A 63,079-nucleotide genomic window follows, 5' to 3' on the forward strand; every position below is an offset into this window, starting at 1 on the left:
CATGCTCCATGGATGGATTTATCTGCTCAGATTAGCTCTCTAGGCACTCACATGGAGGAGCTTGTTGTAGTCAATGATACACTGTTTTACTCCATGGAAGATCGCATGGATTAGCATCAGGCTGGTTTCACTTCTCAGATTGAGTATCTCCAATAAAGGATTGAGCATATTGAGGATCGCATGGATCAACATCAGGCTAGCTTCACTTCATAGTTTGAGCATCTCCAACATAGGATTGAGTGTATTGAGGATCGCTTGGAGAGTCAACATAAGGAGATGATGGCTTATCTACGCTCTGTGTTTCCACCTCCTCTTCCTCAGCCTTGATTTCTTAGAGACCCCCTTTATTCCTTTTTTATGTTGCCAAAAGGAGGAGATATTTAGGATCTAGGAGTCTATAAGAGATTTACATGCATATCATTGTCATATCATTGTTTGGATTGTACATATTGGATAGTGATATATTTGACTTATATATGATATATGTTTCATGACTTACATTGTTTCTTATTGCAAATTCTCTCTAGCATGTCTTGATCATCTTGGTTTTAACTTTGTAAATTTTGATTGTTGACCCATGATTGGTATGAGGGGGAGATTCTTCTTCTCCTAGATAACCAAAGTTGGTCATCATAAAAAAATGGGAGATTGTTAGCTCAAGGGTTTTCCTAATCATGTTTTGATGATAATAAACCATGGTTAAGTTACTAATTAGTTTGAATTATAAAGAATTTCAGGTGTTAATTTAGAAATTCATCAAAGGACCTAATGGATGCAAGATCAAGACTTTTGGAATACCTTTAATCATATGAAACATATGTAAGATGAATGCATTGGTGCTCTTAGGATTTACATATCATTTCATGCATCTTTGAAAAACTCGGTTTATGCTTTAAAGTTACATTTTCATCAAAATCCGAGATCTATCGAATGAACCTTAGGCAAAACATTTCAAAATTGGCATATAATTTTACCTAAAGACCTTTCCTAAGTGTTAGAGGCAAGAAGACAAAAAAAAAAAGGTTTTCAGGTTAAAAATTGTGAACCGGTCAAGGCTCTTTCCAAACCGACTCAATCGACTAAGGTACCGATCAACAGGTTACCTCTTCTTGGTCAAGGTCCGATAGAGAGGTGCAAAAAGCACTCTCTCTTCCAATAGCCTTTCTATCTCGGTCGAGGAATCTGTCTTCCCAGTCGAGGTTCGGTCAAGGGTAACGATCACCTGTCAAGTATTAAATGCTCCAACGGCTAGTGAACCAGTCAACCCCAAGCTCAACCGGTTGAGGCTGGCTTTTGGTTTTCTTGGCTCCCAAGGTTAGAAACTTATAAATAGAGAGTTCCACTTCATTTATGAGCAAGAGAACACCTACATTTATTTATCTACCCACTTGTTCTTGCCTTAAAAGCTCTCATTCTTTTCTTGGTGCATTAAATCTCCATTTGCATACTCTTTAGTGCACCTTTTGTGATTCATCCTAGCCTTGAGTTGTATTTGAGCTATTGTTGAGCTAGGTCGAGAGATTCATATTTGTTAATTGATCAAAGCCTTCAAGTGAGTTGAAACTTGAAGAGATTGTGTAAGAACCCATTGGAGGCGGAATCCAAGTGTAAAGGTGATTAGAAGCTTGGTTGAAGCTTCAAGTTAGTGGAACCCTCACTCGGTTATGAGCTTGAGGAGAGTGGACGTAAGCAAGGAAGTTTCGAACCACTATAAAATGTGAGTTTGATTTCTCTAACTTTATCTCTTTATTTTTACTTCTCTTGTGCTTAAATTTGTTGTGTTTAAAAGGAATTTTTAAAAACCCAATTCACCCCCTCTCTTGGGTGTTTTTCTCTTTTAAGATTAGCATTTATTTTCTCGATATGCATACATGATTCTTTTCCATTATTTAATGGATTATTTAATAGTTGAAAGACCAATTTTTTTTACTCCTAGTATTTGCTAGGTGGTTTTTTCACATTATATCCTATGTTCATTTGTGTGATTGATTTTATATATATTTGCATGAGATTTTTGCTCTCTCTAAAGAATTAATATAGAGAGGCAAACCTAAAATAGGTAATAAAATATTAATTTGAGGTTTAATTCAAAGACTACCTATTATCCACCTTAGAGGTAGTTTCATTATATCAAGACTAGACATAAAATTTATTTTAGTCCTATTTCTATAAAAATAAATAAATAAGTAAATAGAGAGGACAAATTGGAAATTAAGCTATCCATGAAAGAAGGAAGTAGATATTCAAATAAGAAACTTTCCTATTAACGCAAGGCTTTCCTTTTATACCAAGTGGAAAATAAAGGAGAAAATAAATTAGTTTTTGGGAAAAGTGGGAAATACATATTTTGAAATAGGAAAAAATTTCTATTGAAATATTTCTTTGATAAAAAAAAAAATAAAAGAAGAAGATCGAAGACTTGGAAGAGTAACTTCAAGTCTCACCTCATTCACATGACAATGCATGTGTAGGTTGTGCCTCAAAGTGGGAGCATTTATAGATATGAAAAAATTTAAATGGATTGAATTACCACTAAATTGATAAAATTTTAACTCCTTAGTTCAACAAAATTTGAGTTTGATAAGTAGTGAGTCTTACAAATCAAATAAAGGGCATGTTATTCAAAAGGTAATACGTGGTGAAATTGGGAAGGGTATTGTTGGGTTTGAGCCTTATAAAGCATAACATGATGTAATAGATTGAGATTCATTTATAAATGTTATTTATTCATTTTTCTTGGTTTCCCTTTATCCTACATGCATTAATTAGTTATTTAACCATACATGTCTTACATTGTAAATGACTTGGGTGCATTAAGAGTTGCATAAATGATAGAAGTCATGGGTTTCTTGTAAGTAGATAAGTTGTCCTCAATTAGTCCATGGATTTAGGCAATCCAATAGAAACTATAGTGCACTACCTCCTAATTGGAGGGATGACTTGTCTTGGCCATCGAGATCGAGTTCCTATGGTAAGTTCACTAGTGTTATGGTTACACATTAGGCAGGACTTATAATGAATTATGATGTAAGGTTATCAATTTTCATGATTCACTAAGCTACTATAATACATGGATTCTCAACCTTGAAAAGATATTGAGTCTGTACCAAAGTCATTAGGAAGCTTTGACCTATGGGTTAGACCCTAATGTGATCACTATGGATTAGGTCATTATTGATGGAGACTAGTGGCAACGCTTATTCTCAATAGAGGCACCATGATATCTCATAGGATTGAGATAGTGTGTCCCTTTGGGTGATCTAAAAGGCTATGGTCATAACATTTCCTTTAGTGGAAATTTGAAATATGTTCCTTGGAGTTGGAATGTGTCAATTGACCACATAAAAAGTGAGATTTGCACCTCAAGGATTAGAGAAGAAATCTTAATAGGTGATAGTAGTACTACATTGTTAGATTACAAGCATTGATTCATGGGGAGTTTGTATGTAGTAGATAGTAAGTCACAAACTTAAGTTTTGTCTCATTGTTATTTACATAGGGTATTGGAGTGCAATTGATTCTTTATAGTAGAATGTTGAATCAACTTTAGAATTGGATTTTGAGGGAGCTAGTACTCCTATGCGTTTTAGTGGTCCCCGCTCGAGCTCATATACCTTGATGGCATGGTTTATGAGAATTGGGTTGGTTCTAGGTTAACTTTTGTGTAAAAGGGTATTTTGGTAATTACATAAGGTTACACAAAGGTTAATAAACAAGGTCTCTAAATTGGGTTAATTGATTAATTAGATGACCCTGTAAGATTAATTAATTAATTATAACCCATTTTGAACTACATTAGGTAACCTAAACCCTTGATAGGCTTAAGTCATTGAATCCCAATAAGGGAATCCTGTAAATACCTTTTGTGAGAGTTGTCTTCTACTTCTAGAGAGAGAGAGAGAGAGAGAGAGAAAGTTTCCTCCCTTCCAATGACCCACCCTTTGGAGTTTCAAGATTAGATAAAAGCCATCAACGTAAAATATTTGGGTTTACGAGATTTCTTGATGGAATTTATTTAGGAACATCTAAATAAAAGATATTGTTTTCAAACAACATTGTGTGTCTATATCTTGATATTTAAAAAAAAAAAAAAAGTCTTTTTGCTTACATTGCTAGGATCTTAAAGCCTTATAGAAAGTTTCATGCACCTATCTTGAGCCTGGGATAGGGAACAAAGTGGTATGCAATTCTCTATACCTACAAAATTAAGTCTTGTAAAGTAAAATAAAATCAAATAATTGAAGTCAAGAGAGAATTAGAAAGAGATATTCCCTTATTGACAAATTTCCTAAACAAAGGAAACCAATTTTCCAATTAAAGTTAAAAAAGAATTAAACATAAATATTCTTTTGTTGGCAAATTTCCTAAATAAATGAGACAAGTTGATAAAATTAAGGAACCAAATTCTTTGAATAAACAATCAAATCTTAGGAATTCCAATTTTAATTCCCTAAATAAAGGAGATAAGATGCTAAATTAAGGAACCAAATTCTTTGAATAAACAATCAAATATTGAGAATTCTAATTTTAATTCCCTAACTTCATCTATAAATAATGATGAGTTTTTTTAATGGAAGGAATCGAAAAAACAACTTCACATGAGAAATAATGTTTTACAAAGAGAAAACGACATTACAAGACATTGCTACAAGTCCAAGAAATCATAGAAATACAACACGCTTGTTCTTCATCGTTCAATAAAGTCATTCAATAATATTTTAATGGAGGTTGAAAAGGATTCTTAGGTGTTGAAACTGTGGTCAAAGAGGTGACATCATTAAAAAATTGGAAATTTTCTCATTTGGCTTCATGTTTGCTCAATAGCCTACTCTCGCGCTTGTGTGCACAATTTGTTTTTGACTTAGACGACATCTTTGTATGCATGACCCTACAATCATCACCTCGCATATAGAGACTCCTTTGTGCACAAAGCTATAAATTATTTATGTCGATAATATTTAAGTAACTTTAAGTTTATAACATGCATAATGGAATAACTCCATTAAAATGTATTAAAAATATTTAATAACTATTATAAAAATAAGTTTTAAGTAAATTACAATTTAATTTTGAATTTCAATTACAAAATGACAATCTTTATTGAAAAATGATGAAAATGGTTTATAAGACTAATCTATGTTAAAGATGGCACTGAAAAATTTAGGATGATATCAATAACTTATCTAACCTAATTCTATTTCACATTTGAAAGTTTGATAACTATTTTGAAAATAGTTTTTTTTTATTCTCTATAACAAAAAAAAAAAAAAGGAAAATACGATTGACAAAAAAAAAAATGATAACAATTTTTTGTTTTTTAAACTATAAAATTTTATATTTTTAGAGAACATTACGTTTTCAGAAAACATTTTATAAATATTTTTAGTTGTTTTTTGAGATTCATTTTAAAAATAATTATACAAATATAAAAAATGATTAAAAATAGAGTACTATATATAAAAAATTATTTTAAAAATATAAAAATAAATTAAGACCATTTTTAAGTTCTTGAACATACTTTTATTCTAAAAATATAAGATAAATTTTTCCAAAACTATTCTCAAAATTAGTGGCTCATTTGGCCATATTTTTTTAAAAAATTGTTTTTAAGTTAAAGAACAAAAAATTGTTTTCTAGTGTTTGATAAAAATAAAGGTGTTTGACAAGTTGTTTTTAAAAATAAAAAAAAAAACAAAAAATTTTTTTTTTTGAATAAATTGTTTTAATTTTAAATTTTTTAGTTTTTAAAAAATTTATGGAAAAATCAATTTATATAATATAAAAAAAATTAATTTACGTTTTACTAAAAATGAAACTAGTTTTGTAATTAAAAATAAATTAAAAAGTAAATAGTCTTGTTTTTATCTATTATTATTTTAATGATTAAATTATTTTTTCAGTTCCAAATTATTTTTTAAAAAGTGTTAAACCCATTAATAAATTCAATACAAAGTGTCACTTGATTTTAAGTTCATTTTTATATTGAAAAAAAATTATAAAAAATATAATTATGTATAGAAAAAAAATAGAGTCATTATGAGCTATTTGTTATCTATAAATTTCTAGTATTAATGAGTTTATTATTTGAGTTTCAAATTATTTTTTAAAATTACTAAACTTATTAATAAATTCAATACATTAAGTTTTATTCAATTGGAGACTTATTTGCTAAGTTAAAAAAATTAGAAAATAATTATTCTATATAGAAGAGAAACAATAGAGTTATTTTAAACTAACTTTTATCTTTTTTTTTTTTTTTATATTGATTGGTTCATTATTTGAATTTTAAATTATTTTTAAAAATTACAAGACTCGCTATATATTAAAATTCTGAATGAGCATTCTTCAAACCGAATGGCATTACATTCCATTAATAATGCCCAAATGGAATTGTGATTGCAGTTTTATATTTGTCTTTTTCATGAAGTTGAATTTGCCAAAATCCAGAATTTATGTCAAATTTTGAAAAGATTGAAGCATTATGAAGACATCTAATAAGATCTCGTTTGTTAGGTATTGGATACCTAATCCATTTGAGGACCTTATTTAGGGGCTTGTAATTGATTACAAGTCTTAGAGCGCCTTTTTCAATCTCTGAAGGTTTTTTAAAATAAAAAGCTGCACAACTCCAAGGTGAGTGGCTTTTTCTTATCAAATTTTTATCTAAGAGATCTTGTATATCTTTCTTGTAGTATTCTAGCATTTGTTTATTCATTTGAATTGGTCTTGCCTTAGTAGGTATTTGATTTTCATCAAATCTTTCTATGTAAGGCAAGGAAACTTTATGTTTCTTTCTATTCCAAAAAGCATTTGAATGAATTGATCGAATGCCTAACAAAAAGGTTAGAAAAATTATATCTTACATTAAGGCCTTCTATTTCAAATACAAAGATTGTTAATGTCATCACAGAAGCTCAAAAATTCAATCTTGATGAGTTAAGAAAGATATTTGAGGAAGAAGATCCTCAAATAAATCAAATAACTCATCAATTCAAAAAACAAACAAAAACTAGGAATTATTATCCTAAACTAACCCCTCCTGGTCTTCAATATGAAGAAAGGAATCAAATTATCTAATCAAAATATGATAGTGATGGTATCTATGAATGAAATATAGATGGCATCTGTGAACATCAAATCTTGAACATTCTTCGAGAAATGATCATGGCCTCTATGGCTTACAAATCAAAGGGAAAGAGTGATCATTCTATCGATAAACACATTGTGGTTGGATTTACTCACCACAAGATTTCACTCAAGTTCTCTCAAGTTTGGTTGATACCTTACAATGAAGGGAGAATTCCTTTATATAGAGCTCTAAAGGTGGATTTGAAGAAGCTTGAAACCACGAAATTAAAAGGTTTTGAAATCCACCGAAAGTAGATTTGTCTTCATGCATGAGTTGTCAATGTGACCTATCCATCCGCCCATCGGGATTTGAAAATTTTGAAGTTTAGGTTTCTAGAAGACTAATGAGGTGTCCATCGTCTAGATTCTACTCAAATTTGAAGAAAAGTGCTTGGAGCTTCGGCTTGGCCACTTCAACATGAAGGAAGTGTTGCACCAATTTGACGATTTTAAATAAGTTTGAAGAAAGAGGAGTCCTTCTTACTTCAATGGGGCATAAGGCATTCTATAGCATATATCATCATTTTGAGGTTCTTTGAAGCTTGAAAATTTTTTATCTTCATCTGACCCTAGTTGTGAAAGGGTTTTTGAGGCTCGCTACTGTAGCAGTTGAGGTGAGCCTTGAGTTCTTTATTTGAAGAGAGCTTTAAAGGAGAAGCCTTTTAGGAAAGAATAAAGCTTTTTGGAATGATAGCATACATTTGAAAAGGTGTTTGAATATTGGATAGAGCCTTTGCTACAATCTAATTTTTGATGTGAGAAAGTTGTTGGAAAGTGGTAGGAAAAAAGTTTAACCACTAATTGACTTTGAATTCCCTTACGAAATACACGAGAAAGGGTATTTGTATCATTTGTAGTGGACAAAGTCCCAACACAAAATCAAGGGGATTTGAAATCGGGATGTGAAGAAAATAGTTTGAGAACTAGGAGTAGGGATCAATCCCATAGCATGCTCTTTGAAATAATAATAAACAAGTTTGATTTGAGAACAAAAAATTTTAGGGATAGCACCAAAAAATAGTCACCATTTTTTAAACCAATCAAGAAAATCATTTTTGAATTTTGTCACTCCATTGAAAGAACAAGGAATGATCAAAGGATGAAAAGAAAAAAGTGTAGAACCAAGCATCAATATAATCATGATAAGCATATCATGCTGGCTTGAAGTTTTAAGAAAACATTTTGTGGGTGTCATGAGATTGTCCTCACTGTGGATCAAAAAGAATTTTGAAAATTTTGCATTTTGAATAACAGATGTCCATGGATTCTTTATTTTGAATAGAGTGATTTCCACATAATTAGAATCAACGAGGATAAATTCATAGAATTTCCTTATTTTAAGTGAATCATTTTGAAGGAAAAATTTGCCTTTTAAAATATATATATATATATATATATATGGTGAGCCGGATTTTGAATAGTGAGTTTAGAGAAAAACCACTTCCTTATTTTATTATAATTTGAATGTTTTACTTCTTGTCTTAGAAATTCTTTATCTATTTCAAAAGATTCTTGATTTTTTATTATCAAAAGTTGTTTTGGTTCATCATTCATGATTTGTGATTGGGTTGGAGAGGAAACGTATGATTTTTTATTAACACACCTTGGTTGAGGGATGTTTGGAGTAAAATCTACCTCTTCTAGTCTAATAGTAGACTTTGAGGGTTTGTATTCAAAGGATGTTCTCATAGAGGAGATTTGACTACCGGAGTCTGTTCTTTTTTAAAACTCAAGTCTAACATTTCCCTTGTTATCTTCTATGATATACAAAGGTTTTGGAAGTTCTATTGGATTGGGAATATTCAATTGTTGAAAATCCCAAACATTTGACTGAGATAATGATTCCCAAGGTAATACTTGTGGAACCATTACTGATGAATGTTTATCATTGGCTTGGAAAAGAATGGTCTTTCCCTTTAGAGAGGATGATAAATGTCTAGGGTCTACTAAGGGGGTCATAGCCCTATAGTATACTTTGGATACTATCAAGATATTTTTTGATTTGGGATCCATGTCATATCCTTTTGTTTGAATATTTAAGGTTAAGGTTTTGTGTATAGATAAATCATCTTTACAACTTAACTCTAAATTCAGATAATAGTCAAAGTAAACTAGACCATGGACAATATTTGATTCCATGAATCCCAACAATGAGTCTTGGAAACTATTGTGTCTTGGATCACATAAGCAAACATAAATGGGCTTGTCTAACCCAAGCCTAGTTGGAGGCTTAACGACTCCTTAGATTGCACCTATGTGAATGACTTTATAATTTTTTTGAAGATACTTTAAGTCTTTGAGGCTTAATAATTCAATAGTTTCAATCTTTGAACCAAATGAACGTGTGTTTTCAAAAATTTTGATTAGGTAGTTTTGTTTAAATTCAAAACTTCCTATCTTATAAATTTCTTTGATGTCTTTCTTTGGAATGTTCCAATTTTTTTATATATTGTTCAAGTGTATCAATTGAAACATTCAACTAATTTTCAATTTTTGAAGTGTTTTCTTCAATCATCTTAAGTTCATTTTCCATTCTACTCATGTTACCATGAGAGTTGATTCTATAAAATTTCTTTATCAAATTTGACATTTTATCCTATGGGTTCTTTGTTCTTCTAATCCTAACAGTTATTGGGACCACCTAACGCTCACATGGTTGACATAGCTGACCAATGGTATCTAAGGGTTAGCCAACGCTAACTATTCGAATTATAAAACAGATAAACATAAAATAGAATGCAAATTTGTAAAAGAAAATAAACAAGACATGGCTATAATGCCAACTTTTAGTAGGATCGAAATTGAAACCAAAATAAGAAGATGAAAGATTTCAAATTTGAAAATCAAGATGAACTTTGAAGAATTCTCCCAATAAAGACTAAAGAAGTCATAAACGGTCTTGCTTAAAACACAGTGTACTAGATAGAGATTCAATAGAGTTCATTGAATTCTATCAAGATCTTTTAAACAAGAAAGAAAGACATGAATTGAAATTGGAATTTGAAATATTATTAAAAGCAAGAAAACTTGCAACTTTAAATTTGAAGATTTACAAGAACTTTTGAGCAAAGCTTCTTTGAGCAGGACTTTTCATTATAAGGTTTTTCTCACCACAAGATTTCACTCAAGTTATCTCAAGTTTGGCTAATATCTTACAATGAAGGGAGAAGTCCCTTATATAGAGCTCTGGATGCGAATTTGAAGAAGCTTGAAGTCCGCAAAAATTGAAGGGCTTTGAAATCCACTAAAAGTAGATTTGTCTTCATGCATGAGTTGCCTATGTGTGCTTTCATGGCCTCTACAACTTACAAATCAAAGGGAAACATTGATCATTCTATTGGCAAACACATTGTGGATGGACTTACCAGGCATTGCTTAGTGAAAAAAAGAATAAGAAAATAATGATTTTGTGTAGTAGAAGAGAAACAATAAAGTTATTCTAAATCAATTTTAATCCTAAATTTATGGTATTAATTGGTTCATTATTTAAATTTTAAATTATTTCTAAAAATTACTAAACTCTTTAATGAATTTAATGCATTAAGTCTTATTTTATTTGGAGTTCATTAAACTTCTAAAAAAAATTAAAAAATAATGATTTTATGTATAAGAGAAACAATAAAGTTATTCTAAACCAATTTTTGTTCATAAATTTTTTGTATTAATTAGTTTACCATCTAAGTTTTAACTTCTTTTAAAAAATTACTAAACTCTCTAATGAATCTAACATATTAAGTCTCGTTTAATTTGAAACTCATTTGCCTAGTAAAAATATTGGAAACTAATAATTTTATATAGAAGATAAACAATAAAGTTGTTCTAAACTAATTTTTGTTTATAAATTTATGATATTAATTGATTCACTATTTGAGTTTTAAATTATTTTTAAAAATTACTAGACTTGTTAAGGCTTTTTAATTTGAAGTTTAATTGCTTAATATATATATATATATATATATATATATATATATATATAAAAGAAACTAGTTGAAACATTTAAAATAAAATTTGGTCTATGACTTACTAATATTATTGAGTTTCATGACTTTTTAGTATTAATTAAATCGGTTTTTGAGTTTCAAATTATTTTTAAAAATTAATAAATTTTATGTATCAAGTATAGTTGATTGAAATTTATTTGTTTAATGAAAAATTTAGATAAGTTCAAAGAAATTAAAAAAAGTATGTGTAATTTAATGAAAAATCATATTTGAAAAATTTGGATATTTGTATTACATCGTAAAAATAAAAAAAATGATATTATATTTAATTTTATTTATAATTTTTTCTTTTAAATTTTCTATATTTTCATTCTGTTTTTTAAAATCAATAAAGACTATTCTCTATTTTACTTTACTTTTAAAAACTGTTTTTAGAGAATAATTACCAAACAAATATCAGGAATTTTAAAAAATAGTTTTTTGTTTTTAAAAATATAAAACTGTTTTCAAATTATCGGCCAAACAAGTTCTAATTTTTGAGAATTATTTTCCAAAACAATTCCCCAACATAGCGTAAAAATCTAGGGTTAATCCGGATAACCTTTTCTTTTCCGTTAGCTCTAATTATAGTAAAGAAAACATGGAAATCCATGTTTGATCTTTTTTATAAGTAGGCAAATTGGATGGACGAAATCTGTTATACCAACAGTGGACTTAGGCCGCGTACCAGCCTAGTATTTCTAGCATTGCCACTCACTCTGCGGTGCACGTGTTAATGTCTCTTCGTTGTCTCAGTGTCAACTGCAGTTTCTTCTCCAAGCATCTCTCTTCATCGCCGAAAGAGTTCGCATTACTGTTCCGGATCTCGATTTCCACCATGTCGTATAGGCCGAACTACCAGGGCGGCCACCGTGGCGCTGGCGGTCGCGGTCGCGGAGGCGGTGGCCGTCGTGGCGGTGGTCGTGGTGGCGGCGGCGGAGGGCGCGGCGAGCAGCGATGGTGGGATCCTGTGTGGCGAGCGGAGCGGTTGAGGCAGCAAGCGGCTGAGGTATTGTCATTGAGTAATATGTTTTCGTGGTCGTGTCATTCCATTGTAGGGTTTTGACGGTTAGAGAAAGGGGGTTTTGTGTGATGCTCATGGATGCTCCGTTTGGTTCCCTAGAAAATTTAGGAAAAATTGAGATTGGGAATTTGAATAGACCATGAAACAGTAAATTGAAATTTAAATAGTAGTGAAAACAAAGACAATTACGGTTTTTTTTTTTTTTTTTAAGCAAAAACAAAGGCCTTTACCTATGCCTAGTTCAATCATTTGCCTACTTTAGGCAATCTCTCTTGAATAGATTTTGGGAAAACATCTGGTTTGCTATTAAAGAGAAAATAAAATAAAAACCTCACGTCTGTGTAAGAAAAGCATAGGGACTGACAACCGATTCATCTCACTAGGCACTATTAGCAATTATAAGTGCATGCTCTCTCTCTTCAATAAATACAAGGGAATTTTTTTTTTTTGTTTGTTTATTTGTCTTTTTTCTTTCTTCCTTTATTTTTTTTTATTTGGTTTCAAATTCATAATTTTGGATATTCAGTGGTTTGTGTCGGTGTGTTGGAAACATTGATCCAGGTAGAAGTGCTCAACGAGGATGAATGGTGGGGTACAATGGAGCAAATGAAAAGAGGTGGGGAGCAGGAGATGGTAATCAAGCGGACTTACAGTCGAGGAGACCACCAAATCCTCTCTGATATGGCTTATCAGTTGGGACTTTATTTGTAAGTGTGCATCATTAATAATTATACTAGTAGCACTGAGGTATGAATAGCGTTCTTTGTCTGCGTGTGAGAGCCAATAATACATGAATTTTAAAGGAACTATTGAGGCCGTGATCTGGCAGTTTAGGATGGTCTTGTCTATACCAGACAATGTTTAGTTGCCAATAAGGTCATTTTTTATATTCTTTATGATTGGGTCAAGTCAAATCCACTGGTTAGCTAATCTTGAATGTAGAAATTTGTTCTGGAAAAGAAGAACGGATGTGTTCGGTTGCAGGGAATTGGAACAAATGGGAGGCCTTAATTAATTCCATATCTACTTGGACTTTCAATTCTGAATGAATTTGAATTTAATAGGACCCCTATGGTAAAATTAGGAATTGTGAATTATGCAAAATTCAAATTCTTGTCAAATCCTATCCTTTACAGCCAAAAAAGAATTAAGAAATGAAAGGAAGCTTCCTGGGGCATGTGATGTGCCTTCGATCATGAACTAGAATTCTTGACTTTGACCCACCCACCAAGTCTTTAAGTGGGTTAGGTAGAGGGGCAAACTCACATCACTTGAGGTTAGCTTTGCCAACCATTGAGATAAATGCCTTTGTGTGGGGGGTGGATTCCCATCGTCATTAAAAAAAAAAAAAAAAAAAAAAAAAAAAAGAAAGGAAAAGAAAAAAGGAAATGAAAAAGGACAATATATTTGGTATATTCCAAATGGACAATTCAAATATACTAGTTTAGTATAACGTCCTTACTTAATTTCAACCATTAAATGTCATAGAATTAGTCTCAACAAGTGGAATAATTAAGAATAAAAAAATAAAACATTAGCAATTTTATAATATCACATACTTATTGGTTGAAATTGGTAGGTATGGTATTGGAGAGGTGCCATAGAATAACCTATTCCAGAGATGCTTACATGTGTTTTGATATTGAGTAATAAGAAAATATATATTACTTGGAGGAATTGGAATGGAGTGAATGGTATCAGAATTATAAATTGTATCTTTGAACAGATAATGCATGCTCATATCACGTTAATTGTAAGAAAAGGAGATTCAAATTGGAATTTTCTATTTTAGTTATTACGTCATTGTGAAAATTTTATAGTAAAGAATGTCTAATCATTGAAGAATTTCATTAGGAGCTAAGGATGAGCAAATAGCAGATAACAAAGGAATTTAGGATTTTAGAAAGGGTGGTGAATTATTCCTCTTCTTTTATCATAATTCAGAGATTAGAGGCCAAGCATAGATGGTCTGTCCTTCAAGTCATTGAGTAGAGAGGACTTAAGTGGGTTGGGGAGCCTTTCACAAAGGATGAAATTTTTGCAACGATATCAAATTTTGAGGGGGACAAATTGCTAGGCTTGATGGCTTTTCTTTACCATTTTGGTAGCACCATTGAGATGCTGTCAAGTATGAGATTTTGGGTCTCTTCAAAAATTTGTTGCTGGGAAGTATTTGTTTGAGGAGTTTAAGTACCTTTTCTAGAGCTAAGGTCTTAGGCTAACAAGATGAAAAAGGTAGTTGAGAAATTGGTTTTGAAATCTCAAAATGCCTTTGTGGAATGAAGATAAATATTGGATGTAACTCTTATTGGCAATGAAGCTGTTGACTAGGGGTTGCAAATTACTAGAGAGTGCTGTTTGTAAGTTAGATATTGAAAGACCTTTGACCATGTAAATTGGAGTTTTCTTCTTCTTTTCCTTTATTTTTTGTTGGTGTTTGGTGCTTTGGGCAAAAGTGGATTAATTGGATTTAGTGATGCATTTGAGCAATAAGGTTTTTGTTTTGGTGAATGGAATGGAATGCCTATGGGTTTTTTTCTAGGGCCTAGGGGGTTTGAGATAAGGGTGCCTCTTTTCCCCTTATTTATTTGTTATGGTAGTGGAGGCCCTTATTGTGCTCTCGAGAAGTGTAGGGGAAGGAGGTTTATTTTGGGTTTCAACGTGGGAGGTAAGAAAGGAAAGGGAGTAGAAAGCCTTGTTTGAACTGACTTTTGAGAAGCCAAAAGTTTTCTTTCTTTTTTTTTATAGTTCAACAAGAGTTTGTATAACTATTTGGTTCAACAAGAGCTTGTGTAATTGTTTGTTTGTTTGTTTGTTTTTTTTTTTCCTCAATGAGCTTATAGTTTAAAAAGAGTTTAATATGAAAGTTGGAAAAATGTGATGTTTTGTGGAAGCTCTATTTTTGACATAAGAAGTTATTTCATATTTAATAGAACTTTTACAATACCAACATTGTTTGTTGAAAATTATGACTTTGGTTTCAGTTTCAACGTTCATCTAAAGCCAAAAGCTATTTCAAATGGGCATGAAGTATCCCACCTTTTCACTAATGACACCCCTTATCTTCGCAAATGTTGTGTAGATCAATTGACTTATTTTTCATTTGGGTGTCTCTTTGATTTAGGGCTTTTTAGGTTCGAAAGTCAATCTAGAAAAAGTATAAAAGTGTTTAATTCATGTGAGGAAGGTCCTTGATGTGCTTGCTTCTTTTTTGGGATGTGGGGTGGGGAAGCTTTCTATGGCCTAGCTAAACTTGCCTTTAGGATTTTTTTTCAAGTCTTCATTAGATTGCTATGTTGTAGAGGTGAAGTTTTGCAAATGATTGGTACTATGGAAGCATTATTAGTACCTCTCAAAGGGTGGAAGTCAAACTCCTCTAAAAAACACCTTTTCTAACTTGCCTATTTATTTCATGTCTTTGTTTGTTATCCTTAGAGAAGTGACCTTAAAACTAGAAAAAATGAAAGGGGTTTTCTTTGGGGAGAAGAGCTCTTGAAAATAAGCCTCATCTAGTTAACTGGGTTGTCATTTGTGTGGAAAAGAAGAAAATGGGGCTTGACATCAAAGTCTTATCTTCTCTAAATAAAGCCTTTCTTGATAAGTGGATTTGGAGGTTTGTTCTAGAAAGAGATCCTCATTGGAGATGTGTAATTATGGGAAAAATACAGGGAAGATCCAGGAGGTGGTGTCCCATGTATGAAGGGAGAGTTTTGGAGTTGTATTATGGAGGGTTATATGAAGGGTTTGGGGTGCTTTTAAGGATTAAACCAGATTTGCAGTTGCAGTGAAAAGAGAATCAAATTTTGGCAAGATACTTGCTGTAGGGATTTGACTTTGAAAGACTCTTTTCCCTTTCTTTTCTCTTTTGCAACTTATGAGGAAGCATGGGTGGTGGATCTTTGGGATGGAGTTAGAACCATCTTGTCTTAAAAAATTTCCAAGATTGAGAATTGGTTAGTGTTGAAGCTTTGCTTAGGTAGCTTTATTAGATAGTGCAGTCCATTGAGGAGGTGATAGGCTGGCTTTGGGGGCTAAAAAGAATGAACATTTTGCAATAAACTTATTCTATTACAGATTGGAGTTGGATGAAAGGTAGTTTTCCCCTTAAGAAGTTTGGGAACCTTGGGCTCCTTTGAAGGTGGGTTTTTCCCCCCTCCATGTGAAGGGGGAGGATATCAACTTTGGATTAGCTCAAACTGTAGATTTGTTGTTGTATGTATAAAAATGTAGAATCAGGTTAGGCAATCATGTTCTGGATGCATTAGCAAAATGTAGAGCTAGACATATGCTTTATTTTGTTATAGATTTTATACCTCTATGAATTTCAGCTAGATTTGACTTCTTGAACTAGTATACACTTATGCACATTTGTTATCAGACTTTGTATGGAGAATTGTGTACTTCTTAGAAGGATTTCTTTCTTTGTATTTGCTATTTTAATGCAATAAAGTTATTGTTTCTAATAATAATAAATAAAAAAGAGAAAAAATGTAGAAACAACTAGCTACTTATGCATTGTGGGAAAGCTCAATCCCCCCCCCCCCCCCCCTCTTTTTAATATTAGGTGCTCTTTGCCCTTGAGGCCTGGCTCAAGTGGTAAAGGGTTAGGGTGAGTTTATGGGGGGTTCTGGGTTCAAATCCCTATGGGGACAAAAAAAGAAAAAAGAAAAAAAATTACTTGAAAAAAAAAAAATCTTTTAGGTGCTCTTTGTTTGGTTAGTAACATATAGGAAGGTAAATACCAATGACATGCTACAGTTAAGACCTTCCTACTTGGTCTTTGCAATCAAGTTGTTGAGGGCTTCCATGACCAAAACAAAATGATAGGGTGAAAGTGGGTCCCTCTGCTTCAAACCTCTAGAGGTTAGGAAGAAGTTTATGGGGTTGCCATCAACAAGAATTGCCAATCTCTTAGAAGCAATGCAAAAGTGGATCTTCTGTCTCCATTGGAATCAAATCCCAAGTTTTCTAAGATCGAGAGAAGGAACTTCTATCTCACATGATCGTAAGCTTTTTCTCTATCCAATTTGCAAACTAAGCCCACATTGGAACAATGCTTCCTCGAATCAATAACCTCATTTGCAATCAAGGTGGCATCAATGATCTGTCTACCCCCCTCAAGAGCATTCTAACTGTTTGACACCATCTTGCTAACCACCCTTTTCAACTTATTAGTTAGGGCTTTAGTTAGAAGCTTATAAAGCCTCCCTAAGAGGCTGATTGGCCTAAAATCCTTCACTTCATCTACACCTCCTTTCTTAGTGATAAGAACTAAAAATGTTGCATTAAAGCTATGAGCCATGGAATTCTTTGAATGAAATTCCTCAAATAGCTGCATCACTTCCCTACCTATTATAGGCTAACAAAACTTCTTAAAAGCCATTGAAAACCCATTTGGCCTTAGCGCCTTATCACCCTCCCAATTCTAAAAGGCTATAGTCAGCTCCTCCTTCGAAAAAGGCCCCTTTAAGCCATCTTTATCCGAAGAGTCAATGCTCTTGAATAACTTCCCGCCAAGTTAGTTCTTAGTGAGGGGTCTTCAAATGTTGCTTTAAAGTAGGAAAAAATATCTTCCTTAATCTCCTCCTCTTTTTCCAACTGAATACAACTAATAGTAAGATTTCCAATGATATTTGCATTTCTCCTTGCATTAGCCATGTGAAGAAAAAAATTTAATGTTGTTATCCCTTCCTTCAGCAAAAGAGCCATTGACTTCTATCTCTCTCTAAGAGGTTTTTTCTAAGATGGCTTGGTGACTGTGGTTATCTTTGGCTATCTTCTGGCTTCTCTTACCCTCTTTAGAAAGAGGTCTTAGCCTTTCTACGCTATCCCAATGGTTTATCAGCTTCAAAGCAAAATCCTTCCTAGCTGAAACATTACCAACCACCTCTTTATTCCACTTCAAGTCATTTTTCAACAGTTGTAACCTCTTAGCAAGCATAAAACTAGGACTGCCCATGAAATTATGCGTTTGCCACCACTCTTCGATTTTATTCGCAAAGCCTTCTACCTTTAACCACATGTTTTTAAATCTAAATGAGCTTTTGCTTTTTCTCTCCCCTTCACAATCTAGAAGGATAGGAGAGTGGTCAAACCCTAGACATGTTGTAGGGCCCTTGATACATGATCCTCCCAATCACCAGAAAATAGAAAATGGTCTATCGTTTGTAGACAATCCTCTTTTTTTTTGTGAGGATAATGTAGATTAGTTGAAATATTGGAAGTGGATTGTCAGTTGCTTTGAATTGGTGTTAGGTTTGAGAATAAATATGCAAAATGGTGAAATTATTACAATGGGGGAGGCAAAGGATGTAGATAGAGTGACTTCTCTTTTTGGGTGTAAAGTAGGGAAACTTCCTACTTCTTATATAGGCTTATTCCTTGAGGCCCTTCACAAGCTTTTTCGTGTGTGGATTTCAATTGAGGAGAGATTTAAAAGGAAATTGGTTGCTTGGAAGAAATAGTACTCGTCCAAAGGAGGAAGACTTGTCCTCATTAAGAGCACTCTATCAAACCTCCCTATTTATTTTATGGTCATTCCCAAAAAAATGAGGATCAAATTAGAGAGAATTTAAAGAGACTTTTTATACGGAGATATGGGAGAAAGGAGAAAGGAGAAAGATCCACTTGGTAAATTGGCCAAGTGTTTGTAAGTTAACTTTGGAGGGTCTTAATCAAGCCTTGCTAGGCAAATGGTTATGAAGATTTTATTTTGAGCGAGAGAGGCTCTGGAGGAAGATCATTCTTGGAAAATTTGAGGAGATGAAAGGGAGATGGACTACTAAAGGGGTGGGGGATTCTCTTAGGATGAGCCTTTGGAAAGACATTAGAAAAGGTTAGGAAGAGTTCAACTTAAAATTAACTATATGAATAGGAAATGGTAGACATACAACATTTTGGTGGGGTAGTTGGGTGAGGGAGTTTAAGTTGGGAGGGGACAGAGGTGGCAGTTGGGAGGTTCAATTTAGAAGAGCCTTCCAAGATTGAGAGATAGAGGAGTTGACCTATTTTTTGAACCTTATTTACCTATTAAAAGTGTAAGAAGAAGAGGATACTTTAATTTGGAAAGATGATAGGAGGGGAAAATCCAGTGTCAATTCGTTTTGCAATCCCCTAAGGGTTGAGAATAATTTAGTATTCCTAGCCAAAGAGATTTGAGGATCCCATGCTCCTCTTGGAAAATGTTTTTTTTTTACTTGGGAATCTGTTTGAGGGAAGATCTTAACTATAGATACGTTAATGAAGAGGGGATGAACAATGTTCAACAGATGCAACCTTTGTAAAGATAGTGAAGAATCAATTGATCACAATTTGATTCATTATTATGTGACACTAGTTGTTGTGGGGCGGTCAGCACCTCGAGATTTGGGTCCCCATGGAGAGTCCTAAGGGCTTGGCCATGGAAGGTTCCTCGGTTATAAAAGAGTTATGTACTTTTTTGTTAGCAGCCTTTGGCTTGGTTTGGGTGTTTCTGGCCTCAATGAGAAATCTCCTACTAGAATGGAAATTTAGGGGGCTAGATAAGAAGAAAAGAGCAGTTTGACACTTGGCTTTGATATGCTTATATTGATGTAAGTTTTTTTTTTTTTTGTTTTTTTGAGAAACAACAAAGTGATATATTAAAATTGGAAATAAGAAGTATAATAGAAGGATGGGAAATCCTTCTACAAACAAGAGCTAAACAAAAGAAATACCAAAAACCATAAACCATAAGGTAATTACAAATGTAACCTCTCCTTGTTAACCCACACCCTTGGAATTACATAATGCTACCCAATAAGGGGGATGCCCTTAAAAATTGTGGTGCAAGAGGCTTAAAAAGAAGCAAGGAAATGAATAACATCCCCAAGATCCTCTAAGATCCTTGCCTTGTCCTAAAAAATTCCTAGCATTTGTTTCCTGCCACACAACCCAAATCAAAGCAATACAAGTGGTTTGCCACAACACTAGGCCTCTCGTGGAGCTTCCTAATCCCTTATATTTAATGGTCATCATGTCACAAACACTCTTTAGGGGAACTCGATCCATCTTGGCCAAATTGAATAATCTGTGCCATAACCCCATTGTTAAAGGACAATGAAGGAAGAGATGATCTACTAAATCTCCATGCTACATACACAACTTATAGATATTAGGACTGGGGGTTTTGTATGGTCTTCTCAATTGTAGTATGTCATTGGTGTTTACTTTCTTGTGTGCCACTAATTAGGCAAAGGACTTGACCTTAATAGAGACTTGAGATTTCCAAACAAAATTAGTAGGGAATATTTTGGTGTATTTTGAAAGAGTGTAATTGAAGGACTTTCAAAGACGAAGAACTTTTAGATCAATGATTGAAGGAATGAATTTTTCATTCAGTCACTCTTAGAGTGGTCCCGATATTCATTTGGATTAGAGAACCCTTTATGTTGAATTTCGTAGAGTAGGGTGCACCCTCCTCTTTTTGGTGATTAATAATACATGCTTTTGTTTATTAAAAAAAAAAAAAAATTCTACAATTGAGAAGACCTTTCAAATCCCTTAGGCCTAATTGATGTGTTTTAAGTAAGGAAAGCGGAGAGTATATTGATCATTTTTTATTTTTTATTTTTACATTGTTTGATAACTTTAGGGCTATAGCATTGTCTATTCAAAGAAGTCAAAATTAATTAGGTTCCACTCAAGAGTATATGCGATATAATGATCATTTTATATAGGGGTTTGGGAGAGCTTTAGTAGAGGCTAGACCTTTTGGCACATAGCTTGTCACACATTGCTTTGAATTGTGTGGTAAAAGAGATATGTCAAAATTTTTAAGGAAGAGTGGAGGATGATAGAGGGTTATGGGATTTACTTGACTTCTATTCCTCTTTTTGAGCCTTGTGCATCGAGGCTATTAAAGGCATTCCTCATAGTGTTATCTAACTCAATTGGCTTACGGTCTATAAATCAAAAGGTTTTGGACATCCTTGAGAGGAGTTGCGTTTGTAGTCTAAACCTTTGTATAAACGCCTTGTATGGTAGAGGGGGTTAATCATATTATGATTTGAGTTTTTTTAGTAATTATGGGGAGGACTCCTTCTTCTCATGTTTTCATTAATATAAATATATACGTCTCTTGTTTCTAATTTAAAAAGAAAAATAATCTTTTAGGTGCTCCCTTCTAAGGTGGAAGAGTTGTCATTGTGATGACATGAGAGTTTTGTGGGGAAAAGTTGTAGGATGGTACGGAGAGTTGCTTCTTTGTGCCTGTTTCAAACAATTTGGGAGGAACAAAATTGAAGATATTTTGAAGGAGTTGAGCGGTAAGAAAATGACAAAAAAAAGAGAATGGATTACTAGAGGGGTGAGGGATTCTTTTGGGATAAGCCTTTAGAAAGACATTAGAAAAGGGTGAGAAGATTTTAGTGTTAGAATTTCTATTTGAATGGGAAATGGTAGATGTGTAGACTTATGGGAAAGAGAAGGGGGCAAAGGGGGAGGGCATTGGGAGATTCAATTTAGAAGACTCTTCCAAGATTAAGAGATAGAAGAGGTAGAAGAGGTTACACATTTTTTAGAACTTCTTCACTTGTTGAAAGTGCAAGAAAGAGATGACACATTAATTTAGAAAGATGATTGAAGGGGAATTTTCAATGTCAAGTTGTTTTACACTTCCCTTAAGGATTAGAATAACTTAAGTTTTCCAAGCAAAGAGATCTAGGGATCCTATACTCCTCTTAGAACTTTTTTTTTTTTGTTTTGTTTGGGAAGATATTTTTTTGGGAAGATCTTAACTGTAGATACTTTAATGAAGAGGGGATGGAAAATGACTAATAGATATAGCCTTTGTAAAGGCAGTGAAGATCAAATGATCACATTTTGATTCATTATGACAAGACTAGAAACCTATGGACCTTTTTGTTAGCAGTTTTTGGTGTGGTTTGGGTGTTTCTAGCTTCAGTGAGAAATCTCCTCCGAGCATGGAAATTTAAGGGGCTAAATAAGAAGAAAAGAGCAATTTGGCGCTTGGTTTTGATTTGCTTGTTTTGGTGTATTTGAAGAGAGCATAATTGAAGGACTTTTGAAGAGGAAGAGCGTTCAGGTCTAAGATTTAATGATTTCTTGATACGATTGCTTTTAGAGTGGTCCTAAGATTCTTTAGAGTTGGAGAACCCCTCTATGTTGAATTTCTTAGATGCTCTTTATTGTGGTTAGAACCTTGCCTTGTTTTTGTAGGCTAACTTTGTTTGATGCCTTTTTGGGCTGTTTTGTGTATACGTATGCATAGGTTACGCCCCTCTTTTTAGACGCTTCTTAATAGATGTTTTTGTTGTCTATAAAAAAAAAAAATCTCGTGTGTAAGGATAAAATATTGCTATTTATGGAAATATTGGTGGTTCGATTTTGTGGATATATGTTAGGCCACCTGTGCACTTCACCTACACTAGGCGTAAGAATAATTCTGGAATTGCAAGCAGTAGCTGACGTGGAAGGAATGATTGCAAATTCTGTTAGAAAGGAGGTGTTGGGTATTTGGTTGAGATTTTCTGTTAGGACCAGAGGGGTGAAGGGAATAAAAGGTGAGGTGGGATTTGGGGAGGGGATGAAAAGAATGATATAGAATTGGGCTTGCCCATTTGGGAGAGAACTAAGCCTCTCGAAAGCTTGGATATTTCATTTCAGACATTAATACAGAAATACCAGTTATTCCTCTACTTTTTCTCTGCGTTTTCTGGTTAATTTCTTGCCTTGTGTGTATCAAATTGGTATCAGAGCGGTAACGAACTTGAGAAAATGGCTAGTAAAAACATGGCTCAGCGTATGGATTCTATGGAGGAGGTAATTGCAGCAGTGCAGGAAGAATTTCGGCGTGAAGTGGGTACGCTAAAGGAGGAGATGCAGAATCTGAATCACAGATTCGAGCAATTCATCAAATTGCAAGAAGACGCTGTACGGGCTGGAGGAATTTCTTCTGGGGGAAATAGGGTAGACAGACCTTTTATGGGGGAGGTTCATGGGTCAGATGGCAGCTCTGGTTCCGCCGGATTTCGCCATGAATCCCGATTTCGGAAGCTCGAAATGCCTCCGTTTGTCGGAACGAATCCGGATGGATGGATTCTCAAGGCGGAGCGATATTTTGCATTTAATCGACTAACAAATGAAGAGAAACTTGAGGCTGCAATTATGGCTTTTGAAGGTGATGCACTGCTTTGGTATCAGTGGGAAAACAGGAAAAGATCCATCGTTCTTTGGGAAGAGATGAAGATGCTTCTCTTGAAGCAGTTTCGAACAACCCAGGCCGGCACTCTTCACGAGCAATGGTTAGCCCTGGTTCAAGACGGAAGTGTACAGGATTATCGCCGGAGATTCATCGAGTTGTCGGCGCCATTAGAGAACATTTCTGATGAAGTAGCTCTGGGTAATTTCATTAACGGGCTGAAGCTGGAAATCAGAGTGGAGGTTAGGATTCTGGAACCCAGCAATTTGGGCCGGGCCATGGACTTGGCCCAAAGGATTGAGGAAAAATTGTGGATCACTAAAGCCCATAAACCCTTTAGTGGGGTTACAAGAGCAGGAACAGGGATTTCACGGGGCAATATTGTGGCCTCTGAAGCCTCCCGATCAATTTTTAGGGCAAATCATTCGGAAGCCAAGATCGCCGGGGAAGTGAGGAGACTTTCTGATTCGGAGCTACAAAAGAAACGAGAGAAGGGATTGTGCTTTCGGTGTGATGAAAAATGGGGACCCGGGCATCGCTACAAGAAGAAAGAACTAAGTGTTCTTCTCATACATGACGCCGATGAAGAAGAATCGAGTCAGATTGACGTTACGGAAGAGGCAGTGGCTGATTTGGAGGCGGTTGAACTTAATCAAGTGACGGAAGTTTCGCTCAGCTCTGTTGTGGGATTAACTACCCCAAAAACTATGAAATTAAAGGGAATGGTGGGTGAGCAGGAGGTGGTGGTCTTGATCAATCCAGGTGCAACCCATAATTTTATATCTTTAGATTTGGTTAAAAGAATACAGTTGCCTATTGATGACAATGAAGAATATGGGGTTACTATGGGGACCGGAACTGCTGTCCGTGGGAGAGGATTATGCAGAGGGGTAGCTCTTCATCTACAGGGGATTGATGTTGTAGAAGAATTTTTACCACTAGGGTTGGGAAGTGCTGATGTGATTTTGGGAATCAAATGGCTTGAGACCTTGGGTATGACACATACCAACTGGAAAACTCAAGTAATGAAGTTTAGGCTGGGTAATGAATCTGTTACTCTACGTGGGGATCCTTCACTGGGGAAGACACTAGTGTCTCTAAAGGCTATGATGCGAACCATCAAGCATGAGGGCACTGGAATTTTAGTGGAGTTGAATTAGTTAGAAGGCTTGGGTGAAGAAAAGTCCGATGTGCCACCATTTCTACATTAGATTTTGGCAGATTATGCAGAAGTTTTTGACATGCCCATGGGACTACCCCCTATTAGAGGACATGAACATTCCATTGTACTCAAAGACGATAGCCAACCGATTAGTGTTCGTCCGTATCGCTATCCTCATGCCCAAAAAGACGAAATTGAAAGATTAATCAAGGAAATGCTTGCAGCTGGAATAATCCAAGTCAGTAACAATCCCTTTTCAAGTCCAGTTCTGCTTGTTAAGAAGAAGGATGGGTCTTGGCGATTTTGTGTGGATTATAGGGCATTGAATAAGGTAACAGTACCAGATAAGTATCCAATTCCAGTAATAGATGAGTTACTAGATGAGTTACACGGTGCAAAAATTTTCTCTAAGTTAGACTTGAAGTCGGGTTATCATCAAATCAGAGTTAGTAGCCAAGATGTTCACAAAACAGCTTTTCGGACTCACGATGGGCATTACGAATTCCTCGTCATGCCCTTTGGGCTCATGAATGCCCCTGCTACTTTCCAATCCTTGATGAATGATGTCTTCCGGCCCTACCTTAGGAAGTTTGTCTTGGTATTTTTCGACGACATCCTGATTTATAGTCCTTCTGAAGAGTCCCACCAGCAGCACCTAAAACAAGCTCTAGAGATTTTGCAAGCTAACCGCCTCTTCGTCAACCAAAAAAAGTATGAATTCGGGAAAACTGAGGTGGCTTACTTGGGCCATATCATTTCTGGACAGGGGGTAGCAGCAGATCCTAGCAAGATTCAGGCCATACTCTCTTGGCCAACCCCCACCACTTTGAAAGCTCTAAGGGGATTTTTGGGATTGACGGGGTATTATTGGAAGTTTGTGGCTGGGTATGCCCGCATTGCTTTGCCATTGACTGATCAATTAAAGAAGGATAAATTTGGGTGGAATTCGGAAGCCGCTGCAGCCTTTGAAACACTTAAGCAAGCCATGACCTTAGCCCCTGTTTTAGCGTTGCCTGATTTCACCAAACCCTTTATCATAGAGACAGATGCCTCTGGATTTGGTTTGGGTGCTGTTCTTCTCCAGGACCAGCAGCCAGTGGCTTATTATAGCCAAGTTCTTGGTTCCCGAGCTCGCCTTAAGTCTATATATGAGAAGGAATTGATGGCCATTGTATTTGCTGTTTTGAGGTGGCGGCCATATCTACGTGGAAGACGGTTCATTGTGAGGACAGATCAGCTGAGTTTGAAGTTCCTTTTGGAGCAGCGAATAGTTGGGGAAGAATACCAAAAGTGGGTTACTAAACTCATGGGGTATGACTTCGATATACAATACCGTAGTGGGGCAAGCAATCGAGTAGCAGATGCTCTCTCCCGTGTATCTGATCAAGTAGAGTGTACTACCTTAGTAGTACCTCAGTGGCAGCATTGGGACACTTTACGGACAGAATTGGCAGAGGATGATTTTCTGAAGAAATTAAAGGACAACATCACTTCGGGCACTCAGTCTCATGTTGGGTTTACTGTGGAACAAGGGGTATTGTTTTACAAGAATCGTCTCGTTATTCCACGGACATCTAAGCTCATTTCTACTCTAATTGGAGAGTTTCATACCACTCCAGTTGGGGGCCATTCAGGGGAAACAAAAACTTATCACCGCCTTGCAGCTGAGTTCTATTGGGTTGGTATGCGTAAGGATATAGCCAAGTTTGTTCGGGAATGCTTGGTTTGTCAGCAGCACAAGTATTTGGCCACCACACCTGTTGGGTTCCTACAGCCCATTCCTCTTCCGGCGCAGGTTTGGGATGAGATCACACTTGATTTCATTGAAGGGCTACCTCGTTCGGAAGGTTTGGATGCAATCTTGGTAGTGGTGGATCGACTTAGTAAATATGCTCATTTTATCGGCTTAAGACACCCATTTACAGCCGTCTCGATCGCTACCATTTTCACTCGTGAAATTGTGAGGCTTCATGGCATTCCTCAATCCATTATTTCTGATCGGGATAGAGTATTCTTGAGCAATTTCTGGAATGAGTTGTTTAAGTTGCAAGGGACTTCTCTTAAGCGTAGCACTGCCTATCATTCACAAACTGATGGCCAAACGGAGGTTGTTAATCGATGTCTAGAAACTTATTTGCGTTGTTTTGCTTCTGATAAGCCGCGTAGTTGGGCTCGATGGTTGGCTTGGGCTGAATATTGGTACAATACTTCATTTCACTCCTCCACTTGTTGTACCCCTTTCCGTGCTTTGTATCGTCGCGATCCACCCCCTCTCATCCGTTATGAACGAGGCACTGCGTTGGTGTCTACTGTAGATCAGCTTTTGGATGATCGAGATGCTGTCTTGGATGATTTGCGCATGCATTTGTTACGGGCGCAACAGCGGATGAAGCTGCAAGCTGATACCAAGCGTCATCATGCAGAATTTCAAGATGGTGACTTAGTTTTTTTGAAGCTAAAACCATATCGGCAGCATTCTCTTGTGCAGCGAAAGTTCGAAAAATTAGCTGCTCGATATTATGGTCCTTTCAAGGTTCTGCAGCGTATTGGCAAGGTGGCTTATAAGCTAGAGCTTCCCCCAACAGCAGCAATCCATCCTGTTTTCCATGTCTCTCAGTTGCGATCTGCACATGGAGTCTCCTCTTCTTCACCAGTTTTACCTCCACAATTAACTCCTGAACTTGAACTTGTTGTGGAGCCGGATTTATTGCTAGATGTTCGTCCGAAAGCTCAAGGCCAGCCGGGTGAAGTTGAAGTGCTGTTGAAATGGAAGTCTTTGCCAGAATATGAAGCCACTTGGGAAGATTTTCATTTGATTCACCAACAATTTCCTGCTTTCCACCTTGAGGACAAGGTGAAAGTTTGGGGGGAGGTAATGTTAGGCCACCTGTGCACTTCACCTACACTAGGCGTAAGAATAATTCTGGAATTGCAAGCAGTAGCTGACGTGGAAGGAATGATTGCAAATTCTGTTAGAAAGGAGGTGTTGGGTATTTGGTTGAGATTTTCTGTTAGGACCAGAGGGGTGAAGGGAATAAAAGGTGAGGTGGGATTTGGGGGAGGGGATGAAAAGAATGATATAGAATTGGGCTTGCCCATTTGGGAGAGAACTAAGCCTCTCGAAAGCTTGGATATTTCATTTCAGACATTAATACGGAAATACCAGTTATTCCTCTACTTTTTCTCTGCGTTTTCTGGTTAATTTCTTGCCTTGTGTGTATCAATATATTGATGGTTGAATTTTATTAATGTATTGAGATATGTTAAAAAATGTTGATGGAAGTTTTGACAAAAAATATTTATGGGACAAAAATTAATCAAAACTTGTAGAAATGCTAGGGAAAACTAAAAAAAATGATATTACAGCTTAAATAATTCAGATATTAAAGTTGTTTTATTGAAGAAAACCATCTATGTATGATAAATTTGCCGCATTCACTAATAATGTACAAAATCTAGAACACATTTGCTAAGCATATTTAATAACAAGTTAAAAGGAATTTAAAAATAATGTAATTAAAATTAATTAATTATTATTAATGCTTTTTTTCCGTAAAGGTGGTGATTGAGAATGCCTTTAAAATGATTATCTTTATAGTATTCAAGAGATAAAAGAAATGATAATCTATGTATGTATTGTAATGATTAAAAATATTAACAATTTTATGTACAAGTTATGTTTTTCTTGTATTTATATAAGGAAAGACTCGTTAATAAGATTATTATGATTTTTTATGTTTTTAATAATATGTTAAATGAAATTCCAAAAAAAAAAAAATATATATATATATAATTGAAGTTAAAGTTTAAGAGGGACAGATAAAGTTTATTTACAATTGTATCCATTTATATATTTTACGGCCAAGTTGACTAATTGGTTAGCTATATCATCATGCTAGAGACTTGGGTTCGAATCCTAGCTCTCCTTCATTTCCATTTTAGGCTTGCGTTGACTGGTGTTAACCTTGCTTTGACTGGTCAAAGTGCCTTTAGATGGTGAAAAAATCGACGAAACTCTGATGGAATGGGAAAAAACTCAAAAAATTGGTAGATAGGTACTGCAAGATATGTCGTGTTGATGGGACCTGACACTCGATATATCCTCATGTATTGCCAATATTTGATGGCATTTTCATCCTTGCTCATTTGCACCCATTTCCATGGTTTCAGCCTCCTCAAGCTAGTCATTCTACTGTTTTAGATTTTATTGATTAGTTGGATTGTCAAGTGGAGTTGTTTTTTGTCTCCTCTCCATGTATTGGTGTCATTTGTATACCACCTGTGTACTTGGGGTTCACCCTCCTTTTGTTAGGCGTGTGCGCTTGCGCGCACACACAAATATATATGTGTATATGTATGTATGTATGTATGTATGTTGTATGTATGTATATAGCTCTTAGTAGGCTACACCACAATGGGTTTGTCATCTACTGAATGTTCATGCTTGAAATTTGACTAAGATTTTAAGCAACTTAGTTGCTACAAGATCACCTAAATGGTCTTGCTTGCATACCTTTTCCTATTTCTTTTCCTTTCTGTCTTCACTTGCTGCCCTCTTGTTAACTACCTAAATTTTCCTTGTGAGTTTGATTCATGTACTGTGGCATTAATTATCAAATCTACATGATATTATTTCACTTTGAGGTAGCTATTAATGTTGGAGACTGCATATTCATGTCTGTTGTTTTGATGGTACCCCTGTAGTTGTCTATGGTTAGCCTAAATCTTACAAATTCTCTTCTTGATTTTGTGCTTGTGGAAAGAAAGCCATGCATATAACAAGGGGAAGACACTTGTTGTCAGCAAAGTTCCATTGCCAAATTACCGGGCTGATCTTGATGAACGCCATGGATCCACACAAAAAGAGGTGTATATGATGTTTTAAATTTATCTTCTTTTTCTTTTATCAGAAGGTGCTTGATGTACATGGAAAATAGTTTAATCTCTTTTCCTATGTGTGTCTTCGATTTTCATTTTCAAACTTTTTGCAGATACGAATGTCTACAGAAACAGAAATAAGAGTTGGTAATCTGTTGGATAGCTCGCAGGAGGTGGTTACCGTTGATGGTCCTTCTGCTGTGTCCTCACAGGGTGTTAAACCATCATCATCTGGTGCAAGTATTACATCAGCGGTGTCAAAGTTGGAGATCGATACCGCGAAGGAGGGTCTTAGTGTTGAACTGAAGCAAAAGCACGAAAAGATCAAGGTACTTCTCGCTAAGTTGTCCAGGTCACAACACTCTTGGATGTTATCATTCTTATGGAATAATTGCTATGAACATTTGCTTAAACTTCTTATAAATATTCATTTATTAATTACCCCTCATGTAACCTTATTGGTTACTTGCAGGGAAGTAATAGTGTGAAGATGATGCAGGCATTTAGAGAAGAGCTTCCTGCATTCAAAATGAAATCTGAGTTTCTGAAAGCTGTTGCAGATAACCAGGTGCAATTTTGTATTTGATTCAAATTGAAAATGTCATTTTATTATTTCTCATGAATTGACATGATAGTACATTGTGCGGGACCAATATTCAGAAGTTTGTCTTTTGAATGATCATATATTTTTAACTGGAAACATAAGTATCACTGATGAAAAAAAATTATATAAAAGGTTTAAGGAAGAGAAATCCTTCAAAATGAGGAAATAATCCTAACAAAAAGAAGGCTAAATGGCTAAGACTATGATTGTATCCCCAATCCCTCTCAATTGCCCATATCTTCATAAGTCCAGCATCCAGAACTTCCTTTTTCCATCCATGAGATGATGACAGGAAAGACCCCTTAATAATACACCATGAAAAACTTGTTGGACCACTTCCTATAAGCTTTCAGACTGCTGTAGCTTGGTATCAATTGCAATGTGAAACCCCAGAGAGTCTGAAAGAAGTTGAAGATATAGAGCCTGTGGAATCTCTATCAATCCCTCTTATGGTTGGTTGATTTTGATTTCCTAAATCACTTTCATCTAGGTTGATTTAATATTATTAGTTGATTCACTCAGAAGTCTCCTGCAGAGCACCAAGACCATAAGTACACCACAATCTAGTTGAACAAATTCCCATTCAGAGTAACACTCTCAAATTCTCTGGTAGTCAACTCCGAAAGGGAAGACAAAAATCTTATCCTCCTACATATCCTCTACCATTGTTTTCCTAGTGATTAAAATATCATGATATTTCGAGTTTCGATGGACGTCAACACGATATATAGGAGAGAAATATTGGTACCTCGATATTTCAGTAATTTATTGGGAATTTCGACAATTTATCGGCATTTTATCGATTTTTCGCTGATATTTTGCGATGTTTTAGGCAGTCAACGTGGGTGGGGCAGTCAAACTTCAAAGATTTTCAATTTTTCTGCTGCTGAGGGGAATCAAACCCCAACCAAAAGCTTTGTCAAGCCACTAAGCCAACCATTGGGGCAAGCTTGCCCCTTGTTATATATGTGGCACCAAAAATATATATAGAGTTAAAACTCATCATATAAACATAATATTAAAAGAATGTTTTAAAGAACAAATTAATTATAATTATTTTATAATTAAATGAAAATTTTTTATTTAATTGATTACCAAAAATATAAAAATTGTCTTGATAATTTTCTTCATAGTGTTTTTAATATCATTAATATATTAGTTAAATATTAAAAATTATACATATGTCATAATTTATTTTATATCATTTAATACAATTGAATTAAATGGATTATAATTTTAATATTAAATACATTTTTAAATTAGACATTATAATCGAATATCACAATGTTATGGTCCAATAATATTTGATATAATTTAATAATAAATGTACATTTATGTGGCTAGGCTCTAAGTAAGGGTAGGGATTGTTTTATTTCCCCCTCCCTTGGTTTCGAGTCTGTGGGTTACTTTTGTATGCTCCCTGTATACCAAGAGGGCACTAGTTTGGTGTTTCCTCTTCCCGTTTAATATTATTCTCTTTATCTATAAAAAAATAATAATAATAATTGTACATTTATAAAATTCATATTTTTTTATTGACGTATACAATGTTATTATCAAATATGATAAATTATATCATACATGTATAAATTTCTTGAACAAAACAACTTTAAAATATCTATTATACTTCTAATTTTATTTTTAAGAGTTTTTTCTTACATTTTTATAAGTTTTGATCAATTTTAGGTTCACGGATATTTTGTGTCAAAATATCCGCCAATATATCTCCGATATATCCGATATATTTGTAAAATGGAAGTATTGATATATTTGTAATTACCGATATTTTCATCCTTGTGTTTCCCTACCTTGAAATATTCTATAATTCCTCTATATCCAGATCACCTGGGGCAATGATGATATTATTAGGATTAGATTGCATGTCACAATTTGGTTTGCCCTTTGACTCCCTATGGAAGACTGAGGCAAGATGGTGGCTGCCACAGCTATAGAACATGGCATGCAACTGGTTCTTTTAGCCTTTGCTCCATCCACAAAACAAAGACTCAAGCCATCCCTTCTCAGCGGTGGTGTTAGTATAACAAACTCTCTGACGAAGAAAAACGGCAATGGTTCCTAGAATCTCTTAGGACTTGCTGAACACTATTGTAAATCTGGATAGACATTAAGTGACAGCTTCAATGAGGTTATTAAGCATAAATGTCATTCATGGGCTCAGTGGGTCACATTTTGATGGCTGATCTTGGTGAAATTTGCATTGCAAATTTGAGATTTCCAAGTTGGTATTTCGCTTCTCACTTTATGTCTGAGCTTGGGTTCAAATCATTGTTTGTAGATTCTTTAGTCTGGTATGAGTGTGCATGTTGTTATGCTGAAGGAAGGCAGGCATGGGGGCACTGCTTATTGCGAAGGAGGGAGGGAGATTTGGTTTATCCTAGGAGCCTTTGAACAATTGAACCCTAGCCAAAACAGTGATCTCTTTGTTCTGGACTTATCTTTTCCCTTTTCCTTTTCCCTTTTTTTTTTCAGCTCCAGATTTTTCAAATGCTTGTTGCTTTTTGGTATGTCCTTTTCTGTGTGCTCTCTGTTGTCTCTCATTGGTTCATGAGTCTTAGCAAAACTTGTTTGGTGATAATGAATTGTGTTAATTGCCTTTTTTAAGTGACACTTAAGTTTCAAAGACTGATTTGGTGAGAGAAATGCATTCAAATGCAAAATTTATGTGCACATGAAATGTGGAACATCAGGGAAGCATATCCCTTTTTTTCTTATAAAAGTTGTGCTAACTAGATTTTAATTTCCAATGAAGTTTTCCCTTTTAGCTAAATTTTCTGGTCGTCATTAATAGCACATATTATTCTCACTGATTCTTATTATTTTTGATTGAGGATATAGGTACTGGTAGTTTCAGGGGAGACAAGTTGTGGTAAAACGACACAGCTCCCTCAGTTTATCCTAGAGGAGGAGATATCATCTCTTCGAGGTGCTGATTGTAACATAATTTGCACTCAACCCCGTCGTATATCTGCCATATCTGTTGCGGCTCGAATTTCCTCTGAAATGGGTGAGTCTCTTGGTGAAACTGTTGGTTACCAGATTCGCCTGGAAGCAAAGCGCTCTGCTCAAACACGTTTGCTATTTTGCACCACTGGAGTACTACTTCGGCAGCTGGTAATATATTTTTTGTACCTGTTATTTTTCATTGGTAAAAGTTTCACTCTTATATTTTTGTTCTTCTGTCTTTATGTCTGTATCTTAGCATTTTAAGAACTTGGAATCTCTCTTATCCTTACATGGAGGTTGATTCATGCATTAGTTAATGATGCTGTTTGTGGGTGTAAGATTCCAGGATGCTCCAAGAGGATCAATGCTTGTCTATGCTTAATGTCATTTGAAGGATTAGTTGTTGTATAAGCATACTGGGATGGCACACACATTCTGATGTTTTCTTTTTCATTCTCTTGTGATTTTGATGTTAAATACAGGTTCAGGACCCAGATCTAACTGGTGTAAGCCATTTGCTAGTGGATGAAATTCATGAAAGAGGCATGAATGAGGACTTCCTTTTAATAATTTTGCATGACCTTCTTCCTCGGCGACCAGATCTGCGTCTTATTCTAATGAGTGCTACCATTAATGCTGACTTGTTCTCCAAATACTTTGGAAATGCCCCAACTATCCATATACCGGTATTGTGGATCTTTTTAGTCTTGAGCTGCTGGGACATGTGTTTTGAACTTATTCAACACATATTTGTGTATTTATGCAATATTATCCTTCAATATGCTGGCAGGGATTTACTTTCCCCGTGGCAGAGTTGTTTCTGGAAGATGTATTGGAGAAAACTTGTTATAATATCAAGTCAGAGTTTGACAACTTTCACGGAAACCCAAAGAGGAGGAAGAGACAACAGGATTCTAAAAAAGATCCTTTAATGGAATTATTTGAGGCATGCTCATCTTTCCCAAAATATAATCCTTATCCTCCTTATTGTTTTTTCCCCTTTTTGGATGAATAGTTGAATATGTGATTTATGCCAAAGATTTATAAGACTATTATTAGTTCTGTAACTTCTAATAACTTAATGCTAATGTTAATATGTTATTGCATTGGTTACTAGATCTTTCCTTTTTCTTCTCATCTAGGTGTGAAATGAACTGCTAATTTGATGCTCCCATGTAAATACCTATGTGCATGAAAACCTTAGGTCACATTTAGGTGCATGGAACGTGGAATAAAAAAGGAGGATTCTAATTCCATTGTTTGGATGTGCAAGAAAAGTGGTTGGAGCTAGAATCAGAATCATTTCCTATAAAATGCAGCCTGCTGCCTGCTTTTTGTGGGAAAGTAAATTCTGCATATTATGGGAAATGGTTCTAATTCAGTATGAACAAGAATATCACCTTGAAGTTGGGCACAGCTACTTGTTTTTTTTTTTTTTGTTCAGGAAGTGAATCCACTTGTGCAGCAATAAACGTTCTACTATCCAAAAATGCGATGGTGTGTTTGTAAATAGTATAATGCAGACAATGTCTTCAAGTACCCAGTACATATTATTTATTGTTGCACAATGGTGTTTTCAGGCAGGAAATGTTTGGAAGTGCTAACAGGGACAGGATTTATCTGGTTGAGTGATGCCACAAAAGTACTTCTGATGTTTGGGTCCTTTGGGACCGAGAAACAATAAATGAGTTTGGCTATGAAATACGAGAAATAATGCTTATATTGCATTAGTTATAAATGGAATCTTGGAATGCTCTTCTTGTTTTATGTCTTTTATTTTGGCATCTGGAAATCTTTATACTGCAGTGGATATTGAAAGTTTTGACAATTAGTGATTAGAGGCTTTTACAAATAAACGGTTGAGGAAACCATGGGTTTCTAAGGATTGGACATGAAGTGAGTGCAATAGAATTGGGAGGAAACTAGTTATCTGGGCAGCTGTTTTTTTAAGCTCAAATCCATTTTAGTCTTTCTAAGACAAATAATATAACACATGAAAAATGCTGAAAATGTTCTGGTCTACAAATCAATTACTGTAACAAACATGATAAATTCGGTTGTCTATAGTTTTGACTGCTTCATTACATCATATTGTAGTTTGAATCAGTGACTTCTATCTGGTATCTAAAAATTGCATAGACATGTTAGCTATTAGTGCAGAAGTTCCTGTATCATATTGGCTTTTGGTAATGCTTGTATATAAAGGGTATGGGTTCTAGTTCTGCCTATGTACTCATTGTTTAGTCAGTCTTGATGTATTTAGCTTTTGAGCAAAAAATTGTACTAATCAAGAATTCCTCACATCATGCATGAACATGATAATGGGATCGTAATGTCCTATATCCTATTATGCTAAATTCCATTATTGCTTTCTTAAACAAATCCTCGTCAATCATTAGGAGGATCATTTTTTTTTAAACCTTTTGGGTTTTCTTCTCATTACTCATTTGGTCTCATCTTCCATTGACACATATGTTACACTTATTTAAAATGTAGCCATGCGTGTGTACAATTTAAAATATAACCATTTATTTCCCCATTAAGGAATATATTTTTCTTTCCTGCTATAGCTTGAGAGATTATGTCGTAAATTCTGTTAAATTCTTATTGCAACCTTGCCTTGTTTTGTAGGACACTGACATTGATTTGCACTACAAAAACTACAGCACTTATACAAGACGTTCTCTTGAAGCTTGGTCTGGTTCACAGCTTGATTTGGGTCTTGTATGTACCTCCTGTTACCATCTGAAGCACCTGTTTAATTGCCAATTTGAAGTTTTCTTCTTGCACTAACAAAGTATATTGTGTCTATGAACTTGCATTACTATGACGATACGTCAAATGAAAAAGGTGTATGAGGGGTCACTAGCAGTAGAAGGACCATAAGTTTTTTTTTTAGTAAGTATAACAACCAGTCAACCACAAGAAGTGGCATTATTTGAATGAACAAACTTTAGAGGAAAATTCAACGTCAAATTGTTAACTGAAACATGGACATGTGGTCATGATTAATTTTGATTTGTCCATTTAATTTTTTATTTTTATTTTTGATAGGTGATTTTGATTTGTCCATTCATGTGCCGTGTGTGCCTTACAATAGTGTTATTAGGATTGGACCACAGTCCAGTTACCTGCCTATGTCTTGTTTGGTTTTTTTTTCTTGTGACCACTTAAATCAAGAAGCCTCCAAATCCAGTGTAATCATTCAAACCTGAAGAGATCCGAGTGGTGTGGGTGGTAGTGAGCTATGGTAGTTGGGTGGCTTGTAACTTCTTTCTTTTACCTTTTCCATGGGTGTCATATCTGAAGATAAACCTGAATAAGAGCGCCCTTTCTGGTATTGATGTTAATCACATTCTTCTCTTTTAGGTTGCCAAGACCTGATTGGTCCCTTTCCATAGTGGAAATCTGGAGCTTCTCATTTTCAGGTTGTGTTTTCATGAAGGATTTCTAGAAGACTAGATGGCTGGAAGAAAGCTTTTCTGTTCTTAGAATGAATGGACCTGGGTGCACTTTGTTGTTATGACAGAATGGTTGGAAAGGTGAGTGTAGAGTGAAAACCCTTCTAATGGGTTATCTTAAGCCTCTCTTTGATGAATGCTCCCAAGGCAAACAGAATGGCATCATCAAAAATTTTTCTTGGGACATTTTCAGCATTAACTGCTAACACATGTAGGACTTCTGCTTGGAACCAACCCACTGATTTTAAACTTAAGAATTTTTGACCTAGGGGAAAAAAATGGTTGAGGGTGCTTTAACTCCTTGAAAGAATGCTACATTTCCCATATTGGAGCATGTTTTAATAAATTCTAATTTATTGAAAATCCAAATTTATTTTATGTCATCGAAGGTGGTGGTGATATTTATAGAATGTTTTTCTCCAGTATTGGTTTGGAGGGATTTGTAGGTCATTTAGTTGGATGATCCTTTTTAAATCACAATGCAAACAATCTTTAGGGTTTTGGTTTCCCACATCCAATAGGGTAAAAGTTCCTAACACTATATGTGCATGAGTTCTTCATAGCTATGTAGACCATAGTTGTTAAAAACTTACAACACACGATAAAATACGTTTTTTTTTATGGAAATTAATATGTATCGCAATCTGTATCTTGCTTTAAAGCGTTTCTTACAATACATATATGATACACGATCGGATACGTGATATTACAATACAACAATTCATACATCTTCAACTATTTTCTATATATTTTTTTAAATCAAATTATTTTTTTTGTTAAAAGAATTCATTATATTAATTGTTTAAAATATTCTAAAAAATTATAAATTGATTGTAAAAAGGAGAATTAGGTAAAATAATCTTAAATGAAAAACTATATTCTTGTTATCAAATGCTATATTAGAAGTGAAGTTATGTTTTACAATGATATTAATTTTTTTTTCATTTGAATTGTTTGAATGTTGATAGTGAAAATGATGCTGATTAGTGAATAATTTTCTTTATAGCTTAAAATCAAAGATGTGATGAATTTGTATATTGAAATCATATTTTGTTAATTTAAACTTCTCAAAACTTTAATATTCAATGTTTTCATATGATATGATATAACTTAACTCTTTAGATCCTACTATCTTTCATAAAATTGGTTATATATTACCCTATACTTCATACTTTTAATAGATACACACACACACACACACACACACACACACACACATATATATATATATATATATATATATATTTTCTATTTATTTTTCACTAAATAAACTTACAATACACGAAATGATACGATATAAGGTATAGAAAAATCGAAAAACGATATACGATACATTTTACAATTTAACAATTATGGTGTAGATGCGTTTTAAAGCTGTGAGTGCCCCTTGGGCTTAGAGCAAACAATATCTATATGAGAGATAGTAGGTCCTCACAAATGGTATTAAAGTCGATTCACGACTCCAGTATGAGAATTTATTTGACCTTGCAAAGGGTTTGTCTATTTGGCCTTATAATCTTGTGGGATATAATAAAAACATTGTGTTTACATGAGAGGTGATTGTGATATCTCATATTGAACAGGTGAAAAAGCTTTTGGTGCTATATATGTATGTGCTCCTCTTAATTATGTAGACATGTTTTCAAGCTATGTTGGTCCTTTGGGCCCAACAGACAATATCTACATGGTTAGGTACAGGTCGTTATAAATTGTATTAAAGTTGATCCCTAGCTCTAGGTTGGGAATTTGTTTGACCCCATAAGGTTGGTTTATTTGTTTGACCTTGCAATCCTACGGGACACAATGAAGGCGTTGTGTTTGCATGAGAAGTAATTGTGATAACCCACATCGGATAGGAGAAAATGTTTCTAGCACTATATAAAGCTATTAGGCCCTTTAGGCTCAGAGTAGACAATATCTAAGGTTTCCTTGGTGATTTGTGTAACTTTACTAAGGTTTTTTGGGCATTCTACTTATGACCTCCATTAATTGCACTTGTTGAAGGTTGATGACACCTATTATCTTGGTTTGTCGTACATGTGGCACATATGCACATTCAATTATTTGGTGTTGCTGAGTTTGTTAGCATTTTTTTTTTTTTCGTTTAGATAGGCTAAAACATATGTATATTTATGGAAAAAAAAAGTACACTAAAGTGCACTTGAGTGCATAGGTATACAATGGGCACAAAAAGGTAAAGCCACACAAGAGCAAACACAAAAAATTAACACTCTCTCTCTCTCTCTCTCTCTCTCAACAAGATCTTAACTAATCTACAAAATCAATATAAGGGATTGAACCCCCCCCTTTATATACATCCCCACCCATGCTAAGAGGTTACTTGGAAATAAACATTTCAACCTTTGATCTGACATCTCAACATTTTCAAACACTCATCGGTTTCTTTTCTTCCAAAAAATCCAAAATATGCATGGGAGAGCAGCCTCTTAAAACTTTTTTCATTTACTACCTATGAAGGAGCCATGCAAACTTAAAAGAGTTTGTTTGACTATCGAAGGAAGTACTCAAACTACTCCAAATAAAGAAGAAAAAAGCTATTGTCATAAGACCCTTGATTTGTACAATGAAGAAGCACATGATAAATTGATTCCCCTTGACTGATTTTGTTAGCATTGTCTTCAGTAAGTCCCTTAAATGTTTTCTTAGAGGTTAAAACACATAATGATCCTTAGGCTCTTGAGGTATATTTTACACCATATGGATGCATAGTTATATAAAGAGAAAAACACAATAAATTTCTTCAAGGTTTAGTAATTTTTAGGGACCTTGACAAATGGGACCTTAATATGCCCTTGGATTTCATTTTTTTTATTTTTATGACAATCTCTCATCCCTTTGAGAATTTACTTAAAATACCTATTTTACCCTTTAGATCAATTTAAAAAATAATAAAAGACCAATTTAACCTTGACACTTAATTTATAAAACTTGTAATTCAATAAACATATATTTTGTAAGAATTTCTTTTCTCTTAAGGTTCAATTTGGAAGAAACGTTGTTTTTTTTTTCTTCAAACATTGTATATAAAAAACTCATTTTTATAATTTAGTTGAATTCTATTTTAAATGTAATTTCTCATAATTGGAAAGATATAAAATGTGAATAGAGAATTTTTCGAATCATTTTAATTTAAAATATATAATCAAGCAAAAAAATTTTAAATCTGCAATACTCTTTTCTAGATAGGATTTAGAAATATGCGTCCTAAAGAAGAGTCAAACCACTAGAATGTCTAATTTTTGTCTTATCAATTGAGAGCGCGTGCGACGGCGACGACGATGAGAACGGCGAGGCGAGTCGAACGCGAAGCTTCACGGTGGAATCCAAGACCTTCGAGCTTGCCCTGGAGGTTAGGAAAGGGAAAAGCCAGATTCACATCGTGGAGAAGAAGAGGGGGGTCTCGACATGGGTTCGATTAGGGCTGGAAAGCTTAGGGCTCTTTAAGGAGGGATTAATCCACTGCATACGAGACGAGAAAGAAGGAAGATGGGAAAAGGAGTGGAAAGAAAGAGGCAAACTGTATACATTGGTTCGGGGTTTCAACAGAGCGGGTGGTTTCTTAAGGTTGGGGGTTGTGGATCTGGAACGAAAATGGTTTTGCATCTTCTTACCGAGAGGTAGGAGGGACAAAAGAGGATGGACGGCTATGGCGGAGATGGTACGTCAAATGGAAGAGATGGCTGGTAGAAGAACAGATCTGTAGGAGGTAAGGACTGTCGGAAAAATTACTCCGGCGAAATCATATGTAGAAGCAGTCATGAGAACAAATCGGGATGGCTTAAACGCAACCAAGATGAAGGTCACTAAGGAGGAGATTGCTGGCAATCTACAGAAGCTGGAGCACTGCCTTGTCGCGAGATGGTCCAACAAAAAGGAAGAAGATGACTTGGAGAGGTTGGGAAGTCTCTGGTCGAAGTCTTGGGGCCTAAAAGGCATGCTAGGGCTGGCCAAGTTGGAACGAGGTAAGGCTTTGTTGGAGTTTGAAAACCTAAGTGAGGCACACCGTGTGGTCTCCTCGGGGAGCAGACTGATGGGAGGAGCCCATTTAGGGTTGGATCTTTGGAATCCAAAGATGGGATGTCGGGTAGAGGAGGAGATGGAACAGGAAGCTTGGGTTAGAATCTTTGGCCTTCCAATTTCGCTATGGAGCCCGGGGGTTCTGAAGAAAATAGGGGAGGAATGTGGGGGATTTGTAGATATTGACGAGCCCACAAGGTCGATGGGGAGATTCAATGGGCTAGAATATTGGTTAAAATAAGAGGAGATTTAGACCGAGTATGTTAGAAATTGAGGTAGAGGAAGAGGTATACACTGTGGCATTGTGGTGGGAGATTAGGCCGGTGGTGAGACGGCTCTCCTCTGTGTCGGATAATAGAAGGAGAACTGAGGTCAGGGGTGATTCGTATTCACGCGCGGAGAAGCGCGTGGGAAGGATCTGGTAGTCGCGGGAATCGAGGAACTGCAACTGCCAGATGATGGGAGTGTTTTGCAGGAAAATGGGCTGGGTCTAGGGCTCGGGAACCAGACCCATGGTCCGGTGACCCGGGATGGGGTCTGTTCAAATGGTAGAGTGGCTGGGTCGAACGCATGTGACCCAAATATGGGCCTTGATGAATTGGAGAAGGAGGGTGGGCTGTCCAAAATAGACGGGCCTTTGGGCCGAAAGTTAAAAAATAAGTCAAAGGTGGTTGGTGATTCAGAGGCAGGCCCATCATCTAGTAATTGGGCTGCTGATCTGGGCTGCCATCATGAAGTTGAGATGGAAGGCCTGGTAAGGGAGGGCCCAACTGTTCCCCTAGAGAAGGTTGGATTTTTGGGCCGTTTTAGATCCAGAAAAGGACCCATTTCAGAAGATCCTTTGACGAACTGGGTGCCAGAGGAGCTTAGAAGGGAATAGAGGGATGATGGTTTGTCAAAGATTGATCGAGCGCTGGAAGAGGAAGCTAAAAGGTATGTCTCGATTTCCCATTCTAAAGGACAACGGGTTATGGGAGCACCTCTTCTTCTCTTTTCTAATTCTGATCGGGCTCCGGAGGGGGAGTCTTTCGATCGCCCAGGGGGAATTGAGGATGAATTAAGGGGGGACATGTCAACTTGGTTAACAGTTTATGAGGGGAACGTTGAGAATGAAAATGAATCCTGGAAGTTGGGAGAGGACAACAAAAACAGAGACAAGGTTAGGGGCAAGGAGGAGAACACTGGTGTCTCTGGTTCTCAAGATACCGAAAATGAGAAAGAGGATCTATGGGAGGAATGTAGTCAAGCAAAATTTAGCCAATTTTTGGGATTCTCTACGGAGGGGCTTGAAAAGGAGATATTGAACTTTCTGGCTAAAATCAGAAAGAGGCGGGAAAAGATTCATAGCAAAGAACTTTTGGAAAGGTCCAAGTTTGAAAGGGAACTAAAGAGGCTGGAATGTTCTATCAATTACGAGGGGGGGGATTAAGCAGAAAGGTCCTTCTCAGGGCAAAGGGAATCAGTTGATAGTTGCCCAATGAAGCTGAAGATTATAAGCTGGAATGTGAGGGGAGCTAATGACAGCTCTAAGAGGAAAATTATTAAGAACTATATAAGGAAACAGAGGGTGGATCTTTTGTGTATTCAGGAAACCAAGATTCAGGAGATGTCGGAGGTATTGTGAGAAGTCTGGGTTCGGGGAGATTCATAGATTGGAGAGCCCTGAATGCGGAGGGGGCTGCGGGTGGCATTTTGATATGTTGGGACAAGCGGGTTTTGGATATCTTGGATTGGGAGGAGGGTCAGTTTTCTTTGTCTTGTAGATTCAAGACCACAGAAAATGGGGCTACTTGGGTTTTTACGGGAGTGTATGGTCCTTTTACCTAAGTGGAAAGGGAGGGTATGTGGGAAGAACTTGGGGCAATAAGAGGCCTTTGGATGATCCCTGGTGTCTCGGTGGGGATTTTAATATCACTCTGTTTCAGCAAGAAAGGAGCAGCCAAAGAAGAATCAACTCAGCCATGCGGAGATTTGCAGAGACTGTGAATGATCTAGAGCTGGTGGACCTGCCCCTTCAGGGGGGAGAGTTCACATGGAATGGGGGCTCAATAATCAGGCGTGGGCGAGACTAGACAGATTTTTAGTTTCCCCTAGCTGGTTAGATCAGTTTAGTGGAGTCACTCAGGGCAGGTTGTCTCGGCCAATTTCAGATCATTTTCCAATTGTGTTAGAGGGGGGTGGAATAAGAAGAGGCCCAACCCCGTTTAGATTCGAAAATATGTGGCTTAAGGTTGAGAGGTTTAATGATATTGTTAGAACCTAGTGGCAGGGAATTGAAGTCAGGGGCAGCGCTAGCTATAGACTGGCTGTTAAAATGAAAGAAATTAAAAAAAAGCTGAAAGTGTGGAACAAAGAGGTTTTTGGGAGGCTGGAAACTAATAAAGATTCAGCCTTACAACAAGTAGATTTTTGGGATCGGGTGGAAAGTGAGAGAATCTTGACTGTGGAGGAAGCTGAATTAAAAAAGGAAGCTAAAGATTCCTTTAAGAAATGGGTCCTGTTGGAGGAAGCACATTGGAGACAGCACTCAAGGGAGATTTGGTTAAGGGAGGGGGATAGAAATACGGGGTTCTTCCATAGAATGGCTAGTGCTCATCGAAGAAACAACGCTATGGACAGAATTAAGGTTAATGGGGAGTGGCTAGTAGAGGAGCAGGAGGTGAGAGAAGGAGTTGTGAATTCGTTTCAGCAGTTGCTTTCTGAAGATATGGGTTGGCAGGCAGATATTGGTAGAGTTCAAGTGGGTTGCATCAGCCAGCAAGAAGCAGAGAGTCTGGAAATCCCATTTGCAGAGATTGAGATTCACTCGGCGCTGATGGAGATGAATGGGGATAAAGCCCCTGGCCCGGATGGTTTTACTGTAGCATTTTGGCAAAATGCTTAGGATTTTGCCAAAGAGGAGATCATGGAGATGTTTAAAGAATTTCATGAGTATAATTCCTTTGTCAGGAGCCTTAACAACACTTTCCTGGTGTTGATACCTAAGAAAAGTGGGGCTGAGGATCTTGGAGACTTTAGACCTATCAGCCTGTTGGGGGGGCTCTATAACTCTTGGCTAAAGTCTTAGCTAATAGGCTTAAAAAGTGATTGGTAAGGTGGTCTCTATTGCTCAGAATGCCTTTGCAATGGGAAGACAAATTTTGGATGCGTCTTTAATTGCTAATGAGGTGATAGATTCGTGGCAGAAGAGAAAGAAAAGGGCCTTATTTGCAAATTGGATATAGAAAAAGCTTATGACAGTATCAATTGGAATTTCTTAATGAAAGTCCTTCAAAAATGGCTTTGGACCAAGTGGGTGGGATGGATGTGGAGCTGCGTGTCCTCTGCTAAATTCTCTATTCTTGTCAATGGAGTGCCAGCTGGGTTCTTCCCTAGCACTAGAGGGCTTCGTCAAGGGGATCCTCTATCCCCTTACCTCTTTGTTATGGGAATGGAAGTTCTGGACGTCCTTATCTGGAGAGCGGTGGAGGGGGGGTATCTTTCAGGATGCAACATTCGGGGTGGTAGTAGAACCTCCTTGAATATATCCCACCTATTTTTTGATGATAACACAGTTGTGTTTTGTGAGGCAAGCAAAGAGCAAGTTTCTCACCTAAGCTGGATTCTCTTTTGGTTTGAAGCGGCTTCGGGTCTTCGAATTAATCTAGCCAAAAGCGAAATCATTCCAATTGGAGAAGTGGAGGAAATTCTTGAGTTGGTAGCTGAGTTAGGGTGCAGGGTGGGGTCTCTGCCCTCTCATTATTTGGGCCTTCCCTTAGGGGTCCCCAATAGGGCTACTTCTATGTGGGATGGAGTGGAAGAGAGGGTCAGGAGGAGACTTGCGCTTTGGAAAAGACAGTACATCTCCAAAGGGGGGAGGATCACTCTCATAAAAAGTACCTTGGCTAGCATGCCAATTTACCAAATGTCTATTTTCCGAATGCGAAGTCTGTTGCTAAAAGAGTGGAGAAAACCCAAAGAGATTTCCTATGAGGGGAGGAAACTTGGAGGGAAAAGTTCACTTAGTTAAATGGGATGTGGTCTGTACAGAAAAACACAAGGGAGGGCTAGGATTAAGGAGAATAGCCACTCTGAATAGAGCCTTGCTGGGCAAGTGGATTTGGAGGTTTGCTTGTGAAAAGGATAATATTTGGAAACAAGTGATCATTTCGAAATATGGGCAAGAGGATTATGGTTGGAGGCCAAAGAGGGCTAGTGGGGCGGCTGGAGTAGGGGTCTGGAAGGAGATTATGAAAGAAGCGGATTGGTGCTGGGAAAATTTGGCTTTTATAGTTGGGAAGGGTTCCAAAATCAAATTTTGGAAAGATAGTTGGTGCACTGACATTCCGTTGTCCCAATGCTTCAATCATCTCTTTGTCCTTGCCGTGCACAGGGATGCTACGACTGAGGAAATGTGGGATCAGGATTCGGGCCAAGGAGATTGGCATCTTGTTTTTGTGAGGGACTTCAATGATTGGGAGTTGGATATGGTTGGGAGCTGCTTCATACTTTGAGGGGTCATAGGCCCTCCTGGAGGATGATTCAGTTATGTGGAGGCAGGGAAGAAAAGGTCTGTTCAGAGTCAAAGAAGCTTACAGGCTGCTAGACAAGCCTAATGCCACAATATTTCCCGCAAGGAGAATATGGGTGGATAGGGTGCCAACTAAAGTCTGCTTTTTTGCTTGGGAGGCTACGTGGAGGAAGGTGCTTACTCTGGATAGACTACAGATAAGAGGGGTGCAACTCCCAAATTGTTGCTTTTTGTGTGGTTGTGAAGAAGAGAATGTAAATCATATTCTTTTACACTGTATAGTGACTAGAGCCTTATGGGATATTATTTTTGGTTGATAGATGTTAAGTGGGTCCTCCCAGAAACTGTAAAGGAGACTCTAATCTCTTGGAGGGGCTCTTTTGTAGGGAAGAAAAGGAAAAAGATTTGGAAATCTATTCCGTTATGTATTTTTTGGACGTTTGGAAGGAGAGGAATAGGTTAGCCTTTAGGGGGGTGAGTTGAATATTCAGAAATTAAAGAATTCTTTTGTCTGTAACTTGTGGAGTTGGGCTAAAGTGTATTTAGGTGAGGAGTCTTTCTCCCTTATAGGTTTTTTGGAGTGGATAGCTTCCACTTAAGGGAGGTAGTTCTCTTTGGTCCTTTTTCTCTTTTTGAGGCTTTTGCCGTCTTGTATACTCCCTGTATGCTTTGTGGCGTTTAGCCTTTTCTAATGCATATCTTGTTTACTTATCAAAAAAAAAAAAAAAAAGATCATAAATATAAGGAGGTGTGTAGTACAAGGTGTGGGTTAGTAAGGAGAGGTTGCTTTTTGTAATTACCTTATTGCTTGTTGCTTTTGTTATTCCTTATGTTTAGCTTTTGTTTGTGGAGGATTCCGCATCCTTATATGTATTTCTTAATTCCTAATTCAATATATCACATTGTTGTTCTCATAAAAAAAAGAAAAGAAGAAAAATCAAGATATAAGTGTTACTAGTCACTTAAGTGGGGATTTACACGAGCATTCATCTTTCTCAGGAGCATTTGTATTCTAAATGCAATTTTAGTGGCCAATAAAGTGGTAGGTACATATGACGTTTAAAGGAAGAAGAGTAGTCTTTAATATTGTTTTTGGAAAAGATTATGACATCTAGTGTGTGAATTTTGAACTAAGCTTTAGAAAGGAAAGGATTTGGACTAAGATGGAGATATTGGATCATGGATGCTCATTGGCTTCCAGTCTATTTGAGCCACCTCTTTTACCTTAGTTTGTCTTGAGAGAGTGATGTTTGAAAGTGAAGGAGTTAACATCATAAAGGGCTTTTTGGTGGATAGAAGTAAAGATGAGATGGTCTCAATTACCTTTGCAGTTCATACCCTTGTTTCCCCAGATCTAGGCTAGATGACTGGTAGAACCTTGTATTATTTGATGGTTATTGCTGCTTTCTTTTCTTTTCTTTTTGATAGTGATAAAAATAAAAAACTGATATAGTTGCTATCATAGTAGACTTGACCAAGTTACTCCAAACATTGTCAAAGCCAACATTTCTTGAAGGAGAAATCTGAGAGAGGACCTTACATAAACTGAAACCAGAACATTCTGGATAATTAGTATATATATATTTTTTGGAAAATTAAAAGTTTTTACAATGAAGTTTCTTCCCTTTTATAATGCTAGCCCTCAAATACTTTCTTATGGTTCATAGGATTTAATTAGTCACCTCAAATCTTTGACTGTTCAAACTTGCTATTAATTTTCTAACAATAACTACATTCTCTCCTCCTTAAAAGAAGCTTGTCCTTAACTTTGGTGTTGCTTGAGACTTCTTTTACTTTCTCATCGGTGCATAGATATAGATTTGAAATATTGAATGTTGAATCAATTCCCATTTGTTTTGGCATATCAACTATGTAAGCATTCTCTGCAATCTTCTTAATGATTATGTGGGGTCCTATCTTTCTTTTGCTTAGTTGAGAATAAGACCCAACTGGAAATCTTTACTTATGTAGGTGCACCATCACCATGTTGCCTTCTTAGAAGCTTTGGTTTCACCTCTTTTGCACATATTTCTTATACTTTGCATTCGACGACTCAATCTTCAACTTGATTTCCTCATGCAGTTCTTTCTTTAAGTCAACTAGTTATGTTTTCACCCTTTAAGCTATTTCTTCCCAGTTCTAGTAAAGGAGCTAAATCATAAAGATGCATTGGCTGCCTCCCATAAAAAATTTCAGGACAACTTTTTCTTGTAGCTCAATTCTTGGAATGGTTATAGGAAAAATTTGCTTTAGCAACAACTTCCTATTGCTTAAGATTTTCTCTAACCATCAATAAATCTCCCAAACTTCTGTTGACGACCTCAATTTATCTGTACATTGAGGATGATAAGAAGTACTATATTGCAACCTAGTTCCAATTGTCTTTTATAAAGTTCTCCAAAAAAACTTGGGAGTTTCTATTTGATGTGATTGATTTTGGAATCCCATGCTATCGCACAAGAACATAAAGATTTTCTATATTAGATGCAAACATAAATTGCAACAAATGAAATGTGCCATTTTTTGAAAATTTGCCATCCACTACAAAGATGGAATCCTTCCCCATTGACTTCTAGGTAGCCTACCACAAAGTCCATGCTTACATCTTCCCAATGAGTTGTAGGAACTAGTAGTGGAGTATGTTGAGCTGTAAATAGAATAGGAGAATTATTTTCCTATTATGTTAGTTTTCTATTTTTGTAAATAGATAGTTTTATTAGTTTCCTATTTCTATAAATATATAGTTTTATGATTTAGAAATAAGTTAGTTTAGGAATAAATTAGTTTCCTATTTCTTCTCTTGTAATCTCCTATATAAACTATGTGTATAGTTAATCTAATAGACAAAAATTATTATATTTCATGTCAGAGTATACAAACTTGTATTCTGAACTCTTTTTTTTTTTAATTTTTTTTATTTAATTCTTGTCATGTTTGACTCCTTTTAAAAAAATTTACACATCCCTCCTCATTTTTGGTGAAAATGACTTTTGTTCAATCATATGTCTTATCTTTCCCTAAATGTCCACCTTAGCCTCCACCATGCATGTCTTAGATGGTCTTTTCCCTCAAAGAGCAATTTGGAACACAAAGTTGGTTTCCTTTGAATAAGAAACCCTCATGCAATAAATACTTTCATAGTTGCCTATTGTTACAATCATTGCAAATTGAACCAAAGAAAGGGTCATTAGGATAAAAATCTTTGAAGGAATCAAAACCCTTAACAGTAACAACCATTGTAGTCAACAGTAAACTTCTTCGACTAAGTACATCTACAATTTATTTTCTTGCTCTAGACTTGTTCTTCATCACAAATGTGAAACGTTGCAAGTAAGTAGAATATAATTTTTTTTCATAAATGTTTCTTCTTGTGTCATTCAAATTTTTGTTGTCAAATGACATAGGATTGCCTTCTTGACTTAGAACAACTCCAATCCCAATTCTAGAAGCACCACACTCTATTTCAAAGACCATTTTAAAATCTGGTAGCACTAATATAGGGCTAAGTTGAGCATCTTTTTGACCTTATGAAAGCTCTCTTCGGCTTGTTCAGACTATTGAAGTTTCCATTTCTTCATGCAATTGGTTATAGGAGCCATTATGGTGCTGAATTTCTTGATGAAGCGTCTATAAAATGAGGCTAGACCATGAAAGCTGCGTACTTCTCCCACTGTTTTTGGTATTGGCCAGCTTCTAATTGCTTCAATTACTATCGTCAACTTGTATTCCTTCAACCTAACTTTATATCCTAGAAACAACAAAGAATCAGCAAAAATTCTGCACTTCTTTAGATTGGCATGGAGCTTTTTTCTTTTGAGAACATCTAATACTTCCTTTAGGTACTGCAAGTGAGGCTCCTTGGATGGGCTATAAATAAGTACATCACTAAAACACACCACCACAAACTTTCCAATGAATGACTTTAGAACTTGATTCATTTGAATGAATGGCTTTAGAACTTGATTCATTTGAATGAATAGCTTTAGAACTTGATTCATCAAAAGCATAAATGTGTCAGGTGCATTTGTCGAACCAAAAGGCATCATAATCCATTCATAAAGCCATGCTTTGTTTTAAAGGTTGTTTCCACTCATCCGTTCCCAAATCTTAATTTGGTTATAGCCACTTTTGAGATCAATTTTAGAAAATACCTTTGCTCCATGAAACACATCCAATGTATCATCTAATCTGGGGATTAGGTACTGATACTTTATCTTTTTTCAATATATCGCTTGACTGTCAATGCATGTTCTCCATGTACCATCTTTCTTTAAGGTTAATAGTGTTGGAACTATACATAAACTCATTGGTTCCCTTATATATTCCTTTTACAATAGTTCTTCCACTTGTCTTTGGAGTTCATGTTCTGTTTTCTCTCTCTCTCTCTCTCTCTCTCTCTCTCTCTCTCTCTCTCTCTCTTTTTCAAAATTTTTGTTCCCATTGGGACTTGAACTTAGAATCTCCCACAAACCCTCCCATCCCTTTACCACTTGAGCTAGGCCTTAAGGGCAAAGTTCTTCATGTTCTTTTGGAGACATTTTATAACGTGGAAGGTTTGGTAGGCTAGCTCTTGGTACTAGATCAAATGTTTCTTTTTTAAAGTACCGACATCTCCATAGCAAATACTTCTACAAAATTCTCTAGCAATGCCTTTGCTTCATTAGAAACATCTAGCTAATCTTCCACGACTTCTTTTGCCAAAGACAAAAGGCAACTTCACACATTTAAAAAGCATTGAACATTCACATAAGATTGTTCTTGTTCTACCTTAGAGTTAGCAAACATTTATTCTTTCATTAGGGCAAGTACTACCTTAAGTCCATTCTTGTAGAAAGCATAAACATTATTTTCTCCATGGTGGACAATATTATTGTCAAATTGCCATGGCCTACTTAGTAACAAATGGCAAGCTTCCAAGTTCAACTTTGTCACCATTTCTTTTAGAAATAAAATTCTCGCAACTCCCCCATCAATAATAACATTACAAAGCCACCCATATGAAGAATATCCAGTTTTAAAAATATTCTTTCTCCATCAATCGGTTTTTGATACTTTTGGAGTTAACATGGAATGCCTTACTAGTTAATTTGGAAGATCATGGTCTTCATATGTAACTTTATCTTCTATGAATTCTAGTAGTCCTCCATCACTTGAGGTTCAATCACCTTGAGGTTTCATCACTACCTCCTCATTAACATTATTCTCACCTTATTCATATAAAAATTCCCCTAGAGTTTGCTGGAACTCCTTAATTGCAAGTTGATTTCTCAAATTCCTTCATTGGTAAGTTTAAATGTTTTACCTTGTTTGGCCTCCAATGGTGGAATTTAGAGGACCAAAAATATTAGCTTGCTCCAACCTAACATAGTTGATTAAGTTGCTACCACGAATTTGTAAGCGCTTCCCTAGTTGGACTGTTTCTTGCTGGTTGTGTAGATGTCGCATTTTGATGGTCCCCAAACCTAACAATTGATTTACAACAAAAAAAGGTGGATTAAGGTGCACTAGAGGTATACAAAGGTTACCATAAGACATAGGAAAGGAGGATAAAAACAAAAAACACCTCCTTTTATTAGGTAACACCTAACCAATTAATGAAATCTAATATAGATATTAAATCCCCATTTATAAACAAACTAATCCAACATAAGGAACATAATAATGACTTTTTGATAGAATGATTTTTGAATGCTTTGCATTTTTAACAACATGGCGTTTCTCTCCTTCCAAATAGTCTAAAATAAGTACAATGGGACAACTTTTCACGCCTAGGCCAAAGGCACAACCACTCCTTAGCTATAGTACCTCACTTGGTAAGGCATGTGCCTTGTTGGAGAGGCTCGCCTTGTCTACTTTACTTTTTCTTTTTAAACACTTTTATCTTGAAATTTGATTACTTTGCTGTTTAGTGTTTTTTTGAAATATTTAAGACCTTAAATTTTTTGTTGCTTGAATTAGATTTTGGATCATATTTTATAAAATTGATATGCATCCTAGGTTATGTTTCACTTCGCTTAGATGTATACCTTGTGTTACATCTTCCGCCTAAGCCTTAGTTATGCCTTGCACTTTTTAAAAATCTACGAAAGTCCCTGCCAACTTAAAAGGGCCTCTTATATTGTAGGAGGTAGCACCCATGCTATGCTGAACAATGAAAATATCAAGTGCCACAATATTGTTGTTGTGGCACAATGAAGGATTTGCTCAGTTGAATCTTCTTCTCTCTTAGGGAACATTCTAAGACAATCCAACCTTTACTTTTTAATTGGTCTCAGGTCAAAATCCTTTTCCAAGTTGCTTTTTATGAGAATAAACTCACTCCAAGGATTCCGAATAACCTTTAAGGAGAGGTTTCTAGCTCTATAAAACTCTAGATAAGGGTAGAAAGTCGTGGTTTAAGATGAATTAAGGTGAAGGTTCTTTGTTGGGTATCATCGTAAACCGAGACCAGGTTCAAATTAGCTTCCTTTCTAGACTATAAAGTTTTTTGTTAGCCCATGATACATGTAGGTCTCCTTCCAACAAGAACCCAAAGAGTCCTTCCCTTGTAGGTTCATGACATAGAAAGGATTTTTCGTGCTTAAATGGTTGATAGAGAGCATGGTTATCCCTTGGTGGTAGAATAACATTAATATGACCGTGTTTGTCACTTCTCACTTATTTTCAATGTTTTCAAAGTAGCTTTTGGAATTGAAAATTTATAGAGACTTCTTTGGTTAGGAGTTAAGGAAAGAGAGTTGGCCTATTTAGTTAGGTTAGTGCTTGGTTTAATAGGGAAGCAGGTATGGGTGTATGTAGAATATCCTTGAGGAATAGAGCCCAAATAGGTAAGCAAGAAGCCAAAAAAGTGAGGATTGGATTTTCTAAAGCATGCTTAACAACTTTACTTAGAGAAGTGACTGTAACGGTTCTATAGGGAAAGTGACGGTTTATGACACAAGGTCATTTTGAGGGTCTATGGACATTCGAGCCAACACTAGTATTAAGTGGTACCATTGTAGCCTCTAGAAAGTTATTGATCAAATCTTCTTTGATTTTTCTTGTTTTACTCGTCTTTTTGTGGTTGATGGTGCAAAAACCTGCTTTTAGGAAGACACTTGTTGAAAAGATGGGTGGTAGGACAAGTGGTTTCAAACCATCAACATGTTTATGTGGAAGGCGAACAAATATTGGATGCACTTCTCACCGAAAATGAGGCCATTGACTCAAAGGTGGAGAGCGACATTGGTGACATTATTTGCAAAATGGATATTGAGAAGACATATGATCATGTTAATTGGGAACTTTTGATGGCCGTCTTGGAGAAGATGGGTTTTGGCTAGAGATGGATCAGATGGTGTATTTCTACAATAAAATCCTCAATGCTTGTAAATGGGAACCCACTATCTCCTTATTTATTCATTTTGGCTGTGGGGGCTTAGTTGAATTTTGTTGAGAGTGAAAAAGGGGGTTTCATCTGGAGATTCAAGGTTGGGGATAGAGGTGGTGAGGGGCTAGATATGACACACCTGCTATATGCTAATGATACCCTTGTGTCCTATGTCACCAGTTGAGTAATTGGAATATTTGAGTTAGTCATCCATGTGGTTCGAGGCAATATCGAGATTGGAAATTAATTTGGAGAAGAGAGTGCTCATTTCAGTTGGGAGTGATGACAATGTGGAGGTGCTAGTTGCTTTTATGGGTTGAAAGGTGGGGCATCTACCTTCTACTTATCCAGGCCTTCCACTTGGTGTTTTGTTTAAATCAACGAGGACCTAAGACTTGGTGGAAGAGGGATTTCAAAAGAGGCTTGCTATGTGGAAAATGCGATATCTTTCCCAAGGAAGAAGATTCACCTTGATTAGAAACACTTTTTCTAGTCCCCAATTTATTTCATATCTTTATTTGTAATCCTAAGAAGAGTGTGTCTAAGGTTGAGTAAATCCAAAAGACTTTCTTTGGGGCGGGGTAGAGCTTGCAAAAAGCTCCATCTTTTTAAGTGGTCTATAGTTTGTTTGGACAAAAAGTAGGGAGGGCCTTGGCATTAGAAATATCACCATGTTGAATGGCAAGTAGTGTCGGAGATGCGTGACCAAGAGGGATTCTCTTTTGAAGTAGGGTTATCATTAAAAAATTCGGGGGAGAAGATGGAGGGTGGTGCTTTAGGGGAGTGAGAGGTGGTTATGTGGTGGGTGTGTGGAAGACTATCAAAAATGTGTGGGACTCTATAAAGGTTAGATATTTTTTTCACCATAGACAATGGTAGGAGGGTAAAATATTGGAAAGATAGCTGGTGTGGTGATTCATCTTTGAAAGAATCTTTTCCGTCATTGTTCTCGATAGCCTTCACGAAGGATTTGTGAGTAGTGGTATGAGGAAAGAGGTTGTTGGAGCCCTTGCTTCTCAAGACAGTTTTGTGATTGGGAGCTTGAAGGAGTGATGTCCTTTTTCCAGCAATTCCAAGTGTTCTCAATTAGAAGAGAGGAGGGTGATAGTTTGGAGTGGAAGGAAACCAAAGGAGGCAGTTTCTCCATTAAGTCCTACCATTCCCTACTCTAGGGACGAAGCAAGCCTTTCCTTGCAAAATGTGTTTGGAATTCTTAGGTTCTTGTGAATGTTTTTTTTTTTTTTTTTTTTTGTGAGCAGAATTCTGATGATCAATCAGCTTAAAGGGAGGGGAAGGATTATGTCAAATAGGATGTTATATATGTAAAAATGAGGAGGATTATGCCAAGGTAAGTATCCTGTGGCAATTGATTTTCTCTCTATTTGGGTGGTATGGGTGATGCAATCAACAATAAAAGGAACTCTATTACATTGGCAAGGAACTTTGTGGGCAAGAAATGAGGAAAAAGTTTGGAGGGCTTCTCCATTGTGCTTGTTCTGGACGGTGTGGCAAGAAAGAAATAGAAGGGTATTTGAAGCTTTGGAACTACCAGAACATGCAATTAAACTCTCTTTTATCAGCACTTTTTTGAAATGGTCAGATCGTATGTAGAAGATTATTCCATGACCATGATAGACTTTGTAGATTGGATTAACTCAAAGTAAGGAGAGTTTTTTTTTTTTTTAGGTTTCTTCCCCCTTTCTTTTGATTACTTGTTTCTTTTAGCATGAAAATGTATAGATTGTGTACATTGTCACGCCTTTTTGTAGGTGCTTTGTATATAAAATACTTTCTCTTCTTGCTTATCAAAAAAAAAAAAAAAAAAAGAAAGGTATTTTCTCTCTTATTTTCAATACCTAAATCTCTTTTGGGTGGTGAGAATGAGATACTCCTATATCTCTAGTTTTTTTGCTCTCTTTTCTCCTTCACCATCTTGGAACTTTTGTTGGAAACTTTTGGATTAGGAAGTTAAGAAACTAACTTTTCTTTATGCTTTCTATAGTCTAAGTGCATTTTTCGCTTTCTTATCTTGATGCAAACGTTTAGTCTTTGACCTCTTTAGGTTTGTTTTCAGTTAGTTCCTTTTTGTAAAGTTGCTTCCATTTCAACCAACTCTATCTCTTTACTCAATCGTATTTGGATTTAAGTTAGCAAGACCAAAAAAGGTGAAGAAATGAAAGGGGGGGGTAACTAAAAGAGTTTTGTAAAATGAGCTAACAGTGAAAAGCCTTGAGGATACCAGCAGAAAGGTTTTCACTATTGAGGTCGAGATCTAGTTCTTTTGAAGGAATTTATGCAGGTCAAAGCTATAGACCTTTCCAATCTTGTAGTGGAAGGAGATTTTGCTGATATTGTGTTTCTTGAGAGACTAAGAAAGGAAGGTTTAAGGGTGGCTTTGCTAGTTTGATATCGCTATAGAGCTGGGTGTTCTTTTTTTCAGTTATGTTCCTTGCATAGTGAATCAAGTGGTGGACATTTTAGCCAAAAGAGGAGCAAAACTTTTGGTGTCTTTGGTAGGCAATTTAGCCTGCCAGAATTGTAATTATCTTTGATTTGTTCTTGGACTGTTTTTGTTTCTTTCTCAATTGTGCAGCTTGTATTGCCTCTATTCGTGGAACTTTTTTTCCTTTCTTTTTGGTCAAATTTTGTATGATATGGAAGGATGTCTTGAACTTTTATTTAATAGAAAGGAATCAGTTTGTAATTAAAGAAAAAACTTTTCATGAATGACTTTGTACCAAAGAATATATTTGATAACCAAAATATAAATTATTTTGTACATAGTTTAAATATATAGTCTTTTTCTCCATGTTCCTTACACATGCGGGGTTGGATTGGATGCCATATTAATCTAGTGAATGGTATCCCATAAAACCTCTGAATTCTTTGCCTTATCCTCATATATCCTAGCATTTCTTTCTCGCCACACAACCCAAATCAAAGCAATACTTACAATCTAGTGTAAACTTTCGAAGAGGACTTTGAAATTTTGCCAAATCTTAGGGAGGTTTAGTGGACTCTTCCCTACACGCATTTTCCTTGTGAGGTATGAGACTTGTTAAATTGCTATTTAAGTTCCTGGATGTGTTCTGATATATAATGAGGCTGGGAGGATAGTCTTCTAGTTTACAACTTTAAAGTAGGCATTACTGTCACCGCATCTTAATTTGCAATGTCAACTATTTTAATATTTGTTAGTTCACTCATATTAGTCAAGGCCTAAGGGTCTCAAATGATGACATCCCTAAGTGCACGTCGCTTCATAAATGCTTTTTCTTCTTTATGTAATTACAGTAATTTAGATCCCACTTAATTGTTATTCATAGGTTGAAGCAACAATTGAACATATTTGTCTCCATGAAGAGGAAGGAGCAATTCTTGTATTCCTCACTGGCTGGGATGACATTTCTAATCTACTGACAAAGTTAAAGGAAACATTTTCTTGGTGATCCCAGTAAGAATTTAGTCCTTCCACTGCACAGTTCAATGCCTACTATCAATCAACAGGAAATATTTGATCGACCACCCTCCAACATGAGGCAAGCATCCTTCATCTAAGCCTTCTATCTATTAGTGATGCATCTGAAACAGATTATTTTTCAATTCTAAATTGCTTTGCATCTATTGTAGGAAAATTGTGCTAGCCACAAACATTGCAGAGAGTAGTATCACCATAGATGATGTTGTATACGTCATAGACTGTGGAAAGGCAAAGGAAACAAGTTACGATGCTCTGAACAAGTTGGCTTGCCTGTTACCATCATGGATTTCCAAGGCTTCAGCTCATCAGGTATTCATTTTCATATCATGTGAATTCAATGACTAACTAGAAAGTTCCCTCCTCTCTGTTACAAAAATATGGCTGTGACTTTTGGCCCTAGACTTAATGATGTCATATTGGTTAGTTTCTTATTGGAAGTTCTCTATGTTTTTATGGTGTAATATTTACAGAGACGAGGACGAGCTGGCCGTGTGCGGCCTGGATTTTGTTATAGACTTTATCCAAAGATGATACATGAGGCAATGCTCCAGTTTCAGTTACCTGAAATTCTCCGGACACCTTTGCAAGAGCTATGCCTGAATATCAAAAGTTTGCAGCTTGGAAAAATTGGTTCTTTTCTGTCAAAGGCGCTTCAGCCCCCAGATCCTCTATCTGTTCAAAATGCAGTTGAACTTCTTAAAACAATTGGCGCTCTGGATGATATGGAGGAGCTTACTCCACTTGGTATGCAAGATTGGATTTTTGTGATTTCTAGCTTTATGCCTTTATAATCTTACCCTTTTTTTGGGTGGATACAGGCCGCCATCTCTGCAAATTACCTTTGGATCCAAATATTGGAAAGATGCTCCTCATGGGGTCCATCTTTCAGTGCCTTAACCCTGCATTAACAATTGCAGCTGCTCTTGCACATCGTGACCCATTTGTCCTTCCAATAAATTGGAAAGAAGAAGCTAATGCTGCAAAAAGATCCTTTGCTGGCGATTCTTGCAGGTTCAGTTATTTAACAAAGTCATGCTGTTCTCTGCTTTGAGAATTGTAGAATCTTTTCAAAATTTACATTGATTTTGTTGATAAGGTGAAATTTTCCACACCTTTTAATGCAGTGATCACATAGCACTTCTCAATGCATTTGAAGGATGGAAAGATGCAAAATGCAGTGGGAAGGAAAGGGACTTCTGTTGGGAAAATTTCTTATCACCAATAACCTTGCAGATGATGGATGATATGAGAAATCAATTTCTAGATCTACTGTCAGATATTGGCTTTGTGGACAAATCCAAGGGTGCTATTGTAAGCTCTAAGCTCTGATTGCTTCCTGTTTCCTCTGAGTTATTTATCTTTAGCACTGTTAATTACATCACAAGTGGTCAATGCAAAAAATTCCCTAGATTGCATGCTAGATGAAATTTCTGTACTAATACTCCCTGAGTTATTGCCTCTAAACTGATTTATATCTAAAAAAGGTGGTTTTTTTCCAGGATTAGTAGACTAATATATGTGCTTGCAGGCCTATAATCAATATAGCAATGATCTGGAGATGGTATGTGCAATCCTTTGTGCTGGGCTCTACCCAAATGTTTTGCAGTGCAAAAGAAGAGGAAAGCGAACAGCATTTTACACTAAAGAAGTTGGGAAAGTTGACATCCATCCAGGATCTGTTAATGCTGGTGTTCATCTTTTCCCTTTGCCTTACATGGTTTATAGTGAGAAGGTCAAAACTGCCAGCATCTTTGTACGGGATTCAACAAACATATCTGATTATTCTCTACTTCTTTTTGGCGGCAATCTCATTCCAAGCGAAACCGGTGAGGGAATTGAAATGCTTGGGGGTTACCTTCATTTCTCTGCTTCAAAGAGTGTATTAGAGTTGATACGGGTAATGCTCCTTGAGAGTTTCTCTTTTCATAGCTTTCTATGAGTCAAATAATTTGTGCTTGTTTTCTCTCTCTCTCTCTCTCTCTTGGTTTAATTCGTTTTTGGCATATATATAGATATATGAATGTATTGAACCAGGGCTTGATTTTGGGTGATGGTGCTTTGCAGAAATTGCGCAGTGAGCTTGACAAGCTTCTAAAGAGGAAGATTGAGGAGCCAGGGCTGGACATTTCAGCAGAGGGAAAGGGAGTGGTTACTGCTGTGGTTGAGTTACTGCATAGTCAAAATGTATGATACTAAATTTTGCGTTCTCCTTTTTGCTCCTTTTTCTTTTTCTTTGGTTTCCTGCAACTGACACACTTATACTCAGTAACCCTACAATTTTTTTTTTTTTCTTAAATAATGTATCAGCCTGAAATTTTTGAAGATTCTCATCAATATTTGTATCCATTAGGATACTAAGTAAATCAGGTGAGTAGTTGTAATGGGTGATAATCACACAAATATTAATATGTAGTTGAACAAGAATGTTTCAGTGATCTCAGGGTTGGGATGCGATATGTGGAAGATGGGAAATTTTCATCAAACGTTAAATACTGTTGCTGGGCAATATACTAATCATATTATTTTGCATGTTATGTTTGATGGCTCTATTCACTATTACTACCTTATATGAATGGCCTTTGTCATCCAATGATATCATTATTGCACTCCATTATGAGATCTGTGATCTAGTCCCTTGGGATTTTTCGCACCACTTGGTTGCGATGTGGATGTCAGCTTGCCATATCTGTTGGGTTCTGGCTGCTATTTTCAGAAATCTTTCCACTGAATTGTACGGTGCTTTGATTTGCAGCCTCTCTTTTGAACCTTCCTCCTTTGTATGTGTGTGAAGATAAAGAACTAGCAGATGAGCACGTGTCCTTTGAAAGAACTCTTCTTTCCTTTCATGCTTCCACCCCCCAAATTTCCTCCCTCATGACTCCGATTGGAGGGGGGAAATCTCCCCTTTTGATCTCATTCTAATAGCAGATGGGACTTGCTTTAGATTTATTTCTCGGAACACATTTGAGTAAGTACTGGAACATATTAAATGTAGTTACTTGCTCTAAATCCTTTCTGGCCATGTTATGCGTCCCCTCAATCTCGATTATATGGTTGTTTTGGTGCTGATTTCAGAAATTCTGCTTCTAACCATGCGCAGAAAAGCTAACCATTGTGATTATAAAAAGCGTTTTTAGCTTTTTAGTAATAAAAATCAATTTTTTTGATAAAAATTTAAAGTGTTAGAAATGTTATAAATACTTTTAAGAATCACTATCAAACGGATTCTAAGAGTTCATTTAGTAGTAATTATAGGAAGTTTTAGCCTAAAATATATGTTTTAAAAAATTTACAAAATTATTTTAAAAATATGAAAAATCATTTATAATATTGAAAAATCAATTATAATATTTATGAGGAAACACTTAATAGTGATTATTCTAAAAACATGTTATGAGAAAACACTTTTTATTTGAAGTGCTTTTAATGAAAGTGTATGCATTTAATAAATTCCCTTGTGCAGGGAGGACCATGTTTTTTTTATATTAACAGGAGGTTGGGGTGGATGAAAAAGAGGAGCAGGCATCCTTTGAGGGAGCTCTGGTGATGGTGCTCCAAGCCTAAGAACCTGAATTACCTCTTCTGCCTTCGCCTTTCCTTGTCAAAATGGGGTGGAGTGCACCCCCCATCGTCGAGCATTCCATTTGTCTCCCATAATATCCAACCTCCGCTCCACCAAGAATATTTCCTGTTTGGTAGGGCTTGCAGACCCATCTAACCAGTGGCAGAAGAAGATCACCATCCCTGTAAGTCCTCCCACATGCAATTTCCAGTGCCACAGCTCTGAAACTAATTTAATTTAGGAGGGTTTGGGTAAAATGGGAAATTTTTATGCTTAAAAATTTATTTAGCATCATCCCTTAGCAAAACTAATTTTGAATTTTTTTTTAATTATTATTTAACTGATTTACTTTCATTAGTACTAAGTAATGACTTTGCAAATTAGTAGATGAGAAGTCCGAGGGTTTTGGGTATCAACAAGAAGAAACTATTTTTGATTTAGAAAAAAATAATTTATTTTTACTTGTTATCTTTTAAATTAATTGTGGATTTAAATTGAATTATTAAGTTGGTATTTTATATAATAGATTTTACATCTGCTTGGAGAATGCATATCAAAATTAATTGTATAAACCTTGTTCTAACTTATGGAAAAAGTTATTTCACATATAAAATAAGACTTTTGTAATACTATTAACTGTAATTTTGACTTCTTTTGACAAACTTGTCAACTAAAATCAAAATTAAGTAGTTGTCATAATAGACATATTAACGACTTAAGTTGAGTGATTATGTCTTATTAAGCCTAGTATGAATTTGATTTTAAGGAGTCAAAAACTATTTTTAATAAGAAAATATGTATTTATGTGGCTAATTTTATTATATAGTTTATGACTTTAAGAATTTAATATGAAAATTGGAAAATGGTGATTCTCATATTCTATTTTTAGGATTTTAGAAATCTATTTCATTTTTAATAATAAAATATATGTCACCCTTTAAAAATTATTACTTTGTTTCAAAAACAAGAAGTTATCCGGAAGGGCCATTCTGTGGATCTACAAACCACTTAACGGCTCTTCCACTTTGAATAGCAAACAAATGGAAGAAATGCATAAAAATGCTAGCAATTTAATTTGAAATAATGTTCTCATTTCATGTCAAAGTGACGAAAAGCCACTCACGAGACTATGATTACTAAATGAAATTGCCACCCTATTTACATAGCATATTTGTTCCACCACACTGCTAGTGCTCAACGAGCATTGCAAATTATATATTTTGTATCAAGTTGCTCAAGTGCAAGGACTTTCAAATTTGTAGTACTTAATAAATACAAACATCAAACCTAAGAGAAAAAGAGCCTGTTTGGTGGACAACTTAAAAAATATATATATATATTAATTTTTAAAAATAGAAAATTGTTGGAGTTGGGTTTGGGTGCCTAAGTGGGTTGACCCAACCCGACCCAAATAAATGAGAAAATGGGGAAGCGGTTTTTGAGAGTTTTAAAACTACCCAGAAACTGCCACTATTAAAAATAAATATAAATAAAAAAGTTTTTTTTAATCATCTCTCTGAGTGAAAACTCTCTCGGTGATAATCCTCTCCTGAAAAACCAGAGAGAGATATTTTGGCTCATTTCTCCCTGAAAATGACAAATAAAAGAAATATGTTTTCTCCTCTTTTCGAGAAACAAAAGACTAAGAATATAATTCTTCTAAAAAAACAAAAAGGTCATTTCTTGAAGTTATTCCTAGTTTTCTCCATGAAACGAATGTTAAGGTTCTTGTGCTGTGAGAAACAAATGGTTCTCATATTCATAGTTCCATTCATGACTTGAGGCGAAAATTTGGCTAGTGAAACAACCAATCTGGATCTTGAGCATTTCAGATGGTAATCAGAAATCTTATTATTCATCATTGGTATTAGAGCCCTAATAGGTTGTTTTCTAGATTTTATTTATTTATTTATTTGTTTTTTCTCCGTTTCAAAAGAAGAAGAGTGTTTTTGTTTTCTTTGAAAAAGAAATAAGCAGAAAAAAAAATGTTTTTTTGGTTATGGTTCCAGAAAAACACAATTCCTGAATTTTTTTTTTGTTTGATTCTATTCTACAAAAAAAATAAATAAATAAACTAAAAAAGGAAAAAGATAAGAGCCACTTGGAGAAAAATACGTGCAAAGTGCACCCACTCCAGGAGTCTTGGACAAAATTCAAATGGACAATAAAAAAAAAAAAGGGAAAAGACAAGAGCATCAATTTCTGGTTATGGTTCTAGAAAACCCTTCTCCAAGACAAATAAAGTGGAATATTTCTTCTGGGATTTTTAAAAAAAAAAGTAATAATAATACAAAAAGTTAAATATGTTTTAATCTACTTATTAACATTAAAGTTGAATTAGTGTTGTTGGTTAGAACCTTTCTCATGCTCCCTTGAGACCAAGTTTGAGGCCCAAGTTTGAGCTTTGGTGCCCTCATTCCTATGTCAATTTTTTTTGAGAGATAAAAATTTTGAGTTGAAGTCAAATTGTATTGATTTGTTCAAATATAATTAGACTATAAAAAAAAGGAGGGTCTTAAATATGAGTATTCGTTACTCAGTAAAAGAATAAAAAGGGAGAAGGGATTGCCCATAAAGAGGCTTGATCACTTGACCATAGGTATAAGGGTCTTGTACTCTACCAACTAGGCTAGATTTTTTTTTTTTTTTTCATAAAAGATTGGTTATTTAAAACAACATCTAGAGTTATGGAAGACTATTGTGAATAATCCTAATATTGTTGTTCCTTTTAACATTAAAAGAGAAGATTAGTTCTTTTTCTACATGTTACTTTTTTATGCTTTGTACATGAAATGTAAATATCTTATATGCAAGATATGACATGAATATTTATCGTTTGATAGATGAGTATGTCTTTTATGTACATGCATGTCTTCAATTCTTTTGTATATGTTATTGATACATGCTAGTTGTAGAATATATATATTTTTTATGGAGTGGGAGGTTTTAGGCTAAAAAGAAATTTAAGTAATTTCTTGCCTAAAATTAGAAATACTTGCATAGATTATTATTTCTAATTTGTAATAATTAAAATTGTATACAGGAGCTGATTGGGAACATAGTGAACTTTCGTTTCTATTGAAATTTAAGTTATTACACATTAGAAGATGATTAGAACAAGTAAAAGTATCAATATCCATAAAAGTACCGATTAATAAGATTGTGTAATATCTCTAAGTAGTTGAATGTATTGACTACAATTAGGAACATCATAGTATAATTAAACAAAGGTGAGAAACTAAATGATGATAATTACAAGATTTGGTATCGCAAAGTTCAGTATTTCCTTGAAGAGCGAGAGACTCTTAATACATTGAATCATGTCATGTAAGAACCTTAACAAGGAAACTCTGCTTAGCATAAAAGAGATCAAGAGGCTTATATGGTCTGGAAGAAAAAGAGTTCTTTAACTCACATTGTATTGTTAAACTGTATATAAGATGATCTCTTGATTGAGTAAGAGGTTTACCAAACTGCTCATGAAATGTGGCAACTCTAAAGGAAAAGTATGGTGAACTTTCAGCTACTAAGTTGAGAGAACTTGTATTGAAATTTGAAAATTACAAGATGTGATCAAACCATACAATGAAACAACATCTCAAGGAGATGAAAAGAATGATAAGAAAGCTTAAGACATCTGGACATGTCTTCACTGATGAGCAACAAGTTGAGGCGGTCATCAAATCTCTACCAAAGAGCTGTGAACATATGGTGGTGAATATGACACATGATAAGAGTG

At 35.7% G+C, this 63,079-nt stretch overlaps 1 protein-coding gene across 1 annotated transcript; it reads left to right on the top strand.

Moving 5' to 3' along the window:
- Window positions 1–11,795: 11,795 nt before the first annotated feature.
- LOC117919918 (DExH-box ATP-dependent RNA helicase DExH1) lies at window positions 11,796–58,312 on the top strand. The gene is given in 18 exon segments (XM_034837219.1): window positions 11,796–12,117; window positions 12,694–12,839; window positions 29,241–29,340; window positions 29,465–29,680; window positions 29,824–29,919; window positions 32,812–33,087; window positions 33,402–33,605; window positions 33,710–33,865; window positions 35,551–35,643; window positions 55,624–55,727; window positions 55,729–55,836; window positions 55,928–56,087; window positions 56,249–56,522; window positions 56,597–56,789; window positions 56,903–57,089; window positions 57,307–57,675; window positions 57,843–57,962; window positions 58,086–58,312. Coding segments are annotated over 18 exon segments (3,126 nt in total). The 5' UTR covers window positions 11,796–11,844; the 3' UTR covers window positions 58,137–58,312.
- Window positions 58,313–63,079: the final 4,767 nt, after the last annotated feature.

Source organism: Vitis riparia, chromosome 8 (assembly GCF_004353265.1).
Source record: "Vitis riparia cultivar Riparia Gloire de Montpellier isolate 1030 chromosome 8, EGFV_Vit.rip_1.0, whole genome shotgun sequence".
NCBI classification, from domain to species: domain Eukaryota; kingdom Viridiplantae; phylum Streptophyta; class Magnoliopsida; order Vitales; family Vitaceae; genus Vitis; species Vitis riparia.